This window comes from Dipteris shenzhenensis, chromosome 1, assembly GCF_047967505.1.
Source record: "Dipteris shenzhenensis isolate YYH24624 ecotype China chromosome 1, Dip_SZ_1.0, whole genome shotgun sequence".
Classification (NCBI taxonomy): Eukaryota; Viridiplantae; Streptophyta; class Polypodiopsida; order Gleicheniales; family Dipteridaceae; genus Dipteris; species Dipteris shenzhenensis.
Genome location: NC_141596.1, coordinates 8,082,952 through 8,155,040, shown reverse-complemented (window position 1 = coordinate 8,155,040; position 72,089 = coordinate 8,082,952). Strand labels below are relative to the sequence as shown.

Below are 72,089 nucleotides of genomic sequence, written 5' to 3'. Positions count from 1 at the left end.
TTCTTGAGTGGCATCATCTTTTGCATGGGTGGTCTCCTTTGGAGGTGCATCAACTCCAGTTGCATTTTGTGCTTCCTTGAAGTACTCAAGCATGATTTTTGTATGCATTGTAGTTGAATCTACCTCTAGATATTGTTTGCAAATGTTTGTGAGAGCCTCCAATGCATTTTGAAGATCTGGAAACTACAATGGTCTAGGAGGTGGCATGACAAAGTGTTTAGCATCTTTCATTGATAGTACGAAACGTTCACCACCAACCTTTGCATCCCTTGATTTTGTAAAGATGTGCACAAAATATTCCTTCTCAACTATAAGTCCTACTACATAGGCATAAATCATATCTTTCTTTGCAAATGTTGCACCCCACGGCTCCTCATTTTCTTCAAAATCTTTCCTAGACACCACACATAATAGTTTGTCTTTCTGTACAAGCAAAAACCAAACTCTCCTATCCATGTGATGTCCCATATATTTTCCAAAAGAATTTGGTTTAGCTATTCTTCCTTCGTAATCCAAAGTCACATTAGAGACATTCTCTAATGTCATTGTCAATAAACTTCTCCACGACTTGAAAACTGCATGAAAATACATTAAAAATTTTAGATAAACAATGTATTACAAATTGTGAATTTTTTATTTTTATAATACTAAGGAAAAAAATCTCCAACATCTCTACATCTAAATCCCTCTAAAGACATTAACAAGAATTCATTGAAAGAATCTCCTACATCTCTACATCTAAATCCCTCTAAAGACATTAACAAAAATTCACAAAAATAATCTCCCTACAATCTCCCTCTTTTGAGAGAGCCCAAAGACATAAACACTTGAAGTGGTCCCATCTAGCTTCCATGCCTTGTGAACATAGGGACCAAGGACTACCCTAAGTGCTAGCTTTGACTTGAAATTAACCAAATTTAAATTACAAAAACAATAAATGTTTTTAAGTAAAAAATTAAATACATAATAATAATATTTAAAAAAAAATCACTCAATATTATTTATATATTTACAAAATTAAGTTTTATTTCTAAATATATCAAAAAAATATTTTTTATCATTTTGTCTAAAGTCTCTCTCTTGGAAGGAAGGAATCTCAGGCCTAAGGGTAACTTGCCACCACAAGGCCCATTTCACCCCCATCCCACCCCACCCTGTTCTGCATCCATGGTCACATCCTCTCGACACGACGGGGTGTCGTCAGGAGGAGGAGGGGAAAGTCACACCTCCCCTTTTGGCTTATCACACGACCGTGGGTGGCTGCATGACATGCAAGGAGAGGGAGGGGAGAACCCCCCCTCATAGTTGAAATGGGAGGGATTGGGAAAACATCCCCTCCCTCCTACTGGCATGTGCATGGCCGTGGATGCATGCATGAGAGGGGAGAAGGTCCCCTCACCTCTCCCCTCCTGGCTTGTCGTGAGGCTGCAACCAAGCGATACATAATGAGGGGGAGGGGAGAACCCCCCCTCGTATGTGGAGTGGGAGGGGTGGGAAAAACGTCCCCTCCCCCCTCCTAGCATGCATGAGACTTGGAAGAGAGGGGAGAGGGCCTCCCATCTCCATGTGCTTGCTTGCACGTAGCCGCACATGCCCGTAGGCGGGGTGGGGAACAGATGGGAAAGGACACCTCTCCCCTCTCCCTGCCTTCTTGCGGTCGTGGCCATGCATAGGTCGGGTGGGGCACCCCTCGCCTCCCCTTTCCCCCTCCCTACCCGTAGCCATGGCGAAGGGGTGGAGCTCCCCTCCCTTGTGCGGCAATGGGAGGAGGGAGGGGATCCCAGTCCTCCCATGGGAGTCCTGCAGGTAGTGTTTGGGAAGAGGGGAGGAGAGGGAGGGAGGAGAGAGGGGAGGGAAGAATCTCCATTGGGAGAGGGGAGGAGAGAGGGACTCACTTTAGTTGACTCGAGTGAGTTCTCTCTTCTTGATGTGATCTCTCTCTCTTTATTCCTCTTCTCTTTTAGTTGGAATGAGTGAGAATGTGAGAGAAGAAGTCCCTTATATAAGATCTAGGTTTAGGGTTTCTCTTCCATTTTTAAAATTTTTCCTCAACTCTTTCAACTCTCTTCTTGAGTTTTTTCTCCTTCTCAATTCTCCCTCAACTCTTTTATTTCATCCCATCTCTTCATTACCTTCCCACTGTCCCATGAATTAGTTAATCAAGCCTAATTTTCGATCCTTCTCAACTCTCTCTCAACTCTTTTCTTTCATCCCATCTTTTCAATATCTTCCTGCCATCCCATAAATTAGTCAATAAACCCTCCACAGTCGCATGAATTATTTCTCTTATATTAAATAGTCCTCCCCCTTAATGCTCCCCTCAAAAATCACCAATTTTTTAAAAGATTAATATAATCTTAAATAACTTAAGCCTTAGTGCTCCCATCAAATATTAATCACCATCTTTTTCTTTAATACTAATATAATTTGTTTTTTTACAAAATATTTTCTTTAAAACTTTTATTAATTTAAAGCCTCTTTTTTTCAATCTTTTTACAACTACAATTAATTCAACTTTTATTATAACTATAGTTTCTTTTACCAAATCTAAAAAAACATCATACTTGTTGAAAAGAGGGTTTATAGTGAATTCCACCATCCATAGCATATCCAATGAGCATGATACTTTGAATGCATCTCATAATAGGTGGGATTGATGCATGTGCAAGTTATCATGCCCATCAGGTATTAGCACATTTGAATAACACACTTCAAATACTATTTTTTGCCGGTTGTTGAAAAATGGGGTATGTGGTGACTTTAACCATTTAAAGAATATCCGATGGGAATGATACTTTTCACGCACGTCAACATAGGTTGTATTGATTTGCATGAAAAGTATTGTGTCCATCAGGTATGAGCATGTTTGAATAACACACTTGAGATACTATTTTTTACTAGTTGTACATCTTAGTGAAAAATAGGGTTTTTAGCGACGTCGACCATCCAAAGCATATCCAATGGGCATGATAATTTGCACACACCTCAATATATGTGGGATTCATGTGTGTGCATAGTATCATGCCCATTAGGTATGTGCACATTTGAATAACACAACTCAGATACTTTTTGTGCATAACACGGTGAAAAGCGGGGTGTGGTGACTTTGACCATCCAAAGCATATCCTAACGGCATGATACTTTGCACATGAATCAACATATATGATATTGATGCTATTGCTTAGTATTGTTCCCATCTGGTCTGAGCGCATTCCCCTAGTTAGGGCACCCTTCCACCTGAGAGGAATTGAAAGATTATGGCCTCTACAGCCCATGCTTACACTCGCCCTTTCCCACACCATTTCTGATGATACAGCTTGTTGGAGCCACCATTTTAAAAACGGTCTGAGATGCACTTAGGCGACCCTATGGGCTATGTGTTGGTGAATTTTAAGAGCAAATGGACCAAGGAATGAGGAGAAACTATAGAAGAACCAATTGGGTTTTTCAAGGAGACATGTTTTTGGAGGTGGAGAAGATGATGCTGCCCTTGGAGGTGTGAAGCTCTTTTTGGTCTAAGACTTGCATTGAGTCTTCTACTCCCAAGGATCATTAATTGCACAGCAAATGCCCTCTAGTTGATGCCTTGTGGTGTGAGGTGGTAATCCTCCAAGGTTACTCTGTTTCCACAAGCACTTTTTTTTTGGTGGAAAATAGATGCTACACTAAATGCTAAGTTGATGCTTGAGGAGTTAGAATTCAAATAAGAGAGGAAGCATGCCTACTCTTCCTCGTGCACACATGTGGTTATTAATAGTTGCAAATTTCCATGTGCATAATGCAAACTCTTTCCAATTAACAAACATAACCATATTGTGGCGTACTGACACGTTCAAATAAGAGAATGCTCTTTGAAGTTCAGTTGATGTTGATTTCTTGACAAAATGCCAAACTCTCAATCTTCTTCTTCAAGTGCCAAGAAGACTACAAAGACAAAGTACAATGTAAAGAAGAACCCAGTTAAGAGGTTGTGGGAGAAGCCAACTGGTTATGAATATGCCAAACAATTAGGTTTTTTAGAATTCTTATCTTGCAATTTGCATCTATATGGTGAAGGTGATTTTTTTGTTCAAAAAGATTGACCTTTTGTAAAGGAATTAGACACTGCCATTAATTTGGTAAGACCTTCCTAAATGGCTTCCAAACTGAAAATAGATAAGTTTGAAGGAGAGGGGTTCCACACTTGGCAAACAAAACTAAAGTTTATTCTCATGAAAAAGGGAATATGGAAGGTAGCAAATGGCAAAGAAACTAAACCTACAACTAGAGAAGGAGAAGCTTCATGATTTCCAAAAGATGAAAAAGCTCTTGCTATAATTGCTCTTGGTCTGAGTGATTCCTTTATTCATCACATTGATAGATGTGAGACTGCTCATGCTACATGGACTCACTCATCTTGAGCATGTGTTTGGAGCACAGGGAAGATGCTCTAAGTATAGCTTGCTTATCAAGTTCTTTGACTTACAATTGGATAGGGGTGAGTCCATCTCTTCACATCTAAATTCAATGAAGAGCATTTTGACACAATTATTTGGCATCAAGTTTAATCTTGATGAAGATATTGTAACTGCCATCTTACTTAGAAGTCTCAATGAAGAATATGGCACTATTGTAACCACACTCACCAATATTCCAGAGATGAGTCTAGTAGAAATTGAAGCATCACTCTTGGAGGAGGAGAGAAAGATCAAACAAAGAAGTGATTACAAAGAAGGGGCATATTTGGCCAAAAGCAACTTAAGCAACTTCAAGGGAAAGAGCAAAATGACATGTAACTTTTGTGGCAAACCTAGACACTTTGGAAAGGAATGTTATGCCAAGAAGAGATGTTTAGCCAATCTTGTTGAGGAAGCAAAAACCGAAGAAGAAGAAAAACAAGAGAATGTCAAAGCTCTCACTATTTACAACACCCAAGTCAAATCTGACAAGGGTAAGGATCCATATGTTTTCTGAGTTAAGTGTGTGTGAGGTAAATAATGGTTCTCTGCCATCGATAGTCCATCCTTTAATGATTGTTAGTCTTTTTAGATTTTTCTTTACTGGACTCATTGGGCTTTACATACATTGACAATATCCATATCCCTGTTGTAAACCAAGAATCCTATGAGTGAGTCACACATTGGGGCCATGAGTGTTGCCACATGATAGTGGGCAAGCCATGGAACATCCCATGTACTACTGCTGAGGGATGAGGTCATCAATTTGTGAGGGGGAATGAAGGGGCAAATTTATGTGTGTGTGTGTGCCTATGGGCTTGGAGTCCTATGCAAGAAGTGTGTGAGTGTAGGTGTGCTAGAAGGTTCTAGTTAGGTGTGTCAGGTTGGTGTGATGAGTGAGTGATCATAGGAGGTGATTGATTGAGATAATCAAGGAGATGATTGTGGATCTGGGATCTACCTACATGGAGGCAGTTTCCTATATATGTAACCACTCTTGGAATAAAGATTTACATTTGTGTCTCATTGTTTCTATATGGATTTACACATTCAGACACTGATTTTCATGACACTTTGAGTACATTTCTTGCACCATGTCTACAACTAGCAACCTCAATTTGGAGGAATCTGCTAAGCTAGACAACTCCAATTACGGCACATGGAATACCGAATGGAGGCCATTCTTGTACTTCAGGACAAATGGGAGTATGGTGATGGATCTACACCTAGACCATTGGACCATCTAGCCATCAGTAGCTCTACTCCACCTATTGTCATAGCACCAACAATGGGATCTATACGGGATCTCCAACTACACAAATAGTTTTCGCTCCTGTAGCAGATCCTGCCATTGCCCGAGCTCAAGCAGAATGGGATAAGAAAGATAAGTACACATATCATCTGATCAAGTAGAATGTGCAAGATGTCATGCTCAACATAGTCAAGACATCGAAAGAAGCATGTGATATGTTCGTAGCTCTTTATGAGTCAAAGAACACTTTTAGGATTCTCACACTGAGAAACCAAATCAACCAGAGTTTCTGCAACAGTAGCAAAACTGGTCATGCTTATGTACTCCGGATCAAGGACTTGACTACAATAATCAACTCGCAGTAGTAGGAGAGACCATGAATCCAGTAAGAATGGTTCAAGTAATCCTGAATGGTCTAGGAGAGGGATACGAGAATCTAGTCCAGAGTATTTCCATTCAATGGTGAATTCCGACACTGGAAGAGCTCCAGTCAATCCTACTTGGTGAAGAACTCAGGATGCAAGCCATTCATGCACACAAAAAATGATCAGGCATTCATAGCTTCAGATAGAAGCAGAGGTAGAGGCAGAGGTAGATCATTCCAAAAAAGTGGTCATCATCAACAAAGTCAGCATCAGCATCAGCATCATCCTCAGTAACATCAAAATCAACAAAGAGAAAATCATTCCAATCGAGGAAGATTTCAAGAACGAGGGAATGCATCAACCAACATGTCAAACATTCAGTGCAATTACTATCATTGCTGCACGAATTAATATGATTAAGGTGGTCAATCTAGCACAGTAATCAAGGGAACTTCCACGGTAGAGGAAATCATCATGGTGGACATTCTAGTCATAGTCATTTTGCAAATGAACATGGGAATATGTTTCTTGCAAATGAGGAAATGCAGCAAACTAATACAGTGTACCTAGACATGGATTGCAATCCAAAAAAGGATTTTAGCTATCAAGTCGACCAAGCAAAATAGGATCCTTGGTACATCAACAATGGTGCATCATCTCACATGACAAATCATCAGGAAAGGTTCACAGAGATGAAACCATTAGAAGTTCAAAAAATGTCATCTACACAATAAATAATTTACCAAATCCAGTTCAAGGGACAGGTGTTATCCCTATGAATAAATTTACTAGTACAAAAGGACTGGTGAAAGATATAACCTTTGTTCCTAAGCTCAGCAAGAACCTCTTGTCAGTAGGTCAAATGACAAAACACAACTACTGAGTCATCTTCGACAGAGATAAATGCACTATCAGAGACAAATCTAGAAGATGTCAGCTATAGTAGAAAAAGGTGTCAAGGAAGGATGCTTGTACAGAATGCTAGCTATAGTATCAAAGAAGCATGCCATGTCAGCTCAACTGCAATAGATGCCATTATTCACAAAATGGCATAAGAGATATGGTCATGTCAATTTCAAGAGCTTGCTAGATCTTAGGAATCAAAATATGGCAATTGGGATTCCTAAGCTACAATTTCTTGGAAAAGTTTGCGAAGCATGCTGCTTCAGCAAACAAAAGAGAACCAAATTTGGCAGAAGCACCTCTCAAGCACGAGGTATTTGATACATATAGATGTATGGGGTTATGCCCAGACCCGTAGCATCAATGGTTCACTTTACTACTTGACTTTCATCGACGACTACAGCAGATATTGTTGGGTCTATTTTTTCAAAGAGAAATCTAAAGTCTTTTCCAGATTTCAAGAATTCAAAGCCATGGTAGAAAACCAGACAGGCAGAAAGATCAAAGTCATGAGATTAGATAGAGGAGGTGAATACATGTCTTCAACATCCATGAACTTTTGCAGAAATCACGGCATTCAAAGACAATTCACTTGTGTAGATACTTCTCAATAGAATGCAAGAGCTGAAAGGAAGAATGGTACTTTAGCAAACAGTGCTAGACAATGCTTAGTGAGAAGCATCTTCCTAATTAGTATTGGGTAGAGGCAATAGCCATTGCAAACTACTTGCTTAATCGGCTTCCTACTGAACTGATTCAAGGCATGACACCTCATGAAGCATTCACTAGACATAAGCCACACATTGGGCATCTCTGCATATTTGGTTGCATGGCATATGGCCACATACAATCGTAGAAAATTGGATGCCAAGTCACACAAATGCATCATGGTTGGTTACAGTGAAGAAAGCAAAGCATACAAGTTGTATGATCCCATCAAATGAAAGGTCACTAGAATGCAACCAAAAGAGTCTTGAGATACATCAGAGGGACAAGACAGTTTGGGATAGAATACAGAGGAAGTCATCCACAGTTGCATGGGATACTGTGATAGTGACTATGCTGGAGATCATGAGACCAAGAGATCGACACATGGATATGCATTTTTCTTTGGTCAAGGTGCTATATCAGGGTTGTCAAACAAACATCCAACTGTCTCTTTGTCTTTGACTAAAGCAGAATATAGAGCACTCAATACAGGTGCATGTGAGGCTATATGGCTCAGAAGACTATTCACAGAAATAGATTACTTTGATGAGTCAAAGCCAACTACAATATACTATGATAATCAATCAGCTCAAGCATTGGCCAAGAATCTAGTATATCACTCCAAGACAAAGCACATTGATGTCAGAGAGCACTTCATCAGAGAAAGAGTGTTACTTGGTGACATCACACTGGAGCACTGTGATAGCAAAGAGAATGTTGCATACATCTTTACCAAACCACTCGGTAAAGAGCTTTTCGAGAAACACCGACTAGCTCTTAGTTTGATGCAAAGGAAGGATATTCCCATTAAAGGGGTGTGATGGAATGTACTGCTCAGTCCTTCTTCGATTCCCCAGAATCACCATCTTGAGGGAAGGCCTGCTTCATGATGTTGATCTTGAGGGAAGGTGTTGAGAGACCACGATCAACGTCATGTGATCATATGTGCATACCACTAACCCAATAGAGTGCTATAAAGGAAAGGGTTAGATGCCCTAACCCTAACCCTAAATGGGTTTGTATATATTCTACATTTTCAACTAAATCTAGTGTATAGTTAGTCATTTGCGGTGTGCTCTTTAGATGTGTCCTCTCTCCTCATCTCCACTCTTCTCCTCTTCCCTCTTCATATTTTGTCACAAGGTTTTGGGTTCCCAATGGCTACTAAAAGGGGATAGTCCTTCCATCTAGGAGCTCTGAGAGGTCTTACATGCTTGAAGTTCCTGAGAAGGAGGTTAGCCCAATCACTTTCAGGATTAGTGATGGCTTTAATTATCCACATAGCTGCTAATTTGTATGCTACCAATTGGATATTTATGACACCCAGTCCTCCTTCCTTTCTTGGTCTAGTGCAGAAAGCCCACTTAACTTTGGCTATCCTTCTTCCAGTGTCACTCCCACCCCATAAGAAGGGTCTGCAGATCCTTATGAAATTTTCTAACCCTGTTCTGGAGGGACACCAGCATGAGAGATTAAAAAATGGCAATTGGATATATGCAGTGATTTAGTGTTAGATATTAATGCTCCACTCTCGTCGTGTAACTATGCGGGAACCAGCTAACTCTACTTGTAAGCGCCCCATATGAGGAGAAGGTATTTGAGTAGCTCGGTTATCCGGTAGGTCCTGGTTTGGACACCAGATGGGGGCCATGTGTGGTCTGATGGCTGGACGGCTTTAGATAGAGTTGGCACACTACCAACTAGTCTACATGCAAGTGTGGGAAGGCATCCCTTGACTGACCGCACTGAGGGTAGATGGAGCATTTCTCGGGGCAGCCCACTCTTGAGTTGCGGGGCCCGTTTGGAGCCTCAGATGATCCCGAATGGCTGTGGGCCGAACGGTGACCTTAGGAGTTGCTCTGTTTTGCACACCGGTTCTATCATATGGTTGATGGCCTACCGACCCCCCGTCGACCGTTTTGGGCAGACTGGGTCGGTCATCCAATTGAGCCTAACTGACTACAACTGGTGGCTATATAAGAGCAAGCCCATGAAGCCCATTTCATCATTGGCTACAGCAACCTTGATTCCTTAGCATTCAGCCTCCGTCTTTTACTGTTTCCAGCATGCCATCGAAGCTTAATAGCTAGTAGCCTGAATATCTGACCATGGGGAATCTTGTTGCATCGAAGCTGGTCTAATAGGTTTAGGTTGTCACCAGATAATAATGCATAACCTATTTTGGAGTGATTTATTTTTGAACCAGATGCATTACAGAATATATCCATACAGTCCATAGCTCTTTGTATGTCTACATCTGTGTTTCTGATTGTTAGGGTAGTATCATTTGCAAATTGCTGGTTCGCAAGCTACTTTCTTGAGGGGAGTTCTCTACCATTGATTTCTCCTACAGTCACTTGTTCCTTAACAGCCATCCCAAGGCATCAATAGCTATAGCAAATAAGAGAGGTGCTAGAGGGCATCCTTGTTTGATGGACCTTCTCAACATGAAGCTCTAAGACATCCTTGTTTGATGGACCTTCTCAACATGAAGCTCTGACATTCACACACACCTTTGCAGAGGCATTTGATAGTAACAGAGCTACATAGGAGGTGAATTTCTTTCCCAATCCCAATCTTAAGTGACTGTAGCAGAAAGTCCCAATTCAGCCTATTATATGCCCGATCAAAGTCTATTTTAATAAGACAGATTTCTTGATTGTTTTCTTCAGCATGAGTACACCCTTCCCATAAGTTGATAATTGCCTCTAATAGATGCATGTTCTTGATGAATCCTTTCTGTTCCTCTAGAATCCACTTGTCCATCTTGTGTCTTAGTCTCAAAGCAATTGCTTTAGCATATATCTTATAGGAATAGTTTAGCATAGTGAGGGGGCTCCAATTTATAAAGACTATCATGTCCCCTTCCTTTGGTATAAGCGTGTACCACCCTACGTATGAGGGCCTTGCAATCTATTTGGTGTCTCTACTACCAACGGTTGGAGAGAGAGGGCTTGCAATGAGAGATCTTGATCATCCATTCTTCGAAGGTGGTGAGGAATTTATCTCTTTTAGTAGCAGAAACTGTGAAGGATCTCCATTCAAAATGTCATTGTCATAGAAGTCCATGTTGAATCCATGCAAAAGGTGGTGTCACATCAACAGTACCATGTGAGAGAGCTAGGTTTGGAGGTACTCTACCTCCAGTGTCTGTCCCCATGTTTTCGGGAACCCACCTATCCTTGCCACTTCACTTCTTCACCTGGAATCAAGGGTGTCCAATGTATGCTTTGTTCTTGCTCTCACTTCCTCTTGTGCATCTACAACTTTTGTCTCTTAGCTATCAGTTTGACTCCAACAAGGCACCAAAATCGTGCACCCACAACTTCACCTTCTCCACATCAACCCTGACCTTACCATGTTTGCAATCTACACATCATGGGCACTGTTGAACCTAAATAGTAGAAAAGGCACAATTATAGGCAATGTACTTGACTTTTAGAAGCAAGTGTGAGACCTGTCCCATGATCAACTAGCCTTGTGCAAGATTTGATGGAGAACCAGTGCCAAAACAAGGCCATCAACTCCACTTGATTCATCAAGCATGCCTAGGAAATAGATGCCTCACTAATCTGTTGACCGTAGCCCTCATACCACAACCTTTGTGGTATAGAAACCTCTCTGACTTCGTGTAGCATTGGGGCCAAAATCCAGCCCCATTACCTCCATATCTCCCCATGGCTCCTATCCATGCTCCTATTGGTGCCCCAGGCTTGCAAGCTAATGAGAGATACCTAAATGATGATCCCAATGACGTAGCCTTATCTTTATTACTGTAGAATGTACTGATTATAATAAGGCTTAGGAGCTAGTTGATTATAGCTACATAGGGTTAATAGTTTTGGTTGCCACCCACAGGCAGTTTAGGGAAACCCTTTCCCAACCTCCAGAACTTCCTAAAGTTAGAACACTTAGTAGGGAGGCAAGCTGAGTAGAAGGTATACTCAAAATTTCAAACCATCTGACCTGGAATCCTCTACCAAATCTTTAGCAACATCTTTCAAAGTCAATTCGGGTTCTAAAATAATTTCTCATTTCACTATGAGTGCTAGTGTTGATAGGGTTTGTATGCATTTGACCCCTTGGATGGGGACCACTGTATATTTTAGAGTGCAACAGAATGCATATTTGGAAGGACCAGACCCCATTGACCCCAGGGGAATTAAACTAGATTATCATGGTAAACCCATCCAAACTTCTTTAGTGTAAGCAACCATTTAGAATTTCATTCTTCTACTCCCAGCATTCTTATTTGAAAGAATGGTAAACCCATCCAAACTTCTTTAGTGTAAGCAACCATTTAGAATTTCATTCTTCTACTCCCAACATTCTTATTTGAAAGAATGAACATTGGCCAAGTGTGCGATGATATCTTTAAAAGGATACTGTTGCTCAATTATAAGGGTTCACAATTTATACCTTGTAAATCTCACTTTGGAATAGTTGAGAGTCCATCACCTCGAAGTCATACAATTATTCTATTGTTCGTGAGCTAATTGACAGGGTTCAAGATGAGAATGGTAACCTAGTAACTGACTTTTGACAAGTGGCTGGAGACTTTCAAAAAGAGTTGGCTACTATGGTTAGTTCCAAACTGGGTATAGACATGGATTGGCAATAGAATGTGGATTGGATTTTGGCCCCAATTAAGCCGAGGCTTTCGGATGAACAAAGAGCCAATTCAGCTCATCCTTTTTCTCTTCAAGAATTTGAGGATGCAGCGAGTCTCAAGAGAAAGAATAAGTCTCCTAGCCCCGATGGTTTTTTGGTTGAGTTTTATAAACATTTTTGGAATCTTCTTAAATGTGACTTTGTTAATATGGCATATGCCTCAGTGGAACGGGGTAGTATTTTTTAGGACATGAATGCTGGGTTACTCAAATTGCTCCCTAAGCATTCAGACAGGCTGAGAGTTCATGATTGGAGGCCAATTACGATGCTTAATATCTCTTACAAATTGATTGCTAAAGCTCTCACTATCAGAGTGCAAACGGTGTGCTTGTAGCTTGTGGATAAAGAAGATAATGGTTCCATTAAAGGCCAGGACATTCTAGAAGATATCCTTAACGTCTCCTCTATTTTGGATTTTGCCTTGGCTTCCGGTCGAAAATGTATGGTATTGGGGGTATACTTTGATAAGGCTTACGATTGGATCTCATGGTTTATTCTTAAGGCGGTGCTTGAACATTTGGGGTTTGGTGCTAATCTAGTCAGAAAGGTTTGTACTCTCTTTGGTAATGCCTCCACCATTCTGTGTATCAGTGGTGGTGTGGTGGGCAAGTTTGAGTTATATAGATCTATCCGGCAAGGATGCCCATTGGCACCTTTGTTGTTTGTTGTTTGCACGGTTCCATTAATTTGTGCAATAAAAGGTTACCAATTGAGGATTTTAGGATAGTAAGGGAACATGATTGAGAAAATTGTGTAGTTGAACATGAGAACCCCATACATGATTGATTTTCATACATGAGGAGGAGCAAGGTACATCACAAGAGATAAATTCTTCACACTAACAAGACGTAGAGAAAAAAAGAGATGGCTTCCTAGATTTGATTGTCCCTCTTCAGAGCAGTCCTAGGTCAAAACCTTAAACTGATCCTCTAGAACCTGTATCCTCTTATATAGATATTCTGTTCCTGAATCATGATGGACTATTCCTTCTTAACATGCTCCTTTATCAATCTTAGTCTTGATTGTCCCTCTTTAGAGAAGTCCAAGGTCAAAACCTTAAACTGATCTTCTAGAACTTGTCTTCTCTTTGCTCTAGAAAGGGCCACCCTTTTGTGTTCTTAATGCATTGTCCCAAATCCCCTTTATCTTGATCTAAATGTCCTAGGGCAAGGGATTGGCAAACCAAGATTTCCTACTCCTGCTAGAGGGGAACAAGATATGGTCAGAGAACAGGAGAGATGAAAGAGCCTTAAAATTACACAACATGGACTTGCGACGTAGAGCCTTCTATTGGAATATGATGGTCACCTCTTCACTTGTGAGCTCCCATATGAGGAGGACATTGGGGAGGAAGACTTACTGTATATGATGGGGGGGGCGGGGGAGAGGGGAGGTTTAGGGATTCCATGTGGGTAGCAGTTGGCTGCCACATGGACAGCACATAGATCTTGTATTGAATTTAGGGCAGCCACATGGGCCACTCATGCCAGTAGCAATGGCTGGCCGATGGGCACAAGGGCTGCGGCAATACATAACAAGAAAGAAGCTACCTGAACTAGTACAAAAGGTATAGTGGGAGAGCCTAGAGCAGGTCGGTCGACATGTAGGTCCAATGGCCGACGTCGACTACAGCTTTCATAGTGCAACTACAAAAAATCCAGCATTGACTACAGCTTCCACAATGTTAGCTCCTTGGCAAAGATTTGCCTAAGGTATAGACCTTAGGCCACGTGGTAGTCCTTTGATAGGACACGTGGCAGATAAGGTTGGTGTGGGTGTGGCCAAGTTAAACCATGGTTAAGTATTAGGGTTAGGTTAATGCCACATCATCATGCAACCACCTAAGCCCATAGCCCCTGCTAAGCACAGTGTATTGGCAGCATGTGAATTCCCCTTGTGCCACATGATCATGCCTCTTCTTTCTTCATAAAAGCTTCGACAAGCCATAACTCTCAATCCAGAAAGAATTTGCATGCGCTCCAAAAGGGAAAAATAATCAGTTTTTCAAGCTCTGTGTGCCTGTCAACTCACATTTTATGTATGCAATTAGACACTGCCAAATTTGAAAGTATCCTCAACTATAAGACGTTTGCAATGGCAATACGCACCCCAACTATTAAGAAGTTCACCGGGGAAGGATTTCACACCTGGTCTACACAAATGAGGTATCTCTTGACTATAAAAGAAGACATTCCCATTGCACAAAATGATGCCTGGAAGGAAACCAAAATGCTGCAAAAGCTATCCATTGTACTTGGATTGTGATATCAAAATGCCCCCCTCACTGCTAGCAAATTGGATGCCTAGATAGTAGTGCAGAAGACCAAGATTAGACATAGCAAATGTCTGCTACAAATCAATTTTAAAATTTGCAGTTGCATTAACAATGTTAATAGTAGTAATCCTGGAAGTGGGAGCAAAAGTCTCCTCAAAGTCAATGCCATGCTGCTGAGCATAGCCCTTAGTTACAAGATGGGCTTTGTAACAGTCCATTGAACCATCAGCTTTTCGTTTGATTTTGTAAATCCACTTAGTTCCAATGGCATTCTTGCCATAAGGCAAATCACACAACTCCCAAGTGTTATTTTGATGGATAGAATCCAATTCACCTTGCATGGCCTTCATCCAACAATCATTCTGAAAGGCATCTTGATGACATAAGGGCTCTTCATTGCATGCTGTAGCAAGTAAAGCATAAGCAACAAAACTAGCATGCTCTTTTTGGACAGCTGCTCTCGTACGAGACGAAGCAGCACTATCACTCATTGGTTTGCACTTGGGACCAAACATAATTCATCATGTAGACTCTAAGGATCATGCCAAAGATGCATGGGATGAGTTGAACACAGTGTTTGGTGCAAAAGCCAAAAACCAAAAAATCCATCTTCAGATTGAATCCTAAGGTTTGCACATGGGCTTCAATGAATCCATGGCACAATTTGTCAACAAAATAAAAAGCATTATGACCCAACTAGAAGGCATAAATGCAAAAGTAGGGGAAAAAGATGCACTTGCGATTCTCCTTAAAAGCATGCCTACAAAGTATAGCTCACTGACAACCACTTTGAAGAATTTAATAGATCCAAAGTTTGAGGAATGTGTATCCTCTCTTCTTGAAAAAGAAAGAGTTAAAGGCATCGACATTGACATCTACATCAACACAAAATAGCTATAATGAAGAACAAGCATTGTTTAGTAAAACATCAACGAAGTGCTACCATTGCGAAAGGATGGGTCACTATCAAAGTGATTGCAGACTGAAGAACAAACCACTGTGTCACCATTGCAAGAAGATGGGACACAAGGAAGAAGATTGCATATTGAAGAACTAGCAGGTCAACTACGTGGAGTCATCATCAAGCCATGAGTAGAATGACAAGAACAACATGTATTGAGAAGCAAAAGCCTTTCCACCTTTAGCCTATATTCTTGTAATCAAACCTGACCACCTGAGAGTAGCCATGTAACCACCTAGGGAAGGATTTGATCTTGTAACTCACATTTGACCACCTTGTAGTAGCCAAGTATCATGGCACCAAGGGGAGGTCTTGAGAGATGTGGTGCCATGAGCACATGTAGAGAAAAGATATGAGTAAAGGGCAAGCTACCACATGGCATGGAGGAGATATCCCACATGTGAGCATGCACATGGATGTAAGTACCCACTTCTATAAAAGGGAGGTTCATTTGAAGTAATATTAATCAAGCACTTTGCACTATCTCAAGATTCTCGTTATTAGTCCAAGCTAATCCATCTTGGAACCTAATTGACTTGAGTTATAGATCATGATCACTCTTAGGATTCATCCACCTTAGATTAGTATTGTCATTAGAGTAGATTAGGGTCCATAGGAGAACTTGGTCCATGCATTTTCACATCTTTTGCATCATGGTCTTCTCATATCCCACTATAGTTTCTTCAAACAAGACTTCTTGAACTTTAGCTCTACTATGCCCTCCTCGTGGGTAGACTTCTTTTGCTAGTGGTGGTGCTCCCACCATCTCCCTTGTTTCTTTCGAGCAAAACTATTTGAACTATAACTCGATGTTATACCCTCGTCTAGGTGGACTCCTTTTGTTGGAGGTCCTCTCCCACCAGCTTTTCCTTAGATTAGTCATCAACCTCCTCTCTCCCCTAAAATATTCTCCTACTCTTTCTTCTCACATCTCCTTCATTCTCAGTGATCAGGTCTACAATAAGTAAGTCATTGTGCAACTCAACAAGGTCTAACATGTACTCTAAGCATTGTGCATATCCTTGTCGGACTGGGATTTCTTTGGCCCTTTTTTGGAGGGTTTGAGCAATGCTTGGGTCCATGGCCATTCCTTGCTATGCTTTCAACTGTATGTTGGTTGCATCCCTCAAGATGGTCTATTGGTATTTTAATTACTTGTTCCATTGTTGATTGCATGCCCTTGTTGCATGGCACATCAAGTAGTGCACTTGTGTCCTATTTCTATTTGCTCATCATTTGTTAGTGAGATGGGTCCTCAAGTGGTCTACTATCTACTTGCGACCACGTGTCCACTCCTTTCATACAAAAGGAGTAGCTAAATCTAATGGTGTGATTGAGAAATTTGTGGCTTCCAATTAGGTGTTGTATATGCAAACCTCCTACATTCATGTTGAAAGTTCCTAAAGAAAAAAGAACCTTGCCTAACCATCACTTGATATATCTTTCATATCATTGTGATTGCTCAGATCATCACTAATGGCATGTGGCATGTGATTGCTCGGGTCATCGCATTGGCAGGTGGCATGGCTTCAAAAATGCATTGTCAAATCGAATATTTGTAGTGTTCCATTTTAGACCCTACAAACTAAAATTTGAAGGAGGAATGGGTCTCAAAACCAAAAAATCTACCTCAAATTTTGATTACTACTTTTGATGGTTTTATAAATCTCTTATAGCGACAAAAATAAAAATGCATCCCTTCCTAGAACTATCACAATTGCCATTTAGACACACATAAAGAATGTAAGAAAATTGGAATAAACTATTGTAAACTCTTCTTCTTCTTCTTCTTCTCTCTCTGTGTGGGCTTTTGCGTGCGTGTGTAAGCACCTATGCATGTGCACATGTACGTCTATGCAGGCATGTACATGTGTGTGTGCATGTGCATGTGTGTGTATGCATGATACATATGTGTGTGCATGCACATGCTCATGTGTGTGTGCAAGATGCATGTGTGTGTGCAAGATGCATGTGTGTGTGCATGATGCATGTGTGTGCATGCCAGAGAGAGAGAGAGAGAGAGAGAGAGAGAGAGAGAGGGAGGGAGGGAGGGAGGGAGGGAGGGAGGGAGAGGGGGGGGGGGGGGGATGGTAATGATGATGACAACATGATGACAATAATGATGATAATGAGGATGAGGATGAGGATGAGGATGATGTTCTCTTCATTGGAATTTGTGATAAGACCTATAAAATCATAGGTAATGCATGATGTATACCAAGACGTGAACATTAATGTTACATGGTGAGTGAAGTGTTTATACGATGCAACAATTGATGTGTCTTTGTTGTAAATGGTGGATCCAAAGTTGGTGCTTTAGTATGCTTCTGGTGAGCAAGGTGTCAACTTGCTTGTAATTAATATTTAATGGATGGCATACCGACATTACTTTAGTCCATCGAAAGGAGATGCTTTCCAAAATGTTTTCTTTGTAATTTGGAAGCTCGATAATGCATTGACTGAGGCAAGTTTATGTAATTTAATTTGGAGAGGGGGAAGCACATCTATGCTGAAGGCGAGGTCGGTGTTGACATTGCACCTTATGATTAGTTGTCCACTACATTGATGGAAGCTAAGCCACTTGAGTGCATTAAAAGTGCAATGGTGGTGGCTGAGAATGGTCTAACAGGGCGTGTGGAAAGTGGGAATTAAAATGTGTTATTGGATATCGAGGTTGATTCAGGCATGCAAGGCAATGAAATCTTATGAGGTTGAGAAGCGGAGTACGAGCAGCATGCCATGTGATGAGGAGAAGGGAGGAAGCAATGGGCATGTGATGGAGAAAGCATTTGCCATGTGATAGAGAAAGGGGTAAGGGGGATGAGGGGGGGCATTTAGAGAGGCAAGGTGTGCGTGGGGAGCTTGGAAGGACAAAATTCATAGGAATGGGGGCATGCGTGGGGAGCGTGGGGCAAAAGCTGGAATTTCAAATTATGGTAAAAAAGGAAGAACGTGCGAGGCTCGGCAGGCACCGAGCCTCGGGACAAGGCAGGTACGGTACCGGGGCCGGAACCGTCCCAAATGTCACAATTATAATAATAATGGATAGGGCAGCGCTAACTGCCCCTACGGCTGATTCAAGGGTCACGCCGCATGGCGAGCTCACGGATGACGTGGCCTACCGTTAAAAATGATATTCACAAGAGCGCACGCCCGAGTTCCACAGGATCGTGAGCCGCGTCAGCAGCAGCGCTGACTCCTATGCCCCGAGAAGTACACGCGCGTGTGCTTGCAGGGGTGCGCCGACATCATCAGCCATCGTCTTCACTGTGTACTGTCTAGTTTATAGTGCTTAGGCGCACAGAGGAGCTTTTGAGCCTTTGCAGATTCAAGGGTGTTTTGGCTATGGCGTCCTTTCGGCTCCTCCTCTGCAATGCTGCATCCCTCTGCCCATTTGCCATCGCCCAGTGCCTAGTTTCCATTCGCACTTGCATTTATTCCCCCACGGGAGCCAATCCAGTTGGAATCTCTCTGATTGAATCAGCGCTTGTATCACTACCGCAGCACGTTATTTTAGTTCGAGGAATCGCGAGCTCCAATCACCTTTTCCACGCGCCTGCAGCAGTCATGCCGGTGCCGGCGCCCATCAGCTCGAATCTAGCTGACTCTCGGGAAGCCGATGGCATTTGTTTCTGTGACCTCATCCGTGCGTCTTAAAACAGAAGACATGATGACCGCTCGAGCAGTTGTTCAGCGTGAATCCGTGATGCGATGCCTTTCTTCTGTCCCGTGGGTACTCTACAGGCTAGACTATCCAAAAGAGCGTCAATCGAGGGACTCAAATGAAAAGGAGGCCCTCAGGCTTCAGCAGTTCAGCTCGTTTCTTGCTGGCCTTGCCCACTGTTTTTGGAAGTTGGAAATTGGAATCCGGACCCAGTTGGAAGTTAGAGTTGCAGTTCACCTCCTGTTTTACCCCAGGACTTGTAGCAGAACGTTGCCATGTAGCCCCATGTTTTTTCACAGCGCCGTTCGTATTACAAGGATAGAACCCGCGAGCTAATAGGCGTCCCCTCGGAAGATAGTCCCCCCTGGCCACTTATCGGCTCGACACTTGGCCTATATTGCGTTGCGTGCAGCGAAACAACGCTGTGGGGGTTTTGTCCATACGTAGCGCACTTTGCCAGGAAGTAGATAGATACTAGGCTGCCTGCGGAGATTAGAAGCAGATATTGTCGCGTACACAACACACACGACGAAGAAATTATGACTAGCCTAGGGCTCGCGAAATCAAAGCAAGGAGACAAGGAATTCTGAGATGAGAGACTGAAAGGACGATGAAAGAGCGGGACAAAGTCGTGAAGCAAGATTCAAGCTGATCTGGAAGAGGCCCAAGCTAATATCTATGTGACAAAATTTGGAGTTATGCGGAAACTTTTGGAATCCAACCATTTTACATTATTATGGTGGTGTCGAGATCTGGGAGACACCCTTGAAGCCATAGGTGATCAACCCGAATATATATATATATATGTGCCTCCACTGAAACTTTCGCGTGAAATTTCGATCGAACCGTTGCTTCGAAGCTGGACTGGCTCCAACAACACTTTCCGTTCATTTACGTGGAAGCAACGGCCTGCAACTGCAAAAGCCTTGAGCCTCGAGAGGCTCGAGGAAATCGCGCGTTGATTGAATACTCCTTCATAAGTATTCAAAACACATAAAGCTTTACAAAATGAAAATTGCAAGATTCAGCCAAGCCATGCAATATGATACGGTTGTTGCCCAAAAGCTTTCCTCATTTCAAAACTCAAAATTAGACTAGCCTTTTTTTTTTGACTTAGTCTCTTGTTCATATTATTGGTCTTCCATAAACATTCTCTAAAGCTCATAAGAACCTTTTTACACAGGTTAAGAACCTTTTTTAGCTTGTTCATATTATAGAATTATTCATGAGAACTTTTTTAAACTTAGCATTTGACTTAGTCTACATGATAGCTTGTTTCTATTATTGTGCTTCCACAAACATTCTCTAAAGCTCTTTTTACACACGTTAAGAACCTTTTTTATATATGATTGTGATCCACTGGCGTGTACAAAAGATATGGCATATCATATATAATTCTTCAACATACATTGTTGCATAAGAGACAGATGTACCGTATACATGAAGATAAATAACAGAGGAGAGGAAATAAGCTCTTTTTATTATTGTGCTTCCACAAACATTCTCTAAAGCTCTTTTAACACACGTTAAGAACCTTTTTTATATACCATTGTGATCCACTTGCATGTACAAAAGATTATGGCATATCATATGTAATTCTTCAGCATACATTGGTGCATAAGAGACAAATGTACTGTATACATGAAGATAAATAACAGAGGAGAGGAAATGAGCTCCAATGTTTCATATCAACCTATCCTGCTCATAATGATGCTTCATTATCAAATACCTGATACAAACACCTTTAAGCATTTACACATGTTTTTGAGGTGCACCGTAGACGTTAAAGAAGATATCTTATATCTTACATCTTTGATTTTTGCCACAAAGAGCATAAAGTAAACCATTATAGGGATGAGAGTATTCTCAGTGCTCTTGATCAATAGCACCTATGACCTTCTCATTTGTGTATGTATTCTGGGATGTTCTTCAAAGTTTAGAGGTCTGAGGTATAAATAAGTTTCTATAAAAAGTTAATGTTTTTCCAATTCCTCTAATATACTTTGCTCTTCTACATAATAATAGTATACAAATTTCCTCCTACATGTACCCTTGACACAAGGTTATAGAATTTGCACCAAGGTCATTGAGCAAACGTGGTCACTATGCTTAGAAGATTCAATCCTATCTCAAACATTTTATGAATGCTAAAGACAAAAGACCTAATACTTGATATATCCCAACTTGCTTATTATCTGTGATACAAGTTTTTACCTAGGATTGAATCTCATGTCATGTTGGGAAGCTTCTATATCAACTCCAAAAGCTAAAGTTATTTATGATTTATGTGATGGGTGATGCATGTGACCCTCACATCACATAAAATGATACACACACATACATGCACACATGCATGCTCTCAAATACACATGCATCTACACAACTCTTTACCTCAATTCAATTTCATGAAACTTTAGGAAGTCTTTACCTAGATTGAATTTCATGAAGTCTTTAGGAAGTTTCCATGTCAACTCATTCATGATTTGTCCGATGTGTGCTACATATGACCCCTTAACATTAGTTTTACTTTACATTAATAAACTTGGACCGTTATTCACATGATTTGCTAGCCCTATATTGGTGTGTGTGTAGGCACATGCACATGCGCACACATACATAGACACGCATGCATGCATGCAAAAATGTGTGCACGTACACATGCCCACACATAGACCCACTTGCATATGTGAATGTACACACACATGCACTTGCATGCATGTAGACACACACATGCACATGCATGGGTGTGCACACATGTATGCACAAACTTACATCCGTGCAGACACACACTTGAGCACACATGCATCGAGCAATCATGCATGTGCATGCATAGACACACACATGTGCATGCACACACACACACACACACACACGTACACACACGTGTGCACGCTTGCACACCCCTCTTAAAATTTCCAAAATAACTTATAAGTTTGCTCTGAACCATATACACGTCATTGCCTTTTATGCAACTAATATAGCAAAGTTGCATCATCGTACCAAGTCAAAGACTTGGGCATTAAAATGAGTTGCCTTTTATGCAACTAATATACCAAAGTTGCATCATTCTACCAAGTCAAAGACTTGGGCACTACGCTTGAAGACAACTAGACCATATATTTGTTTAAGTGCCTTTATTCCTAAAAGATAATATATTTTGGCTTGCATTATCTTTGGTATAGACATTGACTATTTCTATTAGTTCTTGACTTGACTTGTATCTACTTGTAGCACTCAATGAATGTTTCTACTATTGTAGCACTTTAAAGCTTCCCATCCAAGCTTCCACAATTTATATTTAGCTCTTAACAAAATGAAGGTACTTGGTTTAGCTGCTACTTCATATTGTTTATCACTTGAAGGAATTATATAACTGACTAGCAAGAGAGGGTCTTCATGAAATTTCTTTGTTGGGATATCTCAAGGTGTATGCCTCAGGCACACCTTATGTTTCTATGTGTGAGTGCTAGAGGCACAGTTAGGTGCCCACAAGCACAGTTAGGTGGTGGAGAGCCACATAGGATGATTGAGTGAATCTAGGAGCAGATTGAGGAGATGATTGTGGAGCTCTGAGGTCATCAGTGATGTCAGTGACCTTGTATGAGGTGCCTACTTAAGGACCTCACTTTTCTTCATTCCATATGCAAGTATTCTGATTTTGTGTCCACTCTACTCTTTCCTTTCAGTATTCCAACATGGTATCAGAGCCATTTGATCCTCCTTGAGCCCTAGTTAGGTGCCACATCATCATCTTCTTCTTCACCTTCATCTTCCACCTTCCCTTCCAAAGTCGATTTTGGAAGTGAAAGTTCTCTTCAAACCTGCATTCTCAGCATCTCATCCTTCAGGAGAGTCTTCCCAAGGGCAGGGCGAATCTGCAAAACGAGCTACACGAGTTATCTCGCCATCTTCTGGGCGGCATTGTCTCAGGAAGCCGCGACGATCTTTTTCCTGGTTCTCACTGTGGAGAGCTACATTGTCTATTTCCTTTCAGAGGCAGCTGGGCGACATCACGACCTCCCTGCTCATCAAGTCTGAGCTCTTTTGGAGCAGCATTCGGGTAGTTCTCGTCGAAAAACCAATCCATATTTCCTCTATAATGGTGGGCGACGTGGCCGTTTTCTACGCGATTCCTTTCTGAGGGAGAAGCTCTACCTATTTATCTTCCTCTCCAGTATAAAAGCCCTCTGAATTCCAACCTTTGCATAACGATTTGAAGCAGATTTCTGAGTTGCGTCTTTGGTCATGAAAGCTTGACTATGCAAGTCTAAGTTTGACCTTGGACAGTCAAAGTTTGACTGATAGTTTGACCAAGATTTATTTTCAGTCTGCTATGCTCATTTTTCTAGCATCTACTTGGTCATTTCTTGCTTAGACATCTTGCATTTCAAGATTTTTACTCTTTGAAAAGATTACCTTTTATTGCTCATATTAATTATTGATGCAATCTATTATGTGCCTATGCAAAATCGTGTGTCATGTGATGTTTCCAACTATGTGTCTCATAGAGGCCTTTGGTTGATTGGTTGAGGACTGATCAGGGGCGAGGGCCATTAACTAAGATGGTCCAATTGGTAGCATGGGCCTACATCAATTGTGTATCCCTTTTATAAAATCCTTAATCCTACAAGGGTATAAGCATGATTAATAGATTATGCACGTACAATGTTAACTACTCTAAAATGCCCATGTCTCATAGAGGCCTTAGGTTGATTAATTGAGGATTAGTAAGAGCCATGAAGTAAGATGGTCCAATTTGGTGGTATGGGCCTACATCAATTGTGTATCTGTTCTACATGCATCAATTCATCCTTAAACACACCATGAGCTTTAAACCAAGTCTACCTATTTAAATTAAACCTTGCAACTCCCTTCAAGGGAATCATGCATCAATTTGGAAAAAAAGAGAGTTAAATGACCTATTAGATCTCCTATAAAAGGTATTTATAAATAAGCATGTGTACTTCATGCTCACTTCATGTATATTACTGATATTGATTCATGTAAAGTTTGTGGTCCTATAGCTTATCTGCTTACCAATCACAATTTTCCTAACTTAATTGAATATCAAAAAGTTTTCATATGCAATAGTAAAGCACTCCTTTCAAATGTTTGTAATAGAAGGGAAGCCTTAATGGGGTCTATGCATGTTAAGGTGGTACAATTAGTGGTGTCTGGGACACCACTATTATTCATGCTATTATGTGACAATTGAACAAAAATTAAAACAAATTATGTGCTTTTAAGGCTCTTTGTAGTTTAACTAGTGGTAATAACATTGGAAATCCCTTAATAGTGGAGATTTAGGACAATAATAGTGTACCACCTTAACATGCTTTCACCCAATGGGCATGCTAAAAGCCCTCTTAGGCCCCTATCTTAGCAAAGTCTCTCTCTTGTAAGCCCTGCCACTTTTGACATGGACTCAAATCTCATTAAAGTGAAGGACTCTCACTATATAAAAGCAATACTCCAATCTCTATCACTATAGGATATTGGCTAGATTTTGACATAGATTCCAATAGAAATTTTGAAGAAATGGTTCTTTTTCTAATTGTGAAAATGTGGGTATAAATGTATCAATATTTTTGTTGATACAAGTACATTGATACAAACATCGATTCTCCATTGTATTAACAAAATTTATGTCACTAGTAAAGTCAATGCTTGACTACACAAGTGATGTTGTCTAATAAAAAATAGTGTTGATATTGTTGTTGGTCATCACCCTGTCATCACAATGCTGTGGCCATCCCAAGTCATCCTCTAAGAGGAGAGTTCATCCTCCCTGCCCTCTTCATCACTAGTGGTTAGTGTCGGCTCTACTGTAGGTACTAGTGTATGTTACACACAACATGAGAGAGGAATGTTATTAAGTAAAGTAACATTAGTACAATAAAAGGAAACTAGTTTAAGAAATAAGACGGATAGACTTACCTCATTTGCTTTGACTTCACCCTCTGATTCAAGCTTGTGAAAGCGGTATCAATGTTATGCATAAATCCATGTGCATACTCATCTTGGTTGGAATCTCCCCAAGTCAATGGTGCTGCAATAAACTAGAGTGAGATGGATATCATAAGAAGAAAATAAAACATTAAAAAAAAAGAAATAATTGCAAAAAATATTAGAAATTGATTTATAAAGTATGCATCAAAGCCATTCTGATTGCCACTCCCAACATGAGATGATTATTTCTTCTCTTGTCAGATTTGTGTTGCATGTCATTGTAGCCTCCACTTTTAGGGTCCAACTATTTTTTACCTTGTTCCAATTATCTTTAGTTACAAAGTGGTTCCTATGGAAATTAGCTCTCACTAGATCTTGAATTTTTATTTATGGTGGGTCATCACCCCTCACACATGCTCAAGCATCCACATGCAACCATAGGGAACTTCTTACACAAAGCATCCATGGCATAAACATTATTACTAAAGGAAAGCAAGCAAAGTAAAGAAGGACCATAGCAAGAAAAGAACTCTAACAACAAACAAAGAAATCAAGAAAAGCAAAGACAAAGAAAGAGATAATCACAAACTTCATCTTCTTTCATTCCTTCTTACTAGTTTCTCTTTCCCATCTATCCTGCTACTCTATTTCCTTCCCTCCTTTCCTTCTACATTGTATGAAAGGTAGCATTCCTCTTTCTTCTTTCATTCCTTCTTACTTCTTTCTCTTTCCTCTCTTTCCTAGCTTTGTTCCTACTCTATTTTCTTCCTTTGACCCTTCTATATCCTAGGAAATAGTTTGGAAAGCCTCAAGATTGAGAAAAATCAGAAATAATCTACTCCAAAATTCCTTCTTTTCTTTTGGCAAATGCTACATCTCAAGATTGAGAAAAGAACTCAAGTATGAGTCCAAAACAATACACTTGGAAAAAAATAAGGAATAATTTAGAACCGATCTAGAAGAAGAAAACAAGAGGGAGAAGAAGAAACCCTTGCTACAAGCTCCATTCTTTCATAACTATAGAAAAATTTTAAACTTCAAGAAGGAGAGGCTATGTCTTTCTAGCATTAAGAGAAAGTGAAAGAGGCTCGGGAGAGGTAGGTGTAACGAGGTGTAAGGGGAGGGAGGATGTTTGAGGCCTAGGGAGAGAAAGAGAAATTGCTATGGTAGAAAGCGGTAGGCAAAAGTGATTCATATGCTTTTGATTTCATCTTTTTACCCTAGGAATCATTGTGATTTCCAGTGACATTAGCATTGAAAAAATCTTTTGATTTCACCGATATTAGGATTGAAAAAATCTAGAATGTTGATGCAAACACTGACGCTTATGGTGATACTTTCACATATTTGAAAATTTTTAGACTTTGCCATGGATTTGCATTGTGTACAGATGCCCTGCAGATGCCTATGTCAAGTTGACCCTATTTAGTTGAAAAACTAATGCATGGAAGCTCAAAGTGGCTTCATGAGAGGATTTCTTCTTCATGAACACAATGCAATCACTTATAGATTGACTGTTTGCATCGATTTGTCACACAACATATATAAGATTGTGGAGATTCTTTGAGGGATGATTTTTGAAAGGCTAGATGATGATTCATTGCTGTGTCATAGGCCCGATGATTTTAAAATTTAAATTGCGTATGTTTGCATTTTTCAATTGCTAATATTTGTGTGAGCTTCACTATGTAGGATGACGATGACAAGGGAGTTGTAGACCATTTTGTACTTGCACATGACTTAGCCTCAACTTAGCCATGCAATCACATAGATTTTGGCAAGCTTCCAAAGGTGTTAGAGAGATGGAGACATGTCTTGTTGAGCAAGAATAACCTAGGAGACGTGCACATGAGGATAGCTTTTTTGATGTCCAAGAGGAGGGTATAAATGACATGATGGATGCAATTTTTAGAGACACGATCGAGCATCTACATGTCTTATCTGAAAGATGCTTTTGATTGGTAAAAGAGTTGTCAACATTTGGTGATCCTTAATTGGACAAGCTCATCTAGGGCATTGATCATGCATGATTATGGTAGATAAAATACTTGCTTACAATTCTAAAAGAAAAATCACATTATTGTGACATGGATAAAAACTTTGCTAAATATCCAATGGATTGGGAGATTGAAGTGCCTACTTTGCCATATCATCTCACAATGAATATAAAAGAGTTTCTAATTATTTTAATGTTAAAAAACACTATGAGGCCTTGTCTTATTACACAGAAATTTTATATGAGAAAGTTGTCGAATTTTATTTAGAAGAAATTTTGTATGAGAAAATTGGCAAAACTCTAGCATACTTGCTTGTACACATAGTGGTCAAGGTAGCTATTGTTGTGATAGTCATTGGATGTTTTTCCTTGAAAGGTTTATGAAAACCTATAAAGGATTTGTGAGACGAAATCAAGATATGTGAGAAGTATGGAAAAAGTTTGGTTGGTGTAGGACTTATTAGTATACATCACAAAGTTCCTTGCATCCAATGATTCTTGTATGCATGCCACTCCTTTAACATAACAAGGATGATACTCTCATGTGGAAGTTGAGGTTGCTTAGGGATAGGGTATTATAAGAAATATCTAGGTGAATTTTTTAGGGGATAACACCAATAAATTTTGTATCCTCAATAGCAATGACATGCAAAAGTTGATTCAAAGATATGAAGAGGCGAAGATAAAGAGAATGGTTGCCAATTGCAAATTTAGACTCCAATATAGGACACGACCATATCCATAGGACCTTTCTCTTCTTCCGAAAGGCATGTCATGTTATTGGATACAAGCAGTTCTATATCAGTGCAAGGCAAAGAAAGAAATAAGTGAATAAGAGTGGGACTTTGCAATAGGTTAAGATCTACATGTAAGCTGAGTGGTGATAGGAGAAGCTAAGAGATGCTAGATAGTGCATATGTATGACCTTAAAGGATACAGGAGAGAAGATGATGAAAAAGAGACTACAAGTTCGAAGTGGTGAATGTTGGGATAGAATTTGAAATGATAGTCATAGGAGATTGAGCTCAGATTAGCATTATTGACACTTCTTTCTAATTCAAGTGCTCTCAATTGCTATAAGCATCATATAGTGATTCCTATAATGATGGTCTAGTAGACCTCTTAGCAATTCTATTTTTATTTTAAAAAAATTATCTTAATGTTACACTTTATTGCATCAGTTTGGGATGCTTGTTTAATTTAAGAGAAAACCCTTATAAAAAGCAATATTTATCAAATTATATGGCATGTTGCATGTTGCTACTATAGTTGTTATATGCCAAACTACAATGTTTTACCCATTTCCTTTACTATTGCTTCATGTGTTTCCTAAAAGGCAATTGGGACTAGGCATCAAAAAAATAGTGAACATGGTGAAAGAGGGTCCCATACATCTAAGTAAGACCAAACTTCTTAGGATGCTTGTTGTAATCATGTTTCATGCAACCACTAGGGTCTATGCCATTTGGAGCCCTATAATCATGATTTTGGAAATATTGGACTTGTACGTAACATAAAGCCTTAGTTTTTGGAAGCAAGGGTTACATATTCACATAATCACACCATAATTATCACGTGCACTTTCTATGTGATTTACATTCGTGAACATTGTTTTAAAAAAATCATGCATGCAATGGTGACAAAAACTTCTCGATATGAGAAAACAAAAACCACCCAATAAAATGACATTTATTGCTAGTAATGCTAAAAATACCACTGGCAAGTTGCCAAAACTTGTTAGAAAACAGAGCACTCTAGCCGGTAAAATAAATTACTACCAAAACGACTAAATTGGTAAGAATTTGCATCATGGCAACATCAATATTACTAGTGGTACATATTGCTTTACCATTGATAGTAGTTGTTTTATCATCAGTAAGGGGTTTCTTACTGGTAGCATTATGTCTATTACCAATGGTCCAAATACCACAATCTCTATTATATAAGCATGCTATGTTTTAATAGTAACTGCCTTTGATTCAAGAGGTAATTTCTTATCTCTTATCATTAGCCCCACGCTAGGGCCTTGGCTTGCAAGTTACAGAATAATCCCCGACCCTTATGCTCACAAGGTACAAGAGCTAGATGGGACCACTCCTCGGGTGAGGTCCCTAGAGTTTGTGAAAGGAGGAGGTGGTTTTTGTTAGGTTTTCTTTTTTGTATGCATTCTATATCATGCATTATATCACACTTTTTGTTGGTTTGTTTTTTTGCATGCATTCTATATCATAGTACATGTTGCACTACCATGGATTTTACATATGTAGATATTGTTATCCAATTTGCAAACTTTCACACAATTCTTCTAGGTTCCAGTAGCTCTAAGCACAGGCATGACTTAAATGCAAAGAAAAACAAGCAAGTTAACGTGGTGCTTCAAGAGCAGTTATTACTGGAGCAAATAAATAGCAAGTTACTAGAGCAAAATAAGCAAGTTAATGAGGCACTTCAAGAGCATTTAATAGAGCAAATAAATAGCCTACTAGAGCAAAACAAGCAAGTTAGCGAGATGCTTCAAGAGTAATAAATAGCTTCCAGGGGGGGGGGGAGAGAGAGAGAGAGAGAGAGAGAGAGAGAGAGAGAGAGAGAGAGAGAGAGAGAGAGAGAGAGATAAAGGCCATAATAGAGAGCATGGATAGGTTGCACAAGGTTATACAGCACACAAAGAGAATGCTATAACAAGATTCCCAAACCCTTGAGTGTGTCAATTAGGTGGATTGGGAGCTTGATGCATTTGTCTTGAATCCCAAATGGTGATGTCCCCGTACAGTTTAAGAAAACATGTACTAATGTAGCGCAGATGAAACACGATGTCCAAGCATTGCTCCCTCCATTGTGGGACCTTTTGGATGAATTTCATTTGTCCTCTAGCCTACTGCAAGCTTGCCCCCCTAGACAGGAAGCATGAAGAAAGGTGGCCATGCAAATAGTAGACCCTGTCCCTATGAGAGTGATGATAGCTACCATAGAAGAGCCCCTCTAGAGTATCACACCATACTTCAATGGTGGTAATCTATCGCAATTTTTCCTCTAGTTGCTATTGAATGAATGGTCCTTTAGGTATTATGTTGTTGTATAGTTGGAGGAACAAAGAATACAGAAGGAACACTAGAGGATGAAATCAAAGGCTTAGGAGATATGCTTCAGAGAAGTAAATTTTTAAGCTCCAATTTGAAACATCTAAAGCATGCTCTCTTGGTTGGACTAGCTTGATTTGGTTGGACTAGCTTGATTGCATCAAGCCCAATGGTTCCACACATTGCACCCTAGTAATGTCGAGGTAACATCTTAGTCAATTTTACTCTAAATGGTGCTGGAATCATTGATTGAGGGATGACACAAGATATATTCCAGAGGAGCATAGAAAGGCTTTCAGTAAAATATAGGATGATAGTTTAGGAGATTGGCAATGACATATTTTTCATCATGAGCACACATCTATTATTGAGTGGCACCCCCAAGCTTGGAGCTTTCACTTTGATGCTCGGAGCTTTCACTTTGGGTGTTCACATACTAATCATGTACTTCTGAGTAAAATTATAACACACATTCATCTAAGATGATGGCAAAAAACCCATTTGAGAGGCTTACACCTAAAGATGCAATGCAATAACTCTAGGTGTTTTGTTGTGAAGGGAAGTTTGCTATGCGGCCTATTAAAGAGATGAATCTTGCTCTAAGGTTTGTGGAGCAGTAAATTATAGTAGAAGGAAAATTCTTTGTACATACATGTCTCATTTTTTAGCCTCTTGAGTCTACTCTCTTATAATCATGCATCATCATTCATCACATCTTGTTACATGGTCAGGTTGCATCATCATGCATCGAGTAAGCATGCAACCCTCAACTTTGGTGGGGGCCATTGCTATTGTAAACAACAATAAATAACACATAATACAAGTTGCACTAAATGAAAATCTAGTTTTCAAACAAAAGTCCAAATACATAAACACACATCAATACAATCTCTCCAAATACAATTGGTAGCTTACATGAATATGAAGGCAAGAATGCCATCTCCCCAATCCAAAACATTGGGTAAAAAATCCTCTGGCAAGTCTCATTACCTCACATAATCTCCTTCTCATTCATTGGTTTGTTGTTGTGGTTGACTCTTACCCCAATATGCTGGAAACTTCTGCAGTCACAATGACTAGCCTCTTCATCTCCCTCTTTCTCTCACTACTCATTTGTGCTCCACCTTACCCGACCACGCTAGGTGCAAAGCTATGGACTACAATCTTGCCGAATGAAGAGCACTTGAGGCTCTAACAACCTTTTTATAATTAAAAAATAGGTGGGAAAGCTGATCACAAATATTGGCGAATAAATTCCATAGTGCTTTCGATATAAATCATAATATTGGCAATATAAAGAATAATACTAAGATTAATATTAAAAAGCCCAACAGTACATGGCTTGTATTGCAAGTACAAAGGGTATCATTACCAATATTAAAGATGTTGCTACCGGTATTTTTATGTGATTTACTAGTGATTTTTCCAGGCTATCAACATGATAATATTATTTTCATGCAATTTTGGGCCGAAAATGATGATCGTGAATGATGCATTAACACAAACATGAAAACATGAACGGAATCCCTAGAGAATAACAATGTCTTAATTTTCAAGTGCACATAATGTGTATGGGACTTGTGACAATCTCAACTTGCTCATGGAAAGAATGAGTTTAAAAAAAATGTCATGCTATTGTTAAATTTTTCCCTTGCACAAAAGCATGCCACTTTACCATTCGATTTTGGTAAAACATATAAAGACAAGAAGGTATGATATGTGAAAGAGTTATAAGGTGCTGCATTATTCTAATGTGCAAAGTGCAACTACTGTGAGATTGAAACAAGTACTCTTACTTGGCAAATGTACCATGATTTCTACTTGTTCTCTTATACAACTAGCAAGATTGGGGTTTGTGTGAGTTATGCCATTTGTTTGTGCTATGATCCCACTAGAATTAAACATTTTAGCAAAAATGGCATTAAACAACTGCAATCCTATCCAAGTAGTCTGAAATAGATAAAGAAATAAATATGTTCATGCCTTTGAAGCAAATGCATTATTGTGTAGATCATAACTATGAACTCAAATATTAAAATGCGATTAAAATGATCTAGTTTTTCTAAATATGTTGAGAAACATATAAGTCTATATAGTTGCTTAGGCACACATGCTACAAAAGATGCATGGGCCCTAGGAGGACCGCCGCCCTAGCTTTTGATCTAGAACACGTAACACAAGCATTCAAACTTCATTTTCCCCTAATTTCTAAAACAAAATCCACACACAATAAGATTATTCTAGAACCATGGACCCATTACATAAATTTTCAAGCCAAGAGGGGAATCACAAAGGGAAAATGAAGAGGCAGCAAGGGTTGATGAAAGGCAACAATTGGATCAAAGGAGGGAGAGGAGGTGATTAGGGGTTTGAGGATGCTAAGGAGGATATGAGCAGCTAAAGGAGGCAAAGAGGTAGGTAGCATGAATGGAGAAGAAGGGGGAAATCAAAAGGTGGAAGGACTAGCACACACATTTTTTTTGGTGAGAATTAGCATACACACACACACACACACAAAGAGAGAGAGAGAGAGAGAGAGAGAGAGAGAGAGAGAGAGAGAGAGAGAGAGAGAGAATAGCACATGCCTCCACTCACCTCCTTATAATGTGTACCTCCCTTTAATCTCCCCTTTTCACCCACCTTTTGGTATCTCTAATTCTTGTTAATTTAATGATTTTAATTTTGTTTGATTGGGGCACATATATAAAAGAGAATGGAAGATTGCTTATGTAATGTATAAGTGAGAAAATAAAAGAGACTGTAATGTATAAGTGAGATTGCTTATGTAAAGGCCATATCATGCTTTCATTTTACAAAGGTACATTGCAATATCTAAGATGGACACCTTAACTACTACTACAAACAGTTGACCAAGGTAAGGTTTAAATTAGAAATTAAAAAGTGCATCCATAGGACAAACCCCCAACCACCTATCTCCTTGTGTCACAAATGAGAGGCGTACTTTACAAGGATGTGAAAGTTTGAGGGGCTTCATTAGATGCAGACTTTTCAGCATGGCATACATTGACTACTCTTTTATCAAGGAGTATGTAGAAGAAGAGATAGGGCAAAATGAGCTTTCTTATAGATAATCATAAATTGAGCCAAAAGAATTTGTCTTGCTATAAGAAAGGCACGCTAGAAAACTTGTAGGTGTAGGTTCTTATGCTCTCATGTCTCTAATTTACATAGCACAATGACTCTCGTGCAATGCATATAGTAGGCCAATTAGATATTGCCATCTTGGTGAGTTTGAAAAGTATATTGACTTCTTTGTAGGGCTCAGACTCTAAAGACAAGTGTAAGGGTAATGACCAGCCAGTTGTCCAAATTCCAAAGGAAGGTTTATGAAATGATGATTTGGTTTTTCTAGAACAAATAGAGCTCACCTTGATACAATATAAAGAAAGATTTCCCTATTAATCATTTCGCCGTTGAGTCGACGTTCCTTGCCTAGTTTTAAACACGTTTTCACCCTTACATTCCAATATTCCCCACTCTACTCTCAACTATTTGTGAAGTGGCCTTACTTTTCTATCAAGACAAAATGATTAAGGATATATATGTATCTCAACTTTTCCTATGGAATAACAAGTATTCTCGAATTTCATTTGCAACCAATACGTGTGCACAAGTAATGGATACAATCTAAAAGCTCATCGATATCTAATACAGTCTTTAAAAATAAAGATGGTCAAGATTCTAAACTTTATGTCAAAGTTGACTTTGGTACATGTGCAAATTTCATAACAATAATACACATGTAACAAAATTGCCCTCACAAAAGGCACTCTCCATTTGAGCTTATTTCGGAGCACCCTTGAGAATGTGGACTTACATACGATGAGACATCAACATTCTAGCTAAAACAATAGCCCCTAAGAGCATGTATAGAGAAACTTAGATGATCATAGTAGGGAGGAAGGATCTTCATGGGTTCCCCATAGAGAGGCGAAATGTGATGTGTAACCACGTTGGAAAGTTTAACTCTTTTGAGATTTGTACTACAAGGTATGAAACAATTAAGTGGATTAAAAAGCTAAGGAGTGGTAGCTTAGAACAGAAGGAGAGCCACTATAAAAAACATTGTCTTGTGCACACAAGGTCCTTATTTGCATCTAGTCTCGAACAATGATCCGAGGCAGCACTAGTAATGGGAATGTTTTGATTGTCTCTAAGGACTTCCACAAGGAATTATGTTTAGTCCCACATGGTTACCTTAGATGGGTTACTTTTTGCATTGGAATGAATGCCTTTCCTTTTCTTAGCGCACTTTGTGGCTAGCTTTCAAGCGTAGCCTCCCTTTTCACCTAGTTTCTTCGAAAAAGGGCAATGCTCCTGGGACATGTGCCACCCTTGTTGTTAGGTTGGCATAATGCGTCCTATAAGTACTACGCACCTTGCTATTTAGATGGTGTGTTCTGTGTATGCTCCATTTCTATAGGTCGCATGATATGCGAAAGTGGCCTTGAAGGTTTTTTGACATGATACCCAAATGGCCTATTCTAGGTTGTTTGCTAATCTCCCTCTGAAACACTGAGCTTTCCATAAGAAGTTGGCTACATTTGCTTGAACCATGTCGTTTTCTGTGCATTTATCTTGCTTTTTTCTACATTGGAGGGGGAGGGGAGGGCGACTACGATGGTGGTGAGAGACATATGCACCTCTATTTTCATGCTTCTCGGATTTCAAAAATACATCACTTTCACACCGATGACCCACATTACCTCTCATGTGCCACGGGGCCATGTAGCTACAAAGAAAAAAGGGGTAACACCACCACACTAGTCTAACTCATCACCTTGGCCACATTTATGTGGTTATGAGATAAAAATGACTCACAATACCTGTGACTTGGCAAGGGCGCCATGGAGCCATCAACAACACAACAAAACAAGTGCAGACAAACAAAACAATGACATCATAAGGTCAAAGCGTGTGCCTATTTTGTGCAGGTGGGCGGTGAAAAAATAAAGAAAATTAAAAAAAGGGGTGGTGCGTGCCGAGCCTCTAGCCTAGGGTACCGAGGCTCGAGGTTCGGGGCCACGTGGGGCCCATGGAGACGCGCCAGGCTGGCGGGGGCAGGCGACCGGTCCGAGGCACCTGGATTTCGATGGGGTGACTAATCGCGAAGATTAAGGGCCTGATTAAGGAGTAATTAGGCGGAGGATTATGGATGCTGCGCTTCTATAATTAGAAGAGTGCATCACAGCTTCCATGTGTTGGGATCGCGGAATTTGGTCGCCTGCTTCATCCGATCTTCTGCTCGATCCATTGCTCGCTTGTTTTTGCTGCTTAATCTCTCCCTGGTATGCATGATCTTTGCTTCATCTTCTCAAAAAAACAATTACGATTTCTGTTCCTTAGCCTGCAAGATCGTTTTCAAACAACTTTCGGTGCCCTGGTTTTGGTGCTCCCTGATCTTTCCAACAAGCTTTTAATCTGTGTGCACCGACTAAGAGACTGCACTGTCGGTCGTGCGCAACGAAAAGATTGTGTGAAAGATTTGGAGCTGGACGCAAAATCGCTTCGGTTTTTTTGCGGATTACAAGGCGGATTCCTGAAGGAGGAATTGCGAAGTTTTTGAGCAGAACATGGTTTGTGCAGTGGTCTTTAGAATGAATAAGAGTCGATCAAATGTCTCCAGAGTTTGAATGCACATGCTCATCAATCTTCCGCTTTGCAGACTGGAGGGTTGAGATGCAAACTGAGCTTGTGCTTTTGGTGCTGTATACATAGTCACTTGCACACAAATTGTTGCTTCTTCTTCTTCTTCTTTTTCGGCTTGAGATGATTTGACAATTGTTCTGATGGAACCTTCGAATGCAGTTATAGCTTGAAAGCTCACAAGCATCGCCGCTTCGCATCAGCATTTCAGCAACAGTATACAATCCTCCTCCACCCCCTCTCAGAAGGCCCAAAGAGCATTTCCGTTTTGCAGAGCCGGCTCTTCTATCTAATCTATCTCCTTGCCCTTGCTTCACTCCACTTCCAACTCTGTTCGTCTTGGTTTCCTCGTTTCCGCACAAAGTTTACAACTTAAGACAAAAGACAACTATATATTTGATCCTTGGCCAGCTCTTCTGCCTTAATATTCTGCCACCTTGCCCTGATCTACGGCCTGGGCAACTCGGCTTCAGCAGGATAACAGGCGTCCACTCTAAAAAAAAGGCAGGTGTAGGGGCGGACAGGGAGAAGAGATACAAGCTGCTTTCACAAGCATTTCGCTGTTGCTCGGCAACATTCGCTCCCACGACTCTTCCATTTTGCGGCAGATATACCTCGGGCTGCCGTGGATCCGTGCAGCCTTCCACTCTTATGCTATGAGTTTGGAGCGAACAGAAGAAAGGAGTCCTTTCTGCGATATAATCATTGGATATCTTCTCAACTAGACTCAGCGCAGAGAGAGAGAGAGAGAGAGGAGAGGAGCGTGTTCATCTTGCAAAACGTTTTTCTAGCTAAGTTAATGTTTTGATCTTGGGCAAAAGAAAGAGAGCCAGAGTCAGCAGTGGACAAGACAGAATACTGGCGCTTCTGCACCTCTTCCTTTCATTTGTATCGATTCCCGAAACATTCGTACTCGGCTAACCTTGCATAGCACGGTCGTCGTACGCTACAATACCCGCACTGTCCACAGTTAGTCGCCTTCCCATCTGGCATCGAGCACAAACACAAGGATCTGCCTTTGTTTCAGACATCGAACTCTATAGCACTCGCTTGTTGGTGATTCCGAAGCTAGCCTAGCCGACATCTCCTCCTCAATCCTGCACGGCTCAATTTCCCCCTATGGCTTCCCTCTCAGCTACTGCATCGCTGGGCCTGCACCTCCCGCAACCTCTTTGCGATCCCACATCCTCGAATTTTCGAGTTCACCATCACGCGTCTTGCCCTGGAAGTTCCTTGCAGTTATCATCGGTCTTCTCTAATGAAAAAAGTTCTAGACTTCCCAAGCAGTTGAACTCAACACTCTCATTTGGATCGGCCCTCAAAACTTTCCCAAGCCAGCAATTTTCTGGTTTGCGGAGGCTAGAGAATAAAGCTGCTCGAAACTATGTTAAAGGGAAGAGAAGAATGCATCAATGGCACACAGGAGGGCCAGGACAGATGCCTCAGTTACAAGTGCGGTCGATGGCTTTGTCGGAAATTCCTCAAGGATCGTTGGGATTGTATGAACCTGCGATGGATAAGGACTCGTGTGGAGTCGGTTTTGTTGCGGAACTCTCGGCCAAGCCTAGTCGTCAAACGGTAAGTATCTTTTGTGGAGCATTAATCTGGAGCGTTGAAGGACGGAGAGAGAGAGAGAGCGGAGAGTCTAATACGGAGGAGTCGCAGGTAACAGATGCTTTAGAGATGTTGGTTCGCATGGCGCATCGAGGCGCTTGCGGTTGTGAGACCAACACGGGAGATGGCGCTGGCATTACTGTAGCACTTCCGCACGATTTCTTAGCAGAGGTATGCTGAACTTGGTCACGGTTGTGACTTTCAAACAAAGTACTTCAAGTTGATTCATTTCGTACATGAACTCCTGATTAATCATAGTAATGAATATGCTCGTATAAAAAATCGCGCCTCTGATTATAGAAAGTGCCTGTTGACCTCTTCCATGAGCTATAGCATGCATTGGCAACGAGTGGCACATTTGCCAAACATTCAGAATCTCCTTTGAACAAAGAAAAGCTTAAAAATTTTCATTGAGAGCATTCAATGTTGTTCAGAGCAATCAATTTAGTACGTTCGAAAATGATACTTTATGCTTGCTGATGTTTCGATGTCCAAGTTAAAAAGCGTCACCGAGAGCATCCAACTTCTTTCGGAGCAATCAATCACATTATTCTTTAAATGTTGCTTCATGCATGCTGAGCTTACCATTCAATTTTGATGTCTAGAGCCTGGGAATTGGACAGATAAGGAAATCCAAAGAGAGATCACTTCAGTTTGCCACGTTTAGTGGTGTGTTTCAAAACTGTGCATTTTATGCAATCAGTAGGTGCAGAAAATAGAGAGAAAAGAAAGGACGGTTGATTTGGGACTGTCAAGTGAGCGTGGTTATAAAAGTGAGTTCCGCTGTAGGGGACCTTGGAAAGAGGTTATGTCCAGTTTCTTGGATTCCCAGCAGCGATTGCCTTGCATAGAACATTCCATTTTTGTTGCCAAAAGATAGTTCATAATAAATATGACTATGCATGTGGAATGCATTGCAAGTCAATTTGATTTATTGATAAAATATTTTGCAGGTTGCAAAGAATGATATGGGGTGTTATCTTCCTCCTCCCAATGAATACGCTGTTGGCATGTTTTTCCTACCTACTTCAGAGACCCGAAGGGAAGAGAGCAAGAACGTATTTAATAAGGTTTGTTACTGATTTGTACAGAAATCTTATTGGAACATGTTTGTGAATGTGTGTCAATATGGCCTGCCTCTTGGAAAGAGGGAGAGTCGTCTGTTATACCTATTCCTTCAAATTTCTAGAAGAGATGTTTCCTTTGTAGTGTTTTCTGAAAGACTCCCATTTTCCAACTAGATTATAAGCTTCCCTAGTTATGGTTTTAATTTCTTTAGAAGGGGACAGGAAATCAATGTCAATTGTATGACTTCGTGGATGGAGCTATATCTTTCAAAATGTGTACAGCTGCTAAAATGAAAGGTGTCAAACAAAAGAGTGTAGAAGAATGCTCTGTCTTCTTGGTAATAGTCTTACATACCAAGTCTTATTCATGTAAAAGGAAGGCAAGAGCTTCCTGCTCCTGATCTTTGCATTTGAAGGATCTGCCTGAGTTTTGAGGTCAGTGATAACAAGCGCTTTGGGGTTTTGAAGTACCTATGACCAGTTAGGATCTCTTTGAAAAGCTAGGGATCTTGGTTTCTCTTTGTAGCCTGATATATTTTCTGTATTATGGACTTGAAGGTCCTCTTTGGTTGATAAAGTTGAACTGCTCAGCTGTGTTGTGTGTGTGTGTGTGTGTGTGTGTGTTTGAGAGAGAGAGAGAGAGAGAGAGAGAGAGGATCCAAAAGTGTTTGAAAGTGTTAATTTTGACAGAGAGAGTGTCCGAAATCCGTTTCCTCATTAGGAGTTGATTCTATGCCAGGCTTACCAAGAGTCAATTTATTTCTGACACACTATCTTTACTACGAAGGTTGCTGAATCATTGGGTCACGTCATCTTGGGCTGGAGGAGGGTGAAGACTGATAATTCAGATTTGGGGAAGTCTGCTTTGAAAACCGAGCCTGTAGTCGAACAAGTATTTCTGACATCAAGTTCCAGATCAAGTTTAGACCTGGAGCAACAGGTAGGCTTCATCAGTAATCATGGATTGGGAGGTTTGCTGTTTGTTCTTGAAAGTAGTGAAGGTCATGAGCTTGTTCTGGACACATCTGCACAGCTATTGAATCAATATACAACAATTTGCCTGGTGCTGCAATATCTTTATCAATACTGCACTGATGTGGTTATGCATTTGTACAGATGTACATCCTTAGGAGGACCTCGATGGTAGCCATCAGAGCTGCTCTTAATTTGCAGTATGGTGGAGTGAGGGATTTCTACATTTGCTCCCTCTCGTCCAGGTTAGAAACTCCTGTGTGATACATCCCCATCGCTCACGTAGGCATTTTGAAACTGAGAGGAAAAGTACGAGTTGGCATGGATGGATGCTCCCCTATGGTTTTTGATATTTAAGCACTTTGAATTCTTTCTGACATTTGAACATGTATGATGGCTGCGATTCTATTTCTGTTGCAGCACAATTGTCTACAAAGGGCAGCTTAAGCCTAACCAGCTGAAGAATTATTACATGGAAGATCTTGGAAATGAAAAGTTCACCAGTTATATGGCCTTGGTAAGAGTCATGTACAAAGGAGTAAATGGTGCTGCCATGGCACTTTGTGGGTTTTTTTTGCAAAGTTTGGCTCGTAGCTGAAATCATGGGGATGCCCATGTCTTAATGAAGTTCGCGGTTTCAAACTGCAGGTCCATTCCAGGTTCTCAACCAATACCTATCCTAGCTGGGATCGTTCACAGCCTATGCGCGTTTTGGGCCATAATGGTGAGATCAACACGTTGCGAGGCAATGTCAACTGGTAAGGCTTAGACCTTGCACAATGCATTTTGAGATTCGAGTGGTCGAAAGAAGAAATTTTCTGCCCAAATTTAAGTGGGAGTCACCTTGATTGCATTTGCATTCCCTGGACAGGATGAAAGCTCGTGAAGGCCTTCTTAAATGCAAGGCCTTGGGTCTTTCAAAAGACGAAATGCAGAAGCTTTTGCCTATTGTTGATACAAGCTCATCGGATTCAGGTAAAGATAGTGATTGAAGAGCAGTTAGATGGATTTTTGGAGTATTAAGGCTGCCAACTTGATACGTTGGTTGGATTTCAGGTGCCTTTGATGGCGTCCTTGAATTTCTGGTTCGTAGTGGACGGAGTCTTCCAGAAGCTGTGATGATGATGATTCCTGAGGCATGGCAAAACGATCCCAATGTGGATCCTGATCGTAAAGCTTTGTATGAGTACTTTTCTGCAATTATGGAGCCATGGGATGGGCCAGCTCTTATTGCTTGTAAGCGATATCCTCTTGTCTCTTTACAGAAATTAGTGTCGGAAATAATTTATCTTTCTTTTTGTCTATGATTGGACTTATTCTAGTCTTACAAAGGTATATCTTTCTTTTTGTCTATCCAATTAATATGAGCTTCTAAGTTCTTGTTCAACCTGTTTTGTACGGTACAGTTACGGATGGTCGATATCTTGGTGCAACTCTTGATCGTAACGGGCTCCGACCAGGAAGGTATTATGAGACACATAGTGGGCGAGTGATTATGGCAAGTGAGGTTGGGGTAGTTGACATTGCACCGGAAGATGTGAGCAAGAAGGGACGCCTCAACCCAGGAATGATGCTTCTGGTGGATTTTGAGAAGCATGTGGTTGTGGATGATGATCAATTAAAGAAACAGTTTGCTGCTAGCCGCCCTTATGCTGATTGGCTGCAAAATCAGAAGATTGTCCTGAGAGAGATTGTAGATTCAGTTCCAGAGGAGGACCGTGCAGCACCACTAATAATTGGCTCAACAGATGTATGAATTTCTTGTGCGATGGTTGCTTCTTGAATTTGAAAGAGGAGGCAGCATAATGAGTCTTTGCTTTGTTCCATAGAATTGTGATTTCTCTGGATTTTGATGCTTGCTCAGGTTGAGAGCTCAGATGAGACAATGGAGAAGATGGGCATTTATGGACTCTTAACTCCTTTGAAGGCTTTCGGGTGAGTGACTGTTCGAGACAGTCTAGCTGCTGTCAAGTACTTTACTGAGTGTCAGATCCCCCAGTGTTTTCTATGTATGAAGAAAGTGTGTAGGAACATTTTACCTGAACCTGAACAGCAAACTCTGATTAATGGTTGGTTTTTTTAGCTACACTGTGGAAGCTTTGGAGATGCTTTTACTTCCCATGGCAAAAGATGGTGTAGAGGCGCTTGGCTCCATGGGGAATGATACGCCACTTGCAGTTATGTCTAGCAGACCAAAGCTGGGCTTCGAATATTTTAAGCAGATGTTTGCGCAAGTCACAAATCCCCCAATCGATCCGATTCGGGAAGCAATAGTCACATCAACAGAATGCATGATTGGCCCTGAAGGTGACTTGACTGAGATAACTGAAGGCCAGTGTCATAGACTGTCTCTGAAAGGGCCACTCCTTTCTATTGAAGAGATGGAGGCCATTAAAAAGATGGACTTTAAGGGTTGGAGGAGTAAAGTACTAGATATGACATTTCCTAAACGTGATGGAGTAGAAGGACTGGAGAAAGCTTTAGACAGGATTTGCTTGGAGGCAAGGTCTGCCATAGCGGAAGGGTATACCATCTTGGTGTTATCAGATAGAGGTAAAGCTCTGCAACAGTAGGGCTATTTCCATGAAAGGTGCTTTGTCGCTAACCATGATAAGGTTTTAGTTGTTATGTTTATTGGTCCATTGATGTTCCCAGCAAGCTCCAGCACCAGCACCAGCATCCACATAAAATGTGCAAATGCACATTAAGAAAATTTTATCTCGTTCTCGCTCCTTATTTTTTCTGCTTTTAAAGGATCCTCTCCAAAGGTCTTGCACTCTCATAACTACTCTTTTAAAGGATCCCTCCAAAGGTCTTGCACAGATTTTTAGGGTATAGATTGCAAAGAGAATATTTTTACTGTCACGTGCTTTGACTCATTAGACATAATATTCTTCCTTCTGATCTAAGCTAGATTTACAATATTCATTAGTCTCTATTGTTTTATGTTTTGGGTACAGAAATTTCAGCGTCCCGAGTTCCAGTGAGTTCTCTTCTGGCTGTCGGGGCAGTGCATCAACACCTGGTTTCTACCTTGGAGCGCACTCGAGTCGGATTGATTGTGGAATCAGGGGAGCCTCGTGAAGTGCATCATTTCTGCACTCTCGTTGGATATGGTGCCGATGCCATTTGCCCTTACATGGCTATTGAAGCAGTATGGAGGCTGCAAATAGATGGGAAAATACCACCAAAGAAGGATGGAGGGTTCCATGCCAAGGAAGAGCTTGTGAGGAAGTACTTTAAGGCATGCAACTCTGGAATTTTGAAGGTTATTGCTAAGATGGGTATATCCACACTTGCGTCATATAAAGGAGCTCAGATCTTTGAGGCTCTTGGCCTTGCGTCTGAGGTAGCAGATAAATGTTTCAAGGGGACCCCTAGCAGGGTAGAGGGTGCCACATTTGCGATGCTAGCACAGGACACTTTGCGCTTGCATGAACTGGCTTTCCCCTCCCGTATGCTTCCAGAGGGTAGTGCAGATGCTCGGGCGTTGCCCAATCCTGGCGATTATCACTGGCGAAAGGATGGAGAAGTTCATCTTAACGACCCTGTAGCTATGGCAAAGCTTCAGGAAGCCGCTCGCACCAACTCTGTTGCTGCTTACAAGGAGTATTCCAATCTCATCCACAGTCTTAACAAGCAATGCAATCTTCGAGGCATGCTAAAGTTCAAAGAAATACCTGAGAAAAGAATAGCACTCGAAGAAGTTGAGCCAGCCAGTGAGATTGTGAAGAGGTTTTGTACAGGTGCCATGAGCTATGGGTCTATTTCTATGGAGGCTCACTCTACACTTGCACTTGCCATGAATCAGATTGGGGGGAAATCCAATTCAGGTTAGCTTTTTTTTCGTCTACATACTATCCCTGTTATTTCTTTGGCTGACAAAAAAAGGGCCAAATCAAAGGTTAGGAAGAGAATCTATTCTTATAACATGAGAACCATTGCGTTTTTATGATTGTTTGGAAATAAACCTCAAATGATTGCAGGTGAAGGTGGGGAAAATGTATCGCGGTTGGAGGACCTCCCTGATGGATCTACAAATCCCAAAAGAAGTGCAATTAAGCAAGTTGCAAGTGGACGATTTGGCGTTACCAGCTATTACCTTACCAACGCTATTGAATTACAGATAAAAATGGCACAGGTTAGCACATCAACTGAATTGTCTTTGAGTTTTCTGGGAAAACACGTGTTTATCATGTGAGAAGTAGATGCTGAGGCTTTATCGTGCACAATTACAGGGAGCTAAACCAGGTGAGGGTGGAGAGCTTCCCGGCCATAAAGTAGTTGGTGACATTGCTGTAACGAGATATTCCACTCCTGGTGTGGGGCTCATCAGTCCGCCTCCTCACCATGATATATATTCGATTGAAGATCTTGCTCAATTGATATATGACCTTAAGGTAAAAGTTTCCAGCTTGATTTTCGTTGCACACATTGTTCTCTTTGACTAGTCAACAACAGGAAAGGAAATTGTCTAAAGATGGGAAGAATGGAGTCATTCTGCTGGATTAAAGATTTTTCAATGATGCTAGCCCCGAAAAGTATGCTCTCACTGAAACCCACTTTCTTCAAGGAAGGGGGTTTAAGCTGTCTAGTTCTAATTGATTTCCTGAACTGAGGAAATCAGAAGTAGTAGAAGAGTGGCATTATTCTGTATTTTATTGTTATATTGTGGCTCTTTTTATCTCAAGTTGCACTTGCATTATCTATTTTGATGTTGAAATCTTTTAGCACAACACCTTTTTGGATTGCCTTGAAACTAGGTCAGGAAGGCAGTGCATTTAATTTATCTTGTTTTTTCTTTCATATGTAGAACTCGAATCCAGGAGCCAGAATAAGTGTGAAGCTTGTCTCTGAGGCTGGAGTTGGAGTAATTGCCAGTGGAGTGGTGAAAGGACATGCAGATCATGTGCTAATATCAGGACACGATGGGGGTACAGGGGCTTCTCGATGGACTGGTATCAAGAATGCTGGCCTACCATGGGAACTTGGTCTAGCAGAAACTCATCAGGCCCTTGTAGCGAATGATCTCCGTGGTCGTACTGTGCTTCAGACGGATGGACAGCTGAAGACTGGAAGGGATATTGCCATTGCTGCACTTCTTGGGGCCGAGGAGTTTGGTTTTAGCACAGCTCCACTTATCACTTTAGGTTGTATCATGATGAGGAAATGTCACAAGAATACATGTCCCGTAGGTATTGCTACACAGGACCCTGTATTAAGGGAGAAATTCGCTGGTGAGCCAGAACATGTGATTAACTTTTTCTTTATGGTTGCTGAGGAGGCACGTGAGCTGATGGCAGGAATGGGCTTCCGTACAATGGATGAGATGATTGGAAGATCTGACATGCTGGACGTAGACAAAGAAGTCGTCAGAGAGAACGAAAAATTGCAGGGTATTGATCTCTCCCTTCTTCTTAAGCCTGCTGCAGAGATTCGCCCAGATGCAGCCCAGCATTGTGTGCAAAAGCAGGACCATGGCCTTGACATGGCTTTGGATCAACAACTCATAAATCTCTCACAGCCGGCTTTGGAGAAAAAGCTTCCTGTCTATGTTGAGATGCCAATTGTCAACGTGAACAGAGCTGTTGGGACGATGCTTAGTCATGAGGTCACCAAACGATATAAGATGGCTGGTCTTCCTGGCGATACCATTCATGTGAAGCTCACTGGAAGTGCAGGCCAGAGTTTGGGAGCATTCCTTTGTTCAGGAATTACACTTGAGCTGGAGGGAGACAGCAACGACTATGTAGGAAAAGGACTGTCAGGTGGGAAGATCATTGTCTATCCACCTCAGGGCAGTGGATTTGACCCGAAAAAAAATATAGTCATAGGCAATGTAGCACTCTACGGAGCAACCAGTGGTGAAGCTTATTTCAATGGCATGGCAGCTGAGCGGTTTTGTGTTAGAAATTCTGGTGCTAAGGCTGTGGTTGAGGGGGTAGGTGATCATGGTTGTGAATATATGACTGGTGGAACTGTAGTCATTCTTGGGAAAACTGGGAAAAATTTTGCAGCTGGTATGAGTGGAGGAATCGCATATGTCCTAGATGTGGATGGAAATTTCAAATCTAGGTGTAATCTTGGCCTGGTGGACCTTGATAAAGTGGTGGATGAGGAGGATATAATGGCCTTGCGTGCAATGGTACAGCAACATCAACGGAATACACGCAGTGAACTGGCAAAGGACGTGCTGGCAAGTTTCGACAGACTTGTTCCAAAGTTTGTGAAAGTCTTCCCTCGCGACTACAAGAAAATCATTTTGGAGTCAAAAGAGAGAGCAAAGGAGGAAACAGCTGAGCTGTCCAAGACAGATGCATTTGAGGAATTGAAGAAGTTGGCAAGAAAAGCTGTGATTAAAGGGGCCTCTCCAGTCAATAGAGCTGGGACTCCTGAATTTAATGGAACTATGAGACAGAAGGTGACATAAGAACTCTGTGTGTGTGTGTGTGTGTGTAGACAGACATACATTCATACATACTTATCCATCTATTTATCTATGTATAACCGTTTGCTTTTGTGTGTGTGTGGGTGGGTTGGTGTGTGTGTGTGTGTGCACATGCTGTATGTAACTGCAGTTCCCCATGGTAAGGTCTCAGAAGTGTTTCTCTCTGTCCAGAGGCCGACAAAGGTGGAGAATGCTGTGAAGCATAGGGGCTTTGTAACTTACGAGCGTGAGGCACTTCCCTATAGAGCACCTGAACAGCGCATCCATGATTGGAAAGAAGTTTTGGAAGAACACAAACCAGAAGGTTTACTGAAGACACAGTCTGCAAGATGTATGGATTGTGGAACTCCCTTTTGCCATCAGGTAAGAGGATCTGGATAATCGTTTGTACATACTGCAATTTATAGCCACTTTGTGTGCATTCTCGTACCTTTACTTGGGTTCATTTTAGGGTACAAATTTATGTAAATCCATCACTCAAACCTCTTCCTTCTGCCTCTATACATGTCTGTCTCTGTCTCATACATTACTCATGCACTCCACATACTTCCTTGTAGACATATCATCAGCTAGCCATAGCTTCATATATCTTGTGTGTGTGATTTTCCCAGGAAACCAGTGGCTGCCCTCTTGGAAACAAAATACCAGAATGGAATGAACTTGTCCATCAAGGCCGGTGGCGCGAGGCTCTTGATCGTTTGCTTGAGACAAATAATTTTCCAGAGTTTACTGGGCGGGTGTGTCCTGCTCCATGTGAGGGTTCTTGTGTTCTAGGAATTATTGAAAATCCTGTTACGATTAAAACAATGGAATGTACTATTATTGACAAAGCTTTTGAAGAGGGTTGGATGGTTCCTCGACCACCTATAAAGAGGACAGGGTATGTATTTTTTGCACTCAATAGTTATCTTATGCTTCAGCCTTTCTTGCATAATGTGCAATATGCCATTTGATTTTATCAAAGTTTTGAAGCTAGGACATATTCTACAGTGCATCGATAAGGGCGTTTTGGGATCTTGCTGATCCGTCTACATTGTTTGGTCACTGGTTTTATGTCTGTCTTTGTACAGGAAAAGAGTTGCAATTGTTGGGAGTGGCCCTGCTGGAATGGCTGCAGCTGATCAGTTAAATAAGGCAGGCCATATGGTGACAGTTTATGAACGTGCCGATCGTATTGGAGGCCTTATGATGTATGGAGTGCCTAATATGAAGACAGATAAGGTGGAAGTAGTTCAACGTCGTGTTGACCTGATGGCAGCAGAGGGAGTCAAATTTGTTGTGAATGCCCATGTTGGTGTTGATCCTCATTTCTCGGTTGAGAAATTGAGAGAAGAAAATGATGCTCTTCTACTTGCTTGTGGCGCTACAAAGCCAAGGTATATTTCCCTTTGTGGTATAAAACGTGTTATGATGATGGCCTTCAGTGTTGTGGCTCTAGTGTGCGGGTTTTGTCTAAGTGTGGTGTCAAAGCTTGCAAACAACTAGGGCACCCACCTAAAACCAGAATACCTCTAATAGAAAGTAAAATATAAGAGATGAGGGGATCAGTTTGATTTGAAGAGCTCTAGCGTTTTTGCATTATTTGGGGAAACCTTTTTTTTCTAATGACGTCTAGCTTTAGCATGTTTAAATGTTGCATGCTCCAATGTTTAAGCTTCTGTATTCATTATGCGCATGCACCTTTTCATGTATGCTGTATGAGATGCAAGACCATGCTGATCAAAGAGGTGGATCATGTGTCTGGCGTGCGCACGCGCACACACACACGTTTACATTTGAAATGCAACAGATTGTTTCCCTTCATAATGACGTCTTCTGTCTTGTCTGTGTGTGTGTGTGTGTTGTGTTTGTAGTGATGTGAGCTCTACATGGGCAACTGGGGTCCCATGGTGAGTCACATTCTGGAGCATATCATAAATGAGTCTCTGGTGTTCTCTGCTCTGTAGGATGGACATAGGGGGGGGGAGGGGGGGGAGGGAGGGAGAGAGAGAGAGAGAGAGAGAGAGAGAGAGCTTTGTTTAACCTTTTGTTTCATGTGAATGAATTTTTGCAGAGATTTGAATGTAGAAGGGCGTGACCTGGAAGGTATCCATTTTGCCATGGAATTCCTTCATGCTAATACAAAGAGTTTGTTAGATAGCGGGCTGCAAGATGGAAACTACATTTCAGCTGCAGGGAAGAAGGTAGTTGTCATAGGAGGTGGCGACACTGGAACTGACTGTATAGGAACATCAGTAAGACATGGCGCTGAGAATGTTGTGAATCTAGAATTGCTGTCACAACCCCCAGCTACACGGGCTCCAGGAAATCCATGGCCTGAGGTGATTGCAAAAGATTTTGCACATTCTTCTGTTGTAAAAAATTATTCTTTCTTGCTGAAACCTCTCCTGACCTGAAAATGGTAGATTTAACAGAATTTTTTATTCTCCATGCAGTGGCCAAGAATTTTCCGTGTCGATTATGGACATCAAGAGGCTATCCATAAATTTGGGAAAGATCCAAGGTCTTTTGAAGTGCTGACAAAGAGATTTATAGGGAATGACGAGGGTAAATTGACAGGTCTTGAGATTGTACATGTGCAATGGAACAAGGATGCAAGTGGGAGATTTCAAATGCAAGAGGTACAAGGTTCGGAAGAAATCATAGAAGCTGATCTTGTTCTCTTAGCCATGGGCTTCCTTGGACCTGAGCAGGTCTGTTTTCCAAACCCAACTCTTTCCTGGAATTCTGTCTCTCTCCAAGTTTTCTGGACATGACAATTGATACCATTGCTGACTTTTGTGAAATGAAAGCAGAACATTGCAGAGAAGCTGGGCTTAGACAGGGATGCCAGAAGCAATTTCAAGGCAGAGTATGGGCAATATGGCACGAACCTCCAGGGGGTTTTTGCTGCTGGTGACTGCAGGCGTGGACAATCTCTTGTTGTGTGGGCTATAAATGAGGGAAGGCAGGCTGCAGCCAAGATTGATAAATTTCTACTTCCAGAACCTTCTGCCCCTCTTCCCGATGACAAGGAGAGTCCAGAGGAGAGGAGATATGCCATTTTTGGCAGAAATGGAAGCAGCAGGCAAGAGGCCTTATTGAGAGGTGGTGAAAGGGGTAATCAAGAAAGTTTACCTCAAGGTGCAAGATGATTGTGGTTTTCCAATGTGCAGTGTACATTACACTGAGCATGTGGAAGACAGTGCCTATTGTCTGTTTCTGGAGCAGAGCTTCATGGATGCAAAGTGGTAAGCTGGGGAGGATCTTGGTTTTATCAGGTTGGCTGCCATCATCGTGCTGAGGGGGAGTAATTTGTGAAGCTTCCGGAGCAATTCTTTTCTCCATTGATTCAACAGCATACACACAATGCTAAAATGGGGGGCTCACGCTTCTGTGCGACTTCTTGGGAGAGAAATTTGATGCTCCAGTCATGATTCAATGGTATGGAGAAAAGCACACGGGAAGACGTGATCTGATAACCAGGATGATGAAGAGCACAAATATGGCGGCTTCCTCACATAACAAACCTTCGTCATTTTATCACAAAGGCAATGTGGATGTATTTAGCTGCTTCGTCGATCATATAGACTATATGATATAATGTTTATTCCACCGCCTAGATCAATCTTGTAAAAGTAAGGAGAGCTTTTGCAGCTTCTTTTGTTTCTGAAATTCTGCTATTCAAGCTTATGCTGGTCATATCTTGAATGATGGACTTGGGGTTCATACTTGTAAAGCAGTGTCTCCAATAACATGTCAAAAAGTCTTTTCGATTCCCTAAAGTATGTTGCAAATCAATTTCTGCCTTGATTGTGCCAGAGATGATCATGTGGTAGTGCTCTTGTCTGGAGCCTTTTCATGCAGACCAAAGATGGCTTCACGAAGCATTTTGCAGAGGAAACTGCTGCAAATCTGGTAAGGGACCCATCAATGATGACAGAGTGGCTTTGCTTGTCTCATTCCTGACAATCCTGTTAAACAAACATTTTTTTTGGCACTCCTCAAGATGGGACTTCAGGATCGTGTTGGTGAATGTTATATATTGTACTTCTTGGTATATAGCATTGCTGAATGGTGTGGTTTTGGCATAAATCAGTGTGGTGCCTATCTTATCATCGACAATTACAGCTGAGTGTATGAACTACGGGTATGGGATCCCAACAAGAAGTGGATAGGGTTATTGCTACAGAATCAGTATGCAAATTGCACATAAAGTACCCCATTGGGAGATTTTATGTGACTTCATGCAAGGAGGGACTACCTCAACACATGTCATTGGATGGAGCAGAGGGAACGTTGGGGGGGCGGAAGGCATGCTTGTTATTTTCTCTGGAGAGACTTGAGTTATCCCTCAATCTAGTCAAATTATTGTTCAATCTCCTTGAGACTGAGTTCCTCTGACCTGTGCTTAATCTAGTAAAATTAATGATTACTCTATGATGATACTTCGTCATTAAAGAGATTATACAATTGATTCCTGTAGTGATTTGATTGAGAGAGGAATATTGAGCTATGCCACATCCAAAGTGTCTATGCGGTATCCAAAAGCACAAAAGCTTGTGAAATGTAATGTTCGATGGAAATTTTAATCTATCTTGATAATAAGATGAACTAGTTGCTGAAGGACTTGGAAAGATATGAGTCTTTTGTTTTTTTAGGTATAAGCGGTAATTATGTTTCTCACAGGCATTACTGGGTCTGGTTGAGGAATTTAGCCCTCCAGTGTCTGGTTGGTGTTCAAATCCCCTATGTGGATGGAAAGTGAGCGGGTGAGTGCGCTGGAAAACTAGTGGTAGGTTGCTTGGTTAGGGCCAAAACTACTCTCACAGCGGAAGACATACCCCGAGATCACAAGAGAGAGACAGAACACAACTCATACACATGTTTTCTTTGAAAGTAAGAGGAGGAATGGAAAGTGAGCGGGTGAGTGCGCTGGAAAACTAGTGGTAGGTTGCTTGGTTAGGGCCAAAACTACTCTCACAGCGGAAGACATACCCCGAGATCACAAGAGAGAGACAGAACACAACTCATACACATGTTTTCTTTGAAAGTAAGAGGAGGACAGATCTGAAAGAGAGCTCAGATGTACAGCCAAAACAGTGTAGATATAAAGGTAGAAGCCATGTGCAAAAAACTTGTGAAAATATATACCGACACCTCTAGAATCTATCCCTGAGGTAAGGCACCAAACTAGGCTGTTTGGTGCACCCTCTGACAGATACTCCTGCTCTTCTGCCATCCGCGCCTGTGTGTAGGCTGCTCAAGGCTGAGCACTCCTGCAAAGTTCTGCTCCAATGGTATACTGCAGACAAAGCTCCTCTGCTGCACCCTTATGCTCTTCTACAGTGTGGTGGTGTGCACTTAGGGATGCTGTAGACTCTTGGACCTCTGCCCTGCAGGAATATACAGGTGTAGCTGGTACCCCTTCTCAGACATGCCATGTGGTCTGCAGGCTGAGTAGACTCTCCAAGCTCCTCCTGGCTGTTCTGGATGCAGCCCAATCCAAGCTCCAAAGAATGCCTGGACCCATGCAAATAGGGCCCTTTTTATAGAGAAACCCCAGAAAACTGGATGACTGGCCCGTAATGACCAGTCAACCAACCTGCCCACAGACCAGTCGACCGGGTTTGTGGGTCTGCCTACCAGTCTGTGGCAGTGTGCCGACCCAGACTGGTTAGGCTCTGCTTACCAGGCACCTGTGTTGTGGGTCCTCTGGCAGTCCCAGATCATGGTTGCTGCTGATGCATGTGGCACCTGTACCTGCTGCCATTCGTGCTGTACAGTCAGACTTGCTCTTGCTGGTGCTGCGCACTGATGCAGGCCCTCCCGGGTCACAATTGGGGAGGTGAACCTCATATTCCAGCACCCCCTTCCACCGACACAAAGTGGATGCACACCCGCACATTGATGCAGCAGCTCTGTCTGCTCTCTTGGAGAAGCTCTCTAGAACATTTTGCAGGAGTCTAGCTCCTGCTCCATCAGGTCTGGCTCCAAACAAGTGAGCCATCTTGAAATGCAGGATTCATCTAGGCAGCACCTTTTGTCACTGGTACTGCTGAACCTGAACATGTCAACTGCTTCTTTTTGATCCAGGTACTAAAACTTCCATCCGATACCTCTTGAATTTTGCGAAGCACCAAGTCCTCCGAGTCTATTTCAACGCGTCAGTGAAGTGACACCATTGGTAAAACATCACACAATCTTCCATGGGCATAAGCTTACTCCTCTGGTTCTTTGGATCCCAATCTCCCACCACGATGGTTTCAATTTGTTCGGTCCCTGGTCCTCCCAGCAAAACTGCAAGTGGGTATCAACAGTGAAACCTTGTGATCACCTATACTTGTTAGTGTTCCAAACTCAAAGTCTGGGTCACCAACTGCTATGGCAATCTCGTCGAATGCCTCCACCTCCCTTCTCCTAGGAAATGAGAGCTCCTGTACAAACAAGCATCCCAAAGCATACTGCTAATGTCTTCAATGAAAACTGAGAAGACATACCCTGAAAATTCGCCAAGCCAACTCGTCTCTTGGGTTTATGGCCTTCCTCCTTCCTTGATCTGCTGCTTCTTCCTGCAATCCTTAGCAAAGTGTCCAGGATGTTGCAACAGAAGCACTTCTTTTCGCTTGCTCTTTTTCTTGGTGTCACCATTAGAAGTGTCCCTGTCCTCACACTTGGCATCTTCCTTTTATGTTGCTTCGATCTGCCACCTTTGCTCCACTATGAAAGCCTTCTCGTCATCACCATCATCCTCATGCTTCCCACCGTGTAACTTTATTTGCACTTCTTCCTGAAGCAACAATACAGGACTTCGTCTTCAAGCCATCTGCTCTGCCATGATTCCAGATATCATCCCAGACCTTGATTCCATTTTTATCGAGTCTTGTGGCTCCTTTGAGCAAAATGTCTAGAAATGGGCTGTCGCTCCAAATTGTCGAGAACCAGATGGAGTCCTGGCTGCAAAACGTGGCTGTCTTTCTAGTGAACCCTTTCCAGATTAAGAATGGTTTCAGGGATTCCCATGCCTTCCACATACCTTTCCACAAGTCAGACCCTTTAGCCAAGCACGGTTCTTTCCCAAAGAGAGCTCCCCATAGCGGGAGTTTTTTCCAATGTTTACATCTAGTGATCTTTACTATTGAGATATTCTTAAGAATTAGGGTGGCCTAGACTGAACCCGAATTGTGATAGGCTTTCAGGATCCATTGAGCCATAAACGTGGCTGTGGATTTTTCAATATCTACAATGCCCAAACCCCCAGCAGACTTCGGGAGAGTACAAACTTGCCACCTGACTTTGACCTTTTTTTTTGGGCCCAATTCTCCTCCCCAGAGAAAGGTCTGAAAAAGTCTCTTAATTTGGTCAAAACCTTTCTCTGGCAGGAGATAAAATAGATTAGAGACGGGTAGACATAGAGATTAAGTACAAACTTTCTTTAATAAGAGTCGATTGAAGTCCCTGCCATTTTTGCATTTTGGATCTGATTTTATCAACTACCCACTCCCATCTTTCCTTGTTCGAACACTTGAATCCCATTGGAATTCTGAGAAGTCTGAAAATTTCTCCCTCCTTGATGATCTTGCACCCTTTATCAATCAAGAGTTAGGGAGGAGGGTTCTTGGTTACGAAAATACTTTTATTTTCATGGGGTTAATTTTCGAACCGGAGGCAATGCAGAAGACCTCCAAGCACTTTACAACATTTCCTAATAATTGGTCAGCATTTCTTGGGGTAAGGTTGATGTCATCATCAAATTGTTGGCAGATAATATGCACACCTCCTTCAACCTGAACATTGCTAATCGGGCCCTTGTTTGCTTCATCTTGTATCAAGTACCCAAGCGAGTCTGTTGCAATAGCAAAAAGTAGTGGGACATCCCTGCTTAATTGAGCGCTTAAGTGCAAAGGGAGGAGAGACATTGCCATAAGTTTGTGGACCAACTGTTTAAGCTATATGGTTTGCCTTCTGACATAGTTAGTGATTGGGACTCGTTTACAAGTAACTTTTGCACACTTGTTTTTGAGAAGTTGAAAACTAGTCTAAGTATGAGTTCCTCAGATCATGCACAATCTAATGGCAGTACAAAGAAGGCTAACCAATTGGTTGAAGATATGCTTCGCGTATATGTTTCTAAGAGACTGTCTTCATGGGGAGATTATCTCCCCATGATCGAATTTGCTTACAACAGTGCAAAGCATTTAAGTATTGGTTACAATTCTTTTATGCTTATGTACGGGTTTCAACCTAAGTCAGCAGTTATGGTTGGGTTCATAGGAATTCAAAATGATGCTGCAAGCAAGACATGCAAGAAATGTTGCAGTTTGCCAAGGAGTCTACTAGAAGTGCCCAAGATCGGGATAGATTTTATGCTAATAGACATAGTTCACCCAGATAGTACTTTGAAGGGACGATGGTATATTTACGTATTCCCAAGGAATCCAAGAGCCTAAGTATTGGTTTGGTTCCGAAATTATCCCCCAGATACTGCGGTCCTTTCAAGATTATTAAAAGAATTGAACCAGTTGCATATAAACTAGAATTGCCTCCTGATGTTAAAGTACATCCAGTCTTTCATGTCAATAGAGTAAAAGAGTTACTGGGTGCGGATGATCACCTTGTTTCTTCTCAAGAAATAATAGAGGTCACTGATTTGACTTTTCTCACACGAAGCTGAGAGTATATTCTTGAATCTCATGAAAGACAAATTCAGAATAGAACTATCACGGAATACAAGATCAAGTGGAAGGATCATGTTGAGGAGGATGCAACATGGGAGACATTACCTAACCTCCAGAGGACATTCCTAGGTTTTCTTGTGAACTCAGGAGAGTTCTTAGAGAAGGGGAAGTATGTCATGTGCATGGATTGAACATGTACCGGGGTACACAAGACTAGCTCAAGTAGCCTGGGGAGGCTTAGGGCTAGGCATGTCATGTGCATGGATTGAACATGTACCGGGGTACACAAGACTAGCTCAAGTAGCCTGGGGAGGCTTAGGGCTAGGCAGGCTTGATTCTCGTGTTGACTGGCAAGGGTACGAACCAGATAGAGGTCTTCGCTATTTTTGGCACATTGGGCCCGAGCCTATAAAAGGGGCCCAAAGGTTCAATCTTCAAGGAGCCGATGGGAGCAAGTCTCGTTCCCTAGTGCTAGGTCTGATCTCGGATCGAGACGCAGATGCGCGTTTACTTGTTAGCGTAGCCCAAGCCACAGCAGTAGATCCTCTAGGCGCCACCTGGTGGTATGGGACACTAGGTTGGTCAGGATCTAGTTAGGAGTTCGTGCCAGTAGCTTAGATCGTGGCTCGGAGGGGAGATCTCCTGATTCGGGATCATATCCTGTGGGTGTCATGGGTGGGTGGTGAGTAGCTTGCTCGGATTCCTCACGTTGGGTAGTTCTTGTGTTTTCTTGTAGGTCAGAGGTTTCAAGAGTGCTGGGGTCATGTCAATAAGATTGTTATCCCACAACATGGTTCTACCACGAACTGAATTGGGAGCATAAATTGAAAATATATGGCAGGACAATTTGCCCTGATTAAATTCAATCCCAATTCCATTCGAACCAAATGCCATTTAAGTTCTAACTATGAACTGGCTTAGGTTCTAACTATGAATTGTCAATAAGATTGTTATCCCACAGCATGGTTCTACCACGAACTGAATTGGGAGCATAAATTGAAAATATATGGCAGGACAATTTGCCCTGATTAAATTCAATCCCAATTCCATTCGAACCAAATGCCATTTAAGTTCTAACTATGAACTGGCTTAGGTGGACAAAACCCCCTAAAGTTGCGCCTCCTCTGCCTTCCTCATGTTCTGAAGTGAACCACACCCGCTTTTCATCTATTTGCTTTAGCTGCCACCTCCTCCCACTTTAACCTCCTGGAGAGCAAGAAAATCTGGTCGAGCACAACTATTTCTGAGTGACCTCCTTAAAAAATGAGGTTTGAGATCGTTTGTCAAGCCCTAGACATTGACACTGAGAAAATATTTATTTCTTTTGCATGGATGATTGCGTTACTAGGTGGTGCTTTTGTTCCTCTTCTTCTTGAAATCGACCGGGTTGTGCTGAGGGGAAACGGTGAAGCCTTTGCCTTAGGAGACCCCGTGTTGATTCTGTTGTGTGCGCTGCGGATCGCACATGACCAGCTGATTCAGCCGCATGTACCCGAGGCAGCCCAGCAATTTCGAATGAGCCGACAACAGCGACGATCCCAAGCCTCCGCTGGTCATTGGCAGAAGGCAGAGCCGGTGAAATTTTTGGAGCAGTTCTGCTACCAAGGTGTTGGTTGGAGAGAAGACGGGCTTGCAGGCCATTTGGAGCTATCGTAGAGGTTCTTCATGTAGGGTGGAGACTATAGTTTCTATTACACAGCCACAGAGTCGGGCTTGCGTTGATGTTCTACAGAGGAGGAGCAGAAGGTCGGCTGAAGAAGCTCCAGCACAAGATGTGGCACCACGCTCAGCTGGTTGCCGTTTGATGCTGCTCTTTGACCGATGTTGATGAGCTCAAGTGGCCGAAGATACAGGAGTTGTTGAAGGTTGACAGCCATTCGTGAGCACACCTGCTGATGCTTGGTCATTTGCATGGTCGTCTGGTCGCCCCTCCCTTTTGCTACATGCTTTTGACTACATGTTTTCTCTTGATTATATGCTCCCCTACTTCCTCCTTGTGGAGAAGCCGCTGTCTCGCTAGCCCTCAAAGAATTGAGAGTTTAACTCTCAAACGTCACTATCCAATGCCTCTGCTCGCAATGTCAGAAGTCAAAGAAACAGCTCGATGTGTGAGATTCAGAGCAAGAGTTATATCTTGTTGAGACCAGGCAAGCTCTAGGGAAGTTGAGAGAGACCGTCTCTAAGAATGTCCTAAAAAAGAATGAATGAACTTAAAAAAATCTCTCAAGAACACTCAATGAACTAGCCTAGGAGAACTAAACCTATGCTCTGATACCATGTGAAAACACATGGACTGAGTTCTCCTATGGGCCCTGATCTACTCTAATGACAATACTAATCTAAGGTGGATGAATCCTAAGAGTGATCATGATCTATAACTCAAGTCAATTAGGTTCCAAGATAGATTAGCTTGGATTCATAAAGAGAATCTTGAGATAGTGAAAGTGCTTGATTGATATTACTTCAAATGAACCTCCCTTTTATAGGAGTGGGTAATTACAACCATATGCATGCTCACATGTGGGATATCTCCTCCACACCATGTGACAGCTTGCCCTTTACTCATACCTTTGCTCTACATGTGCTCATGGCACCACAACTCTCAACAAAATACCAACCTAGATGAGGCAGAGCAAAAGGGAAAGGACATCATGAAATTATTTATGCATGAGAAAGTTTGCCAACAAGGTAAAGAGGAGCCCAAGTAGGCAATCAACCCCAACCACAAGGGCAAAAAGGGCAAGGAGGATCCATAATAAAGAAACTCTCATCATATGGCTAAGAAAGGTACCAACACAATGGAGGGAAGTTTTTGCTTTAAGCATTTTACATAGGAGGATGTTACTCCTCAAGGATTAAGGAAATTTTCAATATTTTAGGGATTGGAAGAAGAAGACCACGTGAGCTACTTCCTGTCCACCCTAACAAAAAGCTATCCAACAATAGTTCAAGTAAGAATCGATTATTTAAGAATTAAGAACAAATGGAAGAGGCCCTTTTAAGGAAATATAAGGAGGACATCAATGAATAGGATGTTCAAACATGTGTTAACAATCCACGCACAAGAAGAATGATTTTGTCTTATAATTTGTGTTGCTTTGGATGAAATGCTGATAAATCAGCTCAATAGAGAGCTAGATGACACCATCATGGAAGCTTGCTACTAAGTGGGTTGAATTTTGATCTATGATTCATGGAGATCATGAGCCCCGCAAATACTTATAATGATTTTCTATACTAAGCCATAGAAATTGAGTGTTAGTGTTGAAGGAAAGCGACCTTAACATTGAAGACAAAGGCAAAAGATTAGGAGTGAAGATGAAGAACAAAGATGTAGGTGACAAATGAATCATCTAGCTGAAAATGAACAAGTCCAAGGAGCTACAAAGAAGCTTTAGCTCCAAAAGAAAGAACACAAAGATGAAGGACAAAGGGCGAAGGCAAAAGGGCAAAGAAGGAGAAAACAATAGCAACCAAGGCAAAAGCGACGAGTGATGGAAGTGACCAAGAAAGACGAAAGGCCGAAGCACCAGCCAAGCGAAGCAATAAAGCCAAGAAGGTGGATATCCCAAGAGGCAACGAAATGACAGGTGTGGCAGGATAGACTGACAAGCGCCACAGAGCATGGCAATCGAGACTGGTCAACATGATGGTGGTGTAGGGGTGTCATCAGGCTAGGGATGGCTGAGGAAATCTGGGCTCGAGGTGCAAGGGGACGAGGGAATCTAGGTGGATGTGATGGCCAAAAAGCTATAAAAGGGAAAGGCCTCTTCTATCCATGGGCAGAATCTTGGTATCAAGAGGGACCACAAAGGGCGGGCCAAAAGGATAGGTAGACTTGATCTAGAGAGTAGCAAACAATAGACCAAAGAAGGAAGGATGAAGTGTGGCCGAACAAAGAAACATATCAAGTTAGTAGAACCATGGGCGAAGCAATTGACTCCAACTAAGCGAGAAGAGCACCAAACTGTATCCATGGACCACGCGAGACCAAAAGAAGGCCAACAAATAGGAAATACACAAAGGCGTTCTAAAAGACTGTATGTTTTGGGTCAAAATGTTGGTGAAGCCGAATTAACTAACAAAGGAGCTAGATAGGAAAGAAAGACATTATCAATCCAAAGAAAGCAATAAAGGGACCATGGACCAAGAATGGAAGACGATGATCGATGCAACATGGGAAGACATGACAGGATGTGAATTAGGCCAACCTCGCGAATTGGCACCATAGGTGATTCCAATGGATGCACATGAAGGAAGGCCAAAGATAGATCAAAGGAGATCACAGTGGACACAGAGAAGTGCAAATCAAGGAAGTTGGCATGAGGCATTAGGAAAAAGTGGAGCTCATTTTGGGTCCTTGTAGAAATTCATAATTTTCTTGTTTTCTTGGCTCAAAATTAAAAAATTCTAGAGTGATAAGCAGAACTAGTATATGGTCGAGAATTCAATTGGAGATATAAATCGTGAAACAGATAATGTGACATTTTGAAGTTCCCACTCGAGTGTTTTTTAGTGTGTCATAAATGCTATGTCCAAGGACCTAAATGTTTTCTACTATTTTGGTATGGAATTTGGTGATTTTGTCTCATCATCATTGTTTACGGAGCAAGTGAAAACCCTACAATGACTTTTGAATCATTGAATTTGGTCTCTTAGAGGGGTCAAAATGACCAAAACAAGCACCTGACAGGAGTGTGCTTAAGTCTAGGTGCACCACTAGGTCCTAAGGGCAAGGCATAGGCACTAGAGAGGGGTCTAAAAGTTGGGCCCAAGGACAACTGGCGTTGTCCTTGTTTAGGTGGGCTAGAGCTTTAATGAAGTGCCATTTGTCATGCATGCAGGCGCATGTGGGGGTTAAAGGCCACTGTACCTTAACCCAATTATGTACAATACTCAAACAACATATATATATGGATAACGTAGAAGATTAGGGTGTTCTACACCCACCAAAACTTATGTGGCTCTCTCTTCTGGCTCTCCCTCTCTCTCACCTTCTTTTGTTCTGTTTCCATTGTTGAGATCTCTCAACTGGTATCAGAGTGCGGGTGTTCTAGTAGCTAAGCTCGGGTGTGAGCCTACTGAAGCCTAAAGTCTACTACTATAGCTCTGAGGGAGGAAGGAGAAGCTCTTTGGTGACTCTACTTGCATCCTAGTGTGCAAAGATCTTGTAGAAACCTTTGGAAAATTCTCTGAGTGGTTTTTTGCAAGCCAACAAGTGGTTTTAGAGGCAAAAGATAGTCTATTTTAGACCTAAGAGTCTTTGATCCTAGAAGCTGAATCTCACCTTATATCAAAAGAAAAGTTGTAGAAGACTTTGAGTACTTCATTTTTTGTTTTTACATCTCTGTCATCCGAGTTTTCAGTTATAGCTCCTGCAAAAAGTGACGAAATTCAAGATCTTGCGCGGATTTTGTGTGTTGGATCTCCATATCCAGGCCACCATTTGCAGTTCAGACACTCACAGTGGATCGAAAGCAGTCCAAAACTTCTACCTGTGAGGCTGCTTCCGATTACGTGAAGTTCTGAAGCTGTGGTAAAGCTTTGTCTACTCCAACATCTTCATTTTGTCATTTCCTGTGTGAGTGGGATCTCAACATCCGAGCCTCCATTTGTAGAGTTGTCTGTCCCCTTGGATCCAAGACTCCTTGAAATATCTGTCTACAAAGCTGCTTGCCATTCTGTGAAGAACCGAGGCAGTTGTGATTCTCTGTGTTTTTTCTATCTTCTCTTTGCAAGAAATTTCTCAAAGGTTTCAAGACCTTCTCATTGTTTGCCATGTGGCAGATAAGGCCACCCCTTATGTTTTAGTTTTCCTAAGGTTCATTTTTGCAAGTAGATGCAAGCATTGATTGGCTTTTACTCCATCCTCAGATGAGATTTTGGAGTTCCAGTAGAAGAGAGATATTTGTAGATTGTGTTGTTGTGCTGAGTTCGATTATGCAGTGACGCCCATGTTTTGAGACATCCCAGGTTCTATTTTCATTAGCGGTCATTACCATGGGCCCATGATTTTTTGGATATACTTTATGCAAATCACTCTGGTTGCAATCTGAGCCATGTGCACTCATTGGTGGTTTGCATTGGGTTGCAATGGATGCTTTATGGGCCATTTGGATGCATTGCAATCCTTGTTGGATGTGATGATAGACCCAGATTACTTGTGGGATGCTTTATTTATGGACGTTTAGCACACAGATGCTATTTTATGCTAAGGGATAGCTTTGGCATATTGTAGTGGATGCACAGGTTGTGCTCTGTGCTCTTGTATGAGACTTTGTTGATGCATATGCTCATGGACAACATTTATGCTTGAGGTATTTTGTCACTTATTGGCATTGGGATTGCCATTGTTTTGCCATTGCAGTTGGCATTTTCTTTTGGGCCGGGTTTGCTCATATGAATGCGTAGTATATGCACATGATTCAAATTTTTTTGATGCTTTGAAACTTTGAGGTTTGTGATATTATCTTCCATTTTGGTATACACATTGGGGTGCACCTGGTATTTGGTGTGATTTCTCTCTTGCAGGTACTAGCATTTGGGATTTTGTTTCATTTTCATCATGGCATCGTCTTCCATGTTTGAAAAGGACTTTTTCAGCATTAAAAAGTCTGATGGGACAAACTTTTCTTTGTGGAAAAAATAGATAAGGGATGTGCTTATTCAAAAGAAGCAGATTAAACTCTTGGAGCTAAGCCTGCAAATATGTTTGAGGATGATTGGAATGAGTTGGATGCATTAGCAAAGTCTACTGTTAGACTTCATCTTGTAGAGTTAGTTTATTTCACAATGGTAAATGAGTAAACTACGGCAGATTTATGGAAGAAATTATGTGCCACTTATGAGAAGGAAACTGCCTCTAATAAAGTATGCCTCATGAAGAGGTTGTTTGGCTACAGATGAAGGAAGGGGTCTCCATTGCTTCTCACTTGAATGAATTCAATATCATTTTTAGCCAGCTTCAAGCCTAGAAGATGAATTTTAATGCGGAGACTAAGGCAATATTTCTCTTGTGTTCATTGCCATCCTCATGGGATACCTTTCGTACACCTGTCTCAGTAACTATGCACTTGGTGGAGTACTGAAGTTTGATGATGTTGTGGGTAGCTTGTTGGCCCCGAGGAGATTATACAAAAGTCTATGGAAGGCAACAATCAGGATGCAACCTTAAATGCGCAAAGGGGCAGATCACAGTTTAGGGGGAAGTCCCAAGAAAGAGGGAAGTCTGGTAGCAAATCCAAGGCATAGAAAAATGAGTGTTACCATTGTGGCAAGAAGGGCCACATGAAAAAGGATTGCTACAAGCTAAAAAGAGAACAAAAGTATAAGAAAAAGAATGCAAATTGGGGTGCAAATAAGAAGGAAGAGAGTCCAAGGGAGGAAAAAGGAAAAATGAAGACCGAGGAGATCAATGCAGTCAGTCACTGTTGATAATAGTGACAATGATATTCTCTTCATGTCTAGTCTATACCTACAGACTTGCTTACCACTTTAGATGATGCATATTCCTAGGATTGGATTTTGGATTCTCGATTATGGTGCTTCATTCCATGTTACTCCCCATAGGGAATGGTTCTCCAATTATGATAGTGGAAAGACAGGTTGTGTGCATCTTAGAAATAACTATGCATGTGACATAGTGGGAGCAAGTGACAAAGTTTTCTTTTGCAAATGGGTCTGCATTTGTTTTGAAAAATGTGAGACATGTGCCTAAGCTAACCAAGAGTCTTATTTCAGCGGGTCACTTAGATGATGCTGGTTTTCAAAGTTGAAATTTTCAGAAGGACTTTATGGTTTTGGCAAGAGGTGCCAAGTGTGGGACATCGTATCCCTTACATGTATCAAGGGTTTTTTATCATGTTGTTGCAATAACCGAGCAACCAAGTACTTCTTTGTGGCATTGCACGTAGTAGGCCTAGCAGGATCTTTTTACTTAGTTTTCGTTGCACTTTTGGGCTCTTATTGTTGTTCTCCTATTGCTGTTCTCCTGCTGCTCCTTCAACTCTTACATGCATTTTGAGGCAATGCTAATGCATGCATGCATCTTGAGGTAGTGTATGATGCTACTAGCACAACTCTCAAGGCAATATACAATGCATTGCAGCCTACACAGTCGTATGGATTGTATGAATCTGAGGCGCATCCCTGTCCAGAGCCAAAGAAAATACAAAAGAGATGTAAATTCTTACAAGCCATGCTCCTTTGATCTTACCAAATCTCCCCTACTATCTACTTGGCACTCCTAGATCTCTGAGCTAGCATGTTCCTCTAAGCTTATGTGAACTCTTTGTCTAGTGATCCTTCCACCTTACTGCCCAAGTAGTCAACCTAGTGGGCAACTTCTCTTGAGCTGAGTTTGTAGCCCTGTATGCGTCCTTCACCTCTTAGATGTAGGCCTAAGGAAACCTAGTATGCTCCTTTTTGCTCTAGATCTATTGCTCAAAGTGATGCCTAAAGGGGACCCAAAGGACCCCTTTTGTAGGGCTCAAGGCCCTTCCAAAACTATCGACCCAATAGGGTGTTCTTGGGCAAGCCAGTAGCCTAGTAAGCCAACTGGGGATCAGCCCATAAATGACCTCCAAGTCATGCATTTGGAGGCCCTTTTGCTGGCCCACCTAACCACTTGGCATCCAACCACTAGCCTAGGCTATACCAACCAAGGTTAGGGACATAGATCTGCCCCTATGCTACCCTAAACTATGCAAAAAGTACCACAATCCTTGATCCTTCTTCTTGTCCTAGATCTACCTTTGTCCTAATCCTTTCTAAGACCAAAACAGCCTTGACTATAGCCTGCAAGTATTTGTACAGTCTGTACACTGTGTTGACATCATCTGCCATCAGTTCAATACTATTTCTTGCTAGAGATGGTGTACAATTCTGCTTTCTTAGTCTGTGGTCAGCCTACAGATCTTGCTGCCTCATCTAATAGAGGAAACAAGTGAGGGACAAAAGTGACCAATGAAGACAAAAAGGCCAAAGCCCCAGCCAAGTGAAGCAGTAAACCCAAGAAGATGGGAGGTGGAAGTGAAATGAAAGACATGGTGCTGAAGATTGACATGCATTGTAGAGCATGACAATCGAGATGATGGCGGCACAAGGGTGTTAGGATAGGGACGGCTAAGGAAATCCAGGCTCAAGCTATAAGTGAACAAGGGAATCTAGGTGGACATTTGGCCAAAAAGCTATAAAAGAGGAAGCCGTCCTCCATTATGGAGGCAAGTGGCAAGAGGGTCATGAGACATAGTTTGGTAGCTAGATGGAGGTCAATGTAAAGATTGCAGTTTCGGTCCTACACATGCTAAGAGAGTTGAAGCAGTTAGCCTTTTAACCTCTCCATGATGTAGCCCAATATGTAAAGCATTGAGTCCCCTTAAGGGAGAAATATAATAACTTTCAAGAAACCAAGTTGCATAACACTATTCTGTGAGCCATTGAAGTAGCGTAGAAAGTCACCAATCGAATGCCGCAAGTGTTTCTCTTAGTCTCTCTCTCAGACTAAACATATTTGCACTCTCTATCTTTCTTGCTCATGCCACTTGTCTACCTTAGCCATATAATGCCCATCCATGAATTCAAAATGTGTGTGAATGAAGAAAAGGAGGCAAAAACTAGGTTAATTGTAAGGTGGTTCTAGATCAAAGTTTACACTACAAAAATTTGGACTCAGGAACGGGCCCTATCAGAGAGAACTTTAGCTAGTGACATGGAAGGATAAGGTAAACTTAGTATAATATTGACTAGTGGAGGGTAATGTTATATTGGAAATGACCTGCCTTTCCTATTTCTTTATTCCATCCAGGACCAAAGTTTGATATAGACCCTCCACTTGTTGCCTCAACTCTCCCATCATGTTTTTGAAGTGTAACCAAATTGAAAGACCTAGTTTCTCAATTAGGGTGAAAGCACACTACGGTGTATGTAAAAGGTAATCTTTTTGGCAAAAAATGGTGGAGTTCTCAGAAGCCATTTAGTACTAAATAGTGTAGTAGTATTTTGCAAAATGAGGGATCCTTCCCAGCACATCAAGGATTCTTAAGATTTTGTTCGCCAAAATGAGGAGGAATTACTAAACTTTTTGTTTTATAACAACTCTAAGGACTTTTGGCGGAGATTTCTAGAGGGATGGTCCCCCTCACCACTCACTGACACTCAGGTCTGGTATAATTATGCACACACACTTTATAACATCCCAAATTAGCCCATCCTTAACCTCTCATATATGCCACATCCCACATCCTGCACCCTTTTCACTAAGGGGGGGTAAAGGATGCTGCAATGAAACTTCATAATGGCCGAGTGAAGGATCATGAGGGACTATGCATTGAGTTCATTGCATATGGGATTAACCTCTTAGCACTGATCTTAGCAAAACTGTTTAATGAAGCTGTTTGTTTGGGGTTTCCATGCACCTGGACCATTAACACTATCTCACCCATTCAAAAGGTAGGGGATCCCATGAGCCCAGAGAATTACATGACCATTATGATTGGACATGTCATGTCCAAGATTTATGCATTAGTGCTTGATCCCGAGGTCAGTAGAGTTGCGGAGTGCCAAGGATGTAGAGCAACAGGACAAGCTAGATTCCGACATGATCATGGAACCATGGACCACATTCTCATGCTCAAGTGCATCATCAAGGAGGCGAGGGCACAGAAGCAGAGGGTTTAATATTGCTTTGTGGATTTTCGCAATTATTTGACATGGTTCCAAGAGCCTGTCTCAAACAGTGCCTATAGGATTTGGGTTATGACCAGGAGATCATCTCGGCTGTCATGGCAATTTACAAGAGAGTTTCAAGCAAAGTCCGAATAGGATCTAGGTGGACAGATGAGATCATGAGCACTATTGGGGTCAAACAAGGGTGTCCATTATCACCTACCCTATTTTGGCCTCTACATTGACAAGCTTGAGACAGTGATGCAAACATAGGGGGGTTGGTTGCTCTCTTGTGGGCATGTTAATCTGGATATTGCTTTATGCAGATGATGTGGCTCTTCAGCAAAGGGGTTCCAGAGACACCTTAACACACAACAGCCCTTTTGTGAGTCTCATGATTTGAAGGTCAACTTGGGTAAAACCAAGATGATGATCTTCAATACTTCTCAAGCCGTCATGCACCAAGAGTAGTTCACATTTAATGGGTCACCTGTTGAGATAGTTTCATCTTACACGTATCTTGGGGTTGTCTTCTTGGGATCCATCTTCACCATGAGACCCGTGATGTAGGCATGCTTAGACAGAGGATATGCTTCATTGGTTAGACTAGAGAGATAGTGATTTCGATCACACTTTCAAGATCCACAGACCAAGGGATTGCTTTTTGACTCCTTGGTCTGCCTAGGATGGGGATATATGGCAACCCTTGTTGGGGGCCAGACTTGTCGGATACAGGGTGGGCTTGTGTGGAGCGACTACAAGTTCTCATGTTATCACAGATGATTCTCGGTAAGCCATCCATTCCTCACTAGATCATTCAGGCTGAGTTTGTGTCATCCCCATTATATAGCTAGATGCTACTTTTCAGGTCATCATGTATTTGTACCAAGTCAGGAAGTATGGGGACTATAATTTTGGGTGCAGTGGGCTACCATGTCTAGCACTGTCCTCTTCTGTGGCCCTTTCAACAGGAGGGGACCAGAGAGAGATGCTTGTATGCATGCACAGAGAGATGGTTTGAGCAACTGGGGCTCCATATGGATAGACTCCCTCCCTTCCAATATAGCATGGACGCTCCGTTTTCTCCCCTCCTATCACACGAGGTCAACTAACTTATTCGTGAGAATTTCTTACACCTATACATATCATAGAGGAGGGTTTTATTGACCCACCAGGATACACACAGATCTACTCACTGAGCATCTCTCTCAGGTAGTTCTGGGTCTCTTCACATAGACTTTGTATCGAGAGCGACAGAGCAGAGCGCCTAAGGCACATATGCCCATTATGTGCAATGCAGGAGGTTAAGATAGAGGAGCACTTCATCTTCAGGTGTCCTCTTTACTATGAGATCCAAGGGCATTTTTACAGCCTCTTTAGAGATAGCCATGGGGTTTTGGCCCGGGGTTTTGGCCCGATTCCTCTTCTACCCAGACCAAAGGTGGTTGGCAGGCTTTATTCATGAGGTACTCAGACACTGTGAGAGGATACTTTGAGCATGGAGATAGGAGCAAATTTCTTCCTTGGTTGATCCCTATCAAAAGCTCTATCATGGAGTTTTTTCAGCCAGATCACATGGACCCCCAAGAGACGAGGCCTCGACATGACCCGAAACTAGAGCAAGTGACCCGACAGGTCAGACAGAGGGTTGACATGCAGATTATACTTAGGGATATCTCCTCCCTATTTAGAGTTAGAGCCCGACTGACAGGGGTTATTGTAGCCCTCGTTAGATGCAGAGCTATGACCTGGAGATGTGCCAGGGCCACACTTATGAGTGGCCGACAACACACTATCGCCGATTTCATGCCTCCATTGCCTCATCCACCCTGATGTCCTATGATGATGAGATTGATATATAGTCGACCACCAACTTAGTACTTAGTACTACCATTCTGCATTTTTTGCATTTTGCATTGGTGTGGATGCTCTATTAGTAGCTCCACCAACACAACTTCTTTGCACCAGGATTTTCACAGTCTCATAGACCCATTGACCTTCTGAAGCCTTTAATAAACTTCTCTCTCTCTCTCTCTCTCTCTCTCTCTCTCTCTCTCTCTCTCTCTCTCTCTCTCTCTCTCTCTCTCTCTCTCCATCTCTAGTCTCTCTCGCAGGCTTCGTCTCTCTCTCTCTCTCTCTCTCTCTCCAGTCTCTCTTGTAGGCTTCATCTCTCTCTCTCTAGTCTCTCTTAATGTCGCCAGTCTCTCTCACTAGCAACCTTCCAATCCCTCTATCATTATCTCGCATAGATCCCTCTCTTGTTGCTTTCTACACTCCCCCTCTTTTAATCTTTCTCTTACACACATGTCAAGGTCACTAATTCTTGCTGTTTAAGAAGCACTAGAATTTTCAACAGATGCAATATTCTCTTTCCAATACATGATATTTCTTCACCAATCATGCTTGTACTATTTCATCAATACTTCGTGTCACCATTTATTAAGCTATCAAGATTAGCATCCGAGTCCCTCATTTGTGTGCAAGATAGATCATCGAAGTGTAGCCATTGAAAGTTTGTGTGCAGGATCTATGCTTTGATTTCAAATGGAGTGGAGTCTGACCTTGATGTCATACCATCAGCCCAACCATATAACACAGTTTTGTAAAGTGAAGACGAATCTTGCTCATCTCTATTAAAGTTATCCAAATGGAGCATGCAACATATGATATTGGCGATTGTGAGACATTTCAAACAAGTGACCTAAAACTTGACTTGAGTGCAAAGGCAGACATTTTGACCAGGATTATATGACATCTAGACATGAAAGAGGTTGTGAACAAGATAGAATTTCCAAAGGAGTCAATATCAATGGCAATTGATAACTTGAAGATGTCCTGGGGTGTTATTAAATGCATGCAACGTGCTTGCGATATCAAATTGTCTAAAGACCTTGGTATTCAACCACGTAATTTTAAGATGGTCGTGTCAACATAAGAGAAGAAAATTTCAAATGGCCTAATGGAAGTTGGAGGCACAAGCAAGTTCTAAGTTGGTTAATTCTGTCATGACTTTTGGACAAACAACGCTAGGGTGTCTCCAAACAAGAAGGATGTTTGCAAGTAGGGGGTTAGCCCAAATCAATATGCATGACCTCCCACCCACTACTTGGAGCTTACAAAGGTACATTAGCCTTATTTTTCAGAGGTGCATCATCCTCTACTTGACAAGTACTAGAACTATTAGTACTATTTAGTAATATTTAAACTATCTAGTTTTATTGAATAGTGTTTAGTACTAAACATCATTAGATTGTCACTATAATATATGCTAGTGCCACTACTTACTACTATTTGATACATCTTATGAGTACTAGTACTATTTAGTATGCAATTGATATATGCTAGTTACATACTCTCAGACTGTCATGTGCTAGTTTTATTTAGTACTATTTGACACTATTAAGGTTCTACTAACCACTGTCATATGGTATTTAGTACTACTATCATAAACCTAGATGCTATGTACCATTGTTATATGCTACTCTCAGTACTATTTCATACTCTCAGATGCTATGTACCATTGTCATATGCTACTCAATACTATTTAGTACTATCTAGGTAGTATTCTTATACTCTTAGATGCTATGTACCACTATCATATGCTACTCAATACTATTTAGTGCTATTTAGTACTATTTAGTACTATTTTAATACTTTTGTCATATGCTATCTAGTACTATCATATTCTCGAAGATGCTAAGAATTACTATCAAATGCTATTTTGTACTATTTAGGTTCTATTGTCATATGCTACTCACAACTATTTAATGATATTTAGGTACTTTTATCATATGCCATTTTGTACCATTTAGTACTATCACATTCTCTGAGATGCTAAGTATTACTGTCATATGCTATTTAGTACTATTTAGGTTCTACTGTCATATTATTTAGGTTCTACTGTCATATTATCTCACCACTATCATATGCTACTCAATACTATTTAGTGCTATTTAGGTACTTCTATCATATGCTATTTTGTACCATTTAGTACTATCATATTATATGAGATGATACTTAAGTATTACTATCATATGCTATTTAGTACCATTTGGGTTTTACTGTCATATTCTCTTACATTTAGGTTCTACTATCATATGCTATTTAGTACCATTTAGGCTCTACTATCATATTCTCTCACCATTTTCATATGCTACTCAGTACTATTTAGGTACTTCTATCATACTCTCGGCTACTAAGTACCATTGTCATATGATATTTAGTACTATTTAGGTATTATTGTCATACTCTCAAATGCACATTACCATTGTCATTATACTCTCATATGATATTTAGTACTATTTAGGTATTATTGTCATACTCTCAAATGCACATTACCATTGTCATTATACTATTTAGACTTTAGTAATATGTGGGAAGCATTGTCATCTTTAGTAGTATTTAGGTACTATTATCATACTCTTAGCACTACTTTCTAGGTACTACTTAGGTATTACTTAGTACTATTTATGTACCTCTATCATATTTAGTACTATTTAGCTAAGTACCACTTTCATGCTTGTGGTACACATCGGCCTTTAATGAAATTATAAATATTTCCTAATACAAGAATACCGTGTCCATTATAATAAGATCATGATCAAAAAGAGGAATTTAAAAGATATTTTCTGTCTCCAAACTGTAATAGGTGGTATCTATAATTTTGTGCAATCCAAGTAATTTTGCTGCAAAATCTTTGCATAGTATCACGTCTAAATGTGTATATCTATAGGCTTTTTAGCAATACTATAAATAGTACTATTTAAGAGTCATAAATACTTATTCTCTTCCCTGCACAACCCTTTCTTTGCTGATAGAATATTTGATGATTGAATGCATAGGCTGAATTCTTCATGAATTTCAGAGAGATTGATTTGAAGGTAAACATTGGCTTCCACGCATGTTAGAATCTTAAGCCATACTATGTTCAAAAACTAAAGGAAAGGAATACTTACTGCTGCATTTATCATGCAAGGATAGATTTGTTGCAAGTAGCAGTGAATGCCCTAAGACAAGATATTCTTTGCATGGGCCAATGTGTGATTGCTTATGCAAGGTTGTAGGCTAGCATGAGAAGAAACATGTGTTGCCTACACTAGCACCTACTCTTCTATATTTGAAATGTGGATGTCATTTTAGTATGTCCAAAGAAAGACGATACTGAATGGCATAACCTTGACTGCTTACGTTGCAAATGTGAATAATGCCCAAAACCTTTGTTTTGCCCATGTGAGTTGAATGATGCAAATGGTGCATTGATAAGGTGGAAGACATATGAGTATGTCACTGAATCAAAAGACAAAAATCAAACTTGTATACAAGGAAACTGCTCCATCCAACATCATCCAACAATTCGAGCACCACTTAAAAGTCTTTATCATGGACAACTTCTATAGTTAATTTAAAGAGTATCAAAATCTTTCCAGAGGATGTAGTTGTGTTAGCATTGATTTTGTAGAGAACTATACTTTTAAAGTGCAAAATGAAATCCAATCAATGCATTGGCATAATGACCAATGTACCTTCATCGTTCAGATTTGCTATTATTGGGAGATGGTAGAGATTATAAAGCTCAATCCATATTTTACATTTCAAATGACAAACATCATGATACACTATTCATGCAACATTGCTTTATCCTCTACTACCAATGGCTACTATCCAAAGTCCCGAAGTTGAAAAGACATTGGGTTTGTTCAGATGGGCATCATCTTAGTTCAAGGTAGCACGCCCATTTTACTTTGTTGCAAGGTAAGGTGTTTGCAATAGGTCCTTGTTTTTTTCTACATCACTATGAAGATGTTGCACATTTTGACATGCCATATAACAAACATCTTCCTCTTTTGGTTGTGCTAGGTATTTCTCTTTGAATGATGTGGAGATTTTTTAAGTAGTAGTGGACATGGCAAGGGAGAACATGACAGTGCTGGTGTAGGGAGAAAGCCTACATTAATCGCTTAACAATTGGATGCAAAATGGTGTGAAGCTACAAAATGCTCATGAGGTTGTGGACTGGTTGACTTGGAATATGGGAGAAGATGTGAATAAAAGACTCTTCGTGGAAGTAAAGGTGGGTGATGTACGCAAGACTAAAGCATGGGATTGCCAAGACCATCAAAGGAATTTGGTCAACACACTACATATTGGGTTTTAGTCACAAAGATCCCATGTAAAAGACCTGGATCATAGCTTTATCTTGATTTTTTTCATTATGCATGGATGGATCACGGGACAAGTGCACCAATCTATCTCATGCAGGTACATGGATCTTGCATAGGCTGAATGCAAGAGACATAGAGGATAAGATAGTAGACCAACAGCTGCTGGCAGACATGCTTGAGATGGGTGACCATTTTGCAAAAGCTCCTTTCATCAATCTCTGTGCGAGGTGAAGGCAGAGGGAAGAGCGCGGCACCGAGATAAAGTGGTCTATGGAATCTTCTATGCCAAACTATCTACTAGAAGCAGTTATTTCCTATGTGATGAGGCACCACCTTCTATAGTGCAAATGCTGCAAGTAAGGCACAAGGTTAAAGGACATAAAACAACGTATTGTGTCCCCTCGAAGGTGCATGAAGTGATTTTGGCAAACATTTTGCTATGAGGTCTACATGATAGTAAAGAGAACTATATGAAAATGCAACTTGGACATCAAACACTTTCATTTTAGTACTTCTTTTGTCACACTTTGATATGGTACAGTTTTCATCATGTTTTTTAACTGATTTAGTACTACTTTACA

General features: G+C 41.2%; 1 protein-coding gene across 4 annotated transcripts; it reads left to right on the top strand.

Moving 5' to 3' along the window:
- Positions 1-35,486: 35,486 nt before the first annotated feature.
- On the top strand, positions 35,487-50,630 carry GLT1 (NADH-dependent glutamate synthase 1). 4 transcript variants are annotated; one of them, XR_015543877.1, is made up of 24 exons: positions 35,487-35,566; positions 36,087-37,502; positions 37,590-37,709; positions 38,492-38,608; positions 39,393-39,545; positions 39,722-39,822; positions 39,998-40,094; positions 40,226-40,335; positions 40,449-40,552; positions 40,634-40,813; positions 40,984-41,327; positions 41,442-41,512; positions 41,661-42,130; positions 42,538-43,410; positions 43,564-43,718; positions 43,816-43,977; positions 44,391-45,998; positions 46,197-46,388; positions 46,637-46,905; positions 47,096-47,401; positions 48,079-48,346; positions 48,461-48,718; positions 48,821-49,642; positions 49,827-50,630. XR_015543877.1 is itself a non-coding variant. In XM_087400526.1 (23 exons), exons 2-23 carry the CDS (start codon positions 37,044-37,046, stop codon positions 49,157-49,159), a joined length of 6,756 nt encoding a protein of 2,251 aa, XP_087256652.1. In that variant the 5' UTR covers positions 35,487-35,566; positions 36,087-37,043; the 3' UTR covers positions 49,160-50,630. The 4 variants fall into 4 exon arrangements, 2 of the variants coding, with proteins under 2 accessions (XP_087256652.1, XP_087256692.1); XR_015543872.1 differs by having other exon boundaries at positions 48,821-49,922; positions 50,104-50,630; XM_087400526.1 differs by having other exon boundaries at positions 48,821-50,630.
- The last annotated feature ends 21,459 nt before the right edge of the window (positions 50,631-72,089 follow it).

Coding starts and splice junctions, on each gene's coding strand:
- GLT1 (XM_087400526.1), top strand. CDS start 37,044: ATGGCTTCCCTCTCAGCTACTGCATCGCTGGGCCTGCACCTCCCGCAA. Junction 43,411..43,563: donor TGGGGGGAAATCCAATTCAG/GTTAGCTTTTTT, acceptor AAATGATTGCAG/GTGAAGGTGGGGAAAATGTA. Junction 48,719..48,820: donor GCTTCCTTGGACCTGAGCAG/GTCTGTTTTCCA, acceptor AAATGAAAGCAG/AACATTGCAGAGAAGCTGGG.